This window comes from Rhinichthys klamathensis, unplaced genomic scaffold (assembly GCF_029890125.1).
Source record: "Rhinichthys klamathensis goyatoka isolate OS25496 unplaced genomic scaffold, OSU_Roscu_1.1 h1tg000486l_1, whole genome shotgun sequence".
In the NCBI taxonomy this organism is placed as follows: domain Eukaryota; kingdom Metazoa; phylum Chordata; class Actinopteri; order Cypriniformes; family Leuciscidae; genus Rhinichthys; species Rhinichthys klamathensis.
In genome coordinates, this window is record NW_026606973.1 from 185222 (window position 1) to 252907 (window position 67686).

The window sequence follows — 67686 nt, forward strand, 5'->3', positions numbered from 1 at the left end:
ACTTCGTGCTTGAACACCTAATAATAATAAAAATCCTTACAATTACAATAGGTTTTCAGCACTTCGTGCTTGAACACCTAATAATAAAAATCCTTACAATTACAATAGGTTTTCAGCACTTCGTGCTTGAACACCTAATTAATAATATCTGAACATTGACTCTCAGTCTTTATTCACATTTTTCTCATGGTTTCTCAATAGAATTAATAAAAGTCTAGAATAGAATATCATAGTTCTAATAGGACACATTGTAACGCAGTGTGACAACATGCCCCGCTGGCACAACTGGGATTTAAACCTGGCGAGTGTCCTCTGCTGGTTAGATCAGAATTACAGAACTATCTCCACTGTTGAATAACAGATATAAGAGTAAAATAATAGCAGATTTGTCTCATAAAAAAAAAAAAAAAAAAAAACAGAGATGAAACATTAACTTCAGTAAGAAATTTACTTTTGCTATGGTTGTGAAGCAAAAACTATGTGACAACATTCATTAGTCAAAAGTCTTGTGGATACATATTTAGTATGTGTTTTGTGGCATAAACATTATTCTCTCAAAAATGCAAACATGTATGTGGCGAGCAGGACGAGGCAGTGGAGAGAGAGAGAGGACCAGGCCTGCATTTTATTTGATGTTTTGTTTTATCATGTGTGGCGGCAGTCGACCGTGAGGGACTGCCGTCTTTACTTTCGTTTTTGTATTTGTTTTATTTTGTTATTAAATGTTTTGATTGTTCGCCGGTTCCCGCCTCCTTCTTCCCATAACACCTAACCTTGTTACAATGTATTACACATATTATGGTAGCCCTGTTTGTGCTAAATAGAGTGTAATGACACCTTTGCCATTAATATGTTTAAGCAACTGAAAAAAGCACAGATGTCAGGGCATGTCAAAACATCTCAAGGACCCCAAAAACACCGTAGACCCCAGAGGGTTAATAACAGATATAAGATTAAAATAATATCAGATGTGTCTAATTTTAAATAAACACAAAAATATATAGTCCCCCGGAGGGCGGAGCGGCTGCATCCGGGTTGAAGACTTCGAGTCGAGCCCTTAGGGTCGACAGCGGAAGTGCTTCGCAGAACACGCAGCCCCCGGACGCGAGGGCGAGCTCTGCATGTTCCAAGCCCAGGCAGACAGCGCAAATCACGTGGCGGTCTCCAACGCTGAGTGGGGCTCTGCACGAGCCGCAGGAGTGCGAGGCATCTTTAAAAAGACGCTCGCGCTCTTTTAGAAATAGAGATTGCAATGTAAAAGGATACGTCGCCGGATAGCGTAGCTCGCACGGATGGCTGAAGGTGGCGAAGACGGCCGGCTTCCTCAGCGCTGTCCTAAGCTGGCTGTTCGCTGTTCGACGGCGGCGGTGGCTTCTCTCTGATCCAGCGATGCGGAGAGCTCGCTGAAGAGTCGAAAAATCAGGGAAGTCGGCCTACAGCCCCTTCTTATATACGCTAAGCCACGCCCATTCTGGCGGGCTGTGACGCTATGAAGGCGCGAGCGCCCTTCATTGGGCGTGACGTCACGCGGGGCTCACTGGTAGGCTGCAGCAGATGCCGCAGGGCAGCCAATGAGCACGCGAGATGGCCTGCTCTAGGTCTGCTAGCTGCTGCACTGCGTTGACAATGAATACAAAATTAAGGATAATTTTTTGGCTTCAATATCTGAAGATGAATCTTTCCCGTAGCGTAAGCTAAACTTACGCAATACGAGAGAACCTCTCGTAAGAGAACCCTGCTGTCATCAGAAACACACAACAGGACTAACATGTCAGGTCACGTCTCACCATCAATAAAAGGAAAAACAAAGAGAAATGCATCGTGCATAAAGAAAATTTATCTTATTTTAGGACTATTACTGTAATCCAAAACATAGTATGGAGACACGAGATGGCACAGATCTGTTTCCCAATGTTAACATTGGTTTCTCAGCTGTGGTTTCTCTCCTCATCTTCATCATCATCATCGCTCTGTTCTTCCTCACTGTGGTCTCTCCTCATCTTCATCATCATCGCTCTGTTCTTCCTCACTGTGGTTTCTCTCCTCCTCATCATCATCATCGCTCTGTTCTTCCTCAGCTGTGGTTTCTCTCCTCATCTTCATCATCATCATCGCTCTGTTCTTCCTCAGCTGTGGTTTCTCTCCTCATCTTCATCATCATCATCGCTCTGTTCTTCCTCAGCTGTGGTTTCTCTCCTCATCTTCATCATCATCATCATCGTTCTGTTCTTCCTCAGCTGTGGTTTCTCTCCTCATCTTCATCATCATCATCGCTCTGTTCTTCCTCAGCTGTGGTTTCTCTCCTCATCTCCATCATCATCATCATCGCTCTGTTCTTCCTCACTGTGGTTTCTCTCCTCATCTTCATCATCATCGCTCTGTTCTTCCTCAGCTGTGGTTTCTCTCCTCATCTTCATCATCATCATCGCTCTGTTCTTCCTCAGCTGTGGTTTCTCTCCTCATCTTCATCATCATCATCGCTCTGTTCTTCCTCAGCTGTGGTTTCTCTCCTCATCTTCATCATCTTCAGTGGCGTCTGCAGCATCTGCTGTTCTCCAGCGTTACAGTCTGAACCCAGAGACTCTGTGCAGGTTTGATCGGTGGATCCATGACTGTCACACACACACACACACACACACACACACACACACACACACACACACACACACACACACACACACACACACACACACACACACAGACACACACACACACACACTCCTGAGCGTCAGTAAAGTGAGTCCTGTGTGTCTCTGGATCTGTGTGTGTTCAGAGAGTTGATCTCTGACGCTCCACTGAATCCTGTCCATCAGTCACACACACTCAAACCTCTTCCAGCTCCTGAGGAACACAGAATCACAGCGACTTTCAATTTATATAACAACTGTTCCTCTGAAGGAGACTATTTTAAAGAATAATAAACTGTTGGCAGACTGGATGTAACATTTTGAGAAATGTCAAAATAGCAGTAGAGACGATGGAGTCGTTCTCGTCACACTGTCTGACAGGAATGCTGGAAGCTTCTCGTTCTTCTGGTAATACTGACAGTAAATCACATGTTTAGGATACATAAACATTGCACTCAGAATCTGCAGTCACATTTCAAGATATTTGAAATTTGAAAAATCGAATCAATGAATCAATTTGATTAGTTCATTAAGAAAAGAAAAATGGGGGAAAGACAAACAAACAGAGTTTCAGGTAATTCAGGTATTTAAGGATGAAGTGAATCTTTATCCTGTACAAACCTCTCGATCCATTTAGTTTCTCTCTCCATCAACTTTACCAGTGACGCCTTCTCTTTCTTCAGCTGACAGATTTCTGTGATGAAAATATCAATATTCAGCATCCAGAAATATATTCTCCATATAACAGGTTTACATTTTAAACAAGTTATTCTCAAACTTTTACTGGTTTCTTCTGAATCTGTGAGCACTGTGTGAACTCAAAAGTGAGTTGCTGTTGCTTCGTTTCATTTACAGTGGATATTAAACTACTACAGTGCATTAGCGCCACCTATCGGCATATGGACCAGAAAACACCGTCATCTCTGGAGTAATCAGGGCTCTCAGTCATCGTTTCAGCTCGTCCAGTATCCACACTGAGCCTCACACACCGTCCAGAAGATCAAACAAAAAGCGCTGCACAATACTGTTAGCATATTTTAAATGTGTTTATATAGATATATGTTTTATTCTCCAGTGAGCTCTTTCTTTAGTGGTTTTTACCGGCGGGTAAAATCAGATTTCCGTTGAAATTTAAATGGACGAGATTCGCGCTTCAGGATCGTTTTTCGTGAAGTGTGCACTCGTACAGTGGCCAGACAACGGTCAGCATTTTATCTGTGTGGAGTTGATTTTAAAAACAACTAACAATCTTTTTTTTTTTTTTTTTTTTACCATGCCTTCATCATTTATTTTTAGCTACTCGAAAGCCTCTATATGTTTTATTGTTTTACCGATCCAGGAAATCAAGGCAAATTGCACTGAATCATATGTTTAGTGTGTGCCTTTTTAAACAAACTTCAATTGTATAAACTGTGATAACTTGATATTTGCTACACCTACGGCTCTCTTCAAAAATTAAGGAACTAAACAAAACTACAAAGTGTTTCTTACACTGTTCATTCACTCAGCATGTATGGATTAAGAACAGTTTCATATTTATGATTATGGGCGGAGCTACAGTATATGACATCACTGCACAAGCGTGTATACGACTTCAGTGAAAGTGAAACTGAACAGATGAACTGGCAGCTTCTTCAAAACAACATTGAAGAAACCCTGAAATTAACGATCAAATCTGATATTCACTCACAGGTGAGCGATGGAAATGTAAGTTCACTAGTTTAATAGCATGACGCAGTAGGCTATAAGAACGTTTGTAAAATTAAAGTCTGTTCATGTCACATATCAGAAACAGGAAGTATTTGAACTGCAGACAGAATAAACAAGTCCAGTGAAAATCCTAACTCCATTAAACAGAAATAACACTTGGTGTTTACAGATGTTTATTTAGTAAGTGATTTGTTTGAAAAAAGTTCCACTCATTTTCAGTGTGGTCTTTTATAAAAGATCTTATGATAGTATTAAATTGTTGTTGTAAAAACCTGTTACATTTGCTGTACTGTGGCTACTAGTTTCTGTATTTAGTTTCCTCAGGTTTTTACTATCACTCAATACAGTACCCAACTGCGGTGTCACAGAGCCCATCTAAAACTAAACCAGCAGTCTCAGACCAGATTGTAAGGGCAGAGCTTATAGGCTCAGTGTGGATAGGGTTAGTGTTAGACATCTTTTGACTTTGATATAAACAGTGGTACATAATTTGTTGTTGTAAGTTATAATAGTATTTAACATGCACCATCCATAGCCTAACTTACTCAGTATATAATTATAAAAATTGCTCTCTTCAGCAATGTAGATGATATATTGTTGTCATTACTTATCTTTTCAGCCATGGCATCCTCCAGTGGCCCATCACTAAATGAGGAGCTCCAGTGCTCCATCTGTATGGAAGTGTTTACTGATCCAGTCACCACTCCATGTGGACACAACTTCTGCAAAACCTGCTTGATCAAGTGCTGGACGAACACACAGACCTGCTTCTGTCCACTCTGTAACGAAAAATTCAGCAAAATACCTGATCTCAAGATTAATACAACACTCAGAGAGGTTGTGCAACACTTTAAGGAGAAGCTCAATCTAGGAGAATCTGAGGTGTTCTGTGACATCTGTGATGAAAGAAAGCAGAAAGCTGTGAAGACCTGCCTGACGTGTCAAAGCTCTTACTGTGACTCTCATCTGGAGCCTCATCGCAGAGTCCCACGTCTAAAGAAACACACACTGATCAACGCTGTTGAAAATCTGGAGGATTATATATGCCAGAAACACGAGAGACCTCTGGAGCTGTTCTGTAGAGATGATCAGACGTGTGTTTGTCTGTCCTGCACTGAAGGAGAACACAGGACTCACAACACTGTTCCTATAGAGGAGGAGAGTCGAGAGAAGAAGGCAAGAGTTACAAACAAAGCACTTTAAACACCCCATGAAATTTAGTTCCCTATCAGTCAGTCACGTTCGACATTACATCGGACTGAACTGATGTATAGGGATCTCGCCTGAGAGCCCAATCACCATCGAGTTGTAACAGAACAAACCAATCCACTTCCAGTTATATAAGGCAGCGTGCAAACGCACAAATTAAGCTTTTGCTTCGGAGCAGAGCAGATGTTGTTTCACTCTGCTCTTCAATCATCGTTCAGTGAGTGAGTTGTTCCTTTTTTGGTGTGACTCTCCTGCCGGGTGAATCCCCATGGTCCCATGGGGGCTCCTGCAGAGGACCGGATGTCGATCGCTGCATTAGAGGGCGGACTTGAGCCCTCTGGGGATGAAGATTCGACTGTGCTGCCCCCTTTGCGCAGTGTAGCATTGTTTGAGTCCGACCCAGAGCTGACTGCCATGACTTCCCAGGCCGCTGCGAGCATTGGGCGCGAGTGGAACACTCCAACTATGTCCTGAACGCTCACGGCTGGATGATTGGTTTCTCGGGGTGGCACATAGTGTACAGCACCTTTTCACTTCGGTCCCTTTCTTCCTGGAAGAGCATGAGGAGGTTACAAATTTGTGGAAGGCACCTTTTTCTGCCAGAAACCGTTCCACTGCCTCCTCTGCTCTCACTACCGATGGCGGGGCTACCAAAGGTAACATGGAGATCCCCAGGTGGAGCGTGCAGTTGCGGTGCATTCAAAGCGCTGCTGGACAGGCCTCCTCTGCCCTGCACGCTATTTTGACCCAGGGTTGATACAGGAGCTGCGGACAGTGACTGACCTCGCCCTCAGGGTGGGCGGACCCTTGGATAGACGATGTCCACGCTAGTGGTACAGGAACTCTGGCTGAAACTGGCTGAGATGAAGGAAGTCGACAAAGGACGCAATGCCTTCTCACGCATCTCCAGCCTCTCCTTCACGGGAACTGTGTAGCCAGGTAAGTGTGCCACCACACTTACAGCCCCCACAGCCTCAGTACCTTAGTGGCAGACAAGTATGCTTCTGTGCTGCGTGCGGAGATCGCAGTCTTACTGACGAAGAACGCGATAGAGCTGGTCCCTCCAACTAGTACTTCATTGTGCCCAAGAAAAACGATGGGTTACGACCGATCTTGGATCTGCGCTTTGCCACCAAGATTGGTTTGCAGCGATCAACCTTAAGGACACATACTTATCTTGACGCATCTTGAGGACTGGCTCATTCTTGCCGCAAGATCAATTATGCGAACACAGGGACCTGGTGCTCAGGCACCTCAGCCGCTTGGGTCTTCAGGTCAACTGGGAAAAGATCAAACTCTCCCCCATGCAGATAATCTCTTTTCTCTGTATGGAGTTGGTTGACATGACAGCGTGACTCACAAACGAGTGTGCACAGTCAGTGGTGAACTGCAGCACTGGCTTCACAACCGGGTACACATGGAAATCACTCTGATCGGTCACGGTATTTTCAGCCTGTGGGTTGACCTTGTTTTTCTACAGGCAGGTGTTTTCCTATAACAAGTATTCAGGCATGTTGTTGTGTCAACAAATGCCTCCAGCACGGGTTGGGATGCTGTATGCAATGGGCACGCAGCCTCAGGTTCCTGGACAGGACCTCAACTGCAGTGGCATATCAAGGAGGATTTGTGCCATTCACATCCCTGGCTAGCTCAATTGTGCAGCAATTGTCTCACGACAGCACACGTCCAGGGAAGAGTGGAGACTCCATCCCCGGATGGTCCAGCTGATTTGGGAAAGCTTTGGGGTCACGCAGGTCGACCTGTTTGCATCTCCAGAGACAACCCAATGCCAGTTGTTTTATTCCCTGACCGGGGGGACCCTATGCTTGGATACACTGGCACACAGCTGCAGTTTGATGCATTTCTTGGCAGTCAGAGGCATCTGACGCCAGGTCTAGTACTTGTGTGTATGCCCGGTTGGTCAGCCCCTATACTAGACTAAATGCCTATATGTTGGGATTCCCCTCTTAGGTTATACCATATGTGTATTCTTCCATGGTATTGCTTTCCTGTTGGGGAGCCTGTGTCTTATTGACACCACCCCTGAACAAGGCGGGATCAACCACAGAGATATTCCATATGTAGCACTGCCCCAATGGTCAGTCTATATGTGAAACTCCACGTTACCTGCCTATGGGCAGGATGTCTTTCTGGTTGGAATAGGCACACTTTCCCAGTGTTATTAAGTAGTCTCACTGTGTAGGGTCAGAAGGAACACCAGTGATTGACATTTTCTGTGCAAAGCCCTGTCCTTTCTTCTGTCCCAACAGGTGCAGGGGGACTAGGTGGCTAACTCAAGGCAGCTGTTGTGGCACTTTCCATAGGGATCCCAATACGTCATTTCAGTCCGATGTAGCATCGAACATGACTGACTGATAGGGAATGTCTAGGTTACTAATGTAACCCCGTTCCCGGAAGGAGGGAATAGAGACTTTACATCCCATCGCCCCTGAAACGGCACGGACCCCGTCTCGGCTCCTCAGCAGAAAACTTAATGTGTGAGTTTGCACGCTGCCTTATATACCCGGAAGCAGGGACTGGCTTGCGATGCAAATCTCACTCGCATTGTGCATTGACCTGTTCTGTTACCACTCAAAGGCTCTCAGGCGAGATCCCAATACATCAGTTCAGTCCAACATAACATCTCCGTTCCCTCCTTCAGGTAATGGGGGTTACATTAGTTACCTTGATGTTTTCTTTCCTGTGTCCTGAAGAACCTGTTCTTTTTTTTAATTAACAGCTTAATCCAATAGTCTTTCATTACATCTGATAAAAGCTCATTTTGTTACCCTCAAAACTGTCAGACATGAATTATAAGATTCAAAACTGTTTTGTTTTTGTTTTTTAAATAAGACAGTCAGAAGATGGAAAGCTATATTCAGTGATAAATGTCTATGTTTTTCTCTGTATGTAGAATCAGCTGGTTCAGACACAGACAGACATTCATCAGATGATCCAGGACCGAAAGAAGAAGATTCAAGAGATCCAGCACTCAGTAGAGCTGAGAAAGGTTTGTGCTTCGATCAACCCGAGTTCATCTGGTCGTTTCACTCATGGTCGTTTCAGATCCCCCTCTCCCAACTTCACTCTCTAACTATCCTAGTCACATTGCATGACTTTACAAAAGAATCGATCCCCCTCTCCCATTTCACATTCTGTTCAATCTCTACCTATCCTAGCAAAAAATACATTTCAAAAAAGGATATGCATCATAATATTTCAATCTAATTAATAAAGGAGTTTTATTAAATTGTGAGTTCTGCCATCATCTAGTAACCCTCATGTGTAATGCTTATGCCGAGTAGGGGTGCAAAATATATAGAATCAATATCGTTATCGCAATATCACGTTGCCCGATATCATTATCGAAAATGTCTCGCGATAATTATGCGACCAGGGCTCAACATAAAAAAAAATCCCCACTGGCCCCCAGGGCCAGTAGATCAGAGTTTTGCTGGCCCCTTCTATAGTTTTTACTGGCCCTGAAAGAAATATAAGGAAAAGCACTTTTCGATTAAACTGTATTTATTGTATACATTAGGATTAATTTTTCTTGTCCCCTCACAATGACAGTAAACTAATTATTACATTACATGAGTGATGATGAGTAACGTTACATAGGCCTATTTTCACTTCAAAATGGCGAAATTAGACAAAAGGACACTAGTTTGCCTGATTATTTATTTTTGTCATTCGTTTAACATTTATGACCTAAAAAAACTGTCAATGAAGAAAAAATTAAGAACGTGCTGAATCTGATTATAACAAGACTGAAGCGAACACGAATTCACACGTTTATCACACATTTTTAGGAGGGCTAGGCAGAAGTTTAGGGGGGAATTTGATTACACTATTTTTAGATAGCCCGTCGGGCAGACCGGTTATGCATTTTGCATAACGGCTCGGTTGGCTTTTGTTGGAAATTTCCGGCAAACGAAACAGTACATGCCCTCATCGCCTTTCTCCACCCAGGTGTACTGTGTTTTCCATGACACTAGGAATTAGGACTGGGCGATATGGCCAAAAAAAATCATATCTCTGTATTTTTTTGGTTAAATGTCGATATACGATGTATATCTCTGTACTTTCTACGTTTTTATATTTGGATAAAGAAAATCTGTATTTATTTTAAAAAAATTATTTCACATCCTGTTCAATGATATCCAAACAATGTTGACATTGAAGGATATGGAAACAAATATAGGGAATGTAAAGTAGGCTATGCAATATATTATGTGCAAAAAGGAGGTTAAAATCACATTTCATTCTAACATTGTAACATTACAATCTAAAAACAAAAATAATGCTTTTGTTTTTAAAATGACTAAAGGCTAAACTAAAAATGAAAATAAAAACAAAAGCACAAACTAATTATATTAGACTGCATTTGATTACCCCATTATAATGGTCACTTTCATAAAAACATACTTGTAGGTTCAAAATTCCACATATGGCACATTTATTGTCTCCAACAACAAATATTTTAGCAATATGTATATTTTAGTCAGAATTATTGCGCTACTCTTCTATTGTGCTCCATCTGTAAGGCTCCGTCATTAAAGCTGCTGTAGGTAACTTTTGTAAAAAATATTTTTTACATATTTGTTAAAACTGTCATTATGTCCTGACAGTAGAATATGAGACAGATAATCTGTGAAAAAAATCAAGCTCTTCTGGCTCCTCCTAGTGGTCCTATTGCCATTTGCAGAAATACACGCTCCCGGTCAGAAACAACCAATCAGAGCCAGGAGGAATGTCTTAGCAGTGTCAATCACGCTCGTGTCCGCGCTGATCACACCCCTCTCTTGCACAGTCAGTCAGTCAGTCATGTTTATTTATAAAGCACATTTAAAAACAACAGCTTTTGGCCAAAGTGCTGTACAATGTATAAACAGGTATCCATAAGACATAGAACAACAAATAAACAATACACAAAGCACAAAACAATGCAATACCACTACAGCCGCTTATGACCGTAAGCAGCAATAAATAAATGAGTTTTAAGCAATGATTTAAAATCAGTGTATGTAGGTGCAGACTTTATGTGTAATGGCAGATTGTTCCAAAGCTGTGGGGCGGCCACTGAAAAGGCCCGATCTCCTTTTAATTTTAAACGAGTCCTCGGAACAGTCAACTGTTGCACAGCGCGAGCCGTCGTCCAAACTCAAGATTGCCGGCGTGCTGCAGCTGTGCTTATGACGGAGAAACAACCTAAACTGCCAATTCTCGAGTGACACCTGCTCATAAAACAAAGAGGTAAAGGAAAAAGACTGATGACGATAAACAAGCGAAAAAGAAAGAATTACACAGAGCCCATTGACTCAGTGTCAAAACTCTAGCCGCATAACATGTAGATAAAATGTCACGCACTCTGCTAAGCAACAATTGAAACCTGCTAATTCACTGGCTTGTCATGTTGCTGAAAATAATGTACTAGCACACCTTATCTAGCATTATATATCGCTAGAATAATTACTTACATACTATAACGTTAGTTACCGTTATATTAACGTTATCTTACTAGCTATTTATAACTTATAGAAAGAGTGCAACGTTATAAAGTTACATGTATTGCAAAATACATAATGATTTGAGGACCAAGTTTGTAGTCAAAGTATGGGCAGGCCATAGTCAATGTAAAGCATATTATTGACGTTTAGTCCCTATTAGTGAATGTGCCATATAACTTTTTATCCGCTGTTATGGGTGGCCCTGTTTACTAGCCTGCGCGTTCACGACAGGCTCCGCTGTGGAGGACGAGCTGTGGAGGGAGAGCTGTAGCGCAGCAGAGAGCAAGGGGGGGGGGGGGGGGACCTGTAAGTTGTGCTTGTTCAAATTTTCAGGCTAAGTCAACGTTTTCTCAAAACTCCCTACTGCAGCTTTAACAGAAGCTTGAATTTTAGCGGAGATTCACTTGCAGAAGCTCGTCCTCTGCTGACAGTGAAATGGACATATTTGTTTGACTTTCTAACATTTACATTTAAAGTATTACTGAACTGAACTGAAATGTACATATGGAGAATATACCTGTGAAATGTAAGTTAAGCACTGAGGAAAGCGCCACGTCTCAAACGCAGTAAACAGCGCAAGTATTTATCTGTCAGTCAGCAACAGTATCTGTCAGAGCATCAGGGCAAGCTGCTTTAAACTTGTTAACTATATCTTACCAGTTATTTTGAAGCGCTTAAGCTTGTGTCATGTTTAGGACAAATTGTACTATGTTCTTTCACTGCAGGAGCTCACACTGCGTACCCCGCTATTTTTCAGATGTGCCCTATCAAACTACTGTATCGATATAAACGGTATTGCTTCATTCCATATTATATAAAAAATAATTTAAAAAAAATCGATACAGTATATTGTACAAACTCGATATACCGCCCAGCCCTACTAGGAATGTCCTCTTTCTCGTATCAGCCTCGTTCTTTGACATTTTAACACGTTATAAATAACCTGAAGTAACATTGACATTCTTCGCGCCACCGTGCATGACGTTTGCTGTTTGTTTTGCTGATGGCCAGTAACTGGCCAAATTAACTAGCCCGACATACTCTTTTACTGGCCCTGGGCCATTGCTTATGTCGAGCCCTGATGCGACTTTTATTTTTTGATGCGTCCCGTCCGACATGGAGACGGACCCTGCGTTCTATTATTGTCAACGAACCGACTCGGCCCTCGGATATGACGCCACTTCCACCCTTCAAGCGTTCTGGTATGTTTTGTGCGTCCGAGTCGGAGAAAAAACATGGACACCACCCAGAAAGCTGTTGCTATGGTAGCACTGGCCGAGTACCAGGCGCTTATCAAAGCGCAGCCATTTGAACTTCTAAAATGTTCACTTTATTTCATGTTTTAGTTTATCTTCTGTTAACAACGCTAGCCACGTTAGTAACACCCGTTTGAAACGAGCCTTCATTCAGTATTGCTCTTACAACAAGACCGATTCCCATACCCACGGACGCAGTAAGGTATTGCAGTAATACGAGTGATTAAAATCGTAATTTAAACAACCAAAGCGGTCCAAAAACAATGAAAACAATTCATACAAGTCACACAGGGCGCAGCCATCTTGGATTCTGTATCGGAATTCTTGCTCGGTGTCCTCACGTTTGTCCGACGTCCGAGCTGGGAAATCCGAGGAAAGGGGGCGTGTTGGTGCGTGTTGCTAGGCAACGTCTGTCTACCTAGTCGGAACTCCGACACAGATAAATAATAGAATGCACCAGGAGTACTGAAGGAAAATGAAAATTGAGCGGAAGTACATAGGAAGGCGGAGCCAGGCTAGAGTGGAGCCTCGGGAACAGGGCCTGAAGTTAACTCTTTTGGCCACCAGCCACTGTGGCAGGTGGATATCAAAATTCACCTGCCACAGAGACTGTTTACCAGCCTTTTTTTTTTTTTTTTTTTTGCCTCATAGCCTAAAGGTGAAAAACGGTTATTTCACAATATTGTTCTTTAACTTGTACACATTTAAGTGCTGTCAAGTTATTAACGAAATCAACATAAGTAATAATAACTCTTAGAATATACATTTTAAAAAAATCTTTTTATATATTGATTTTGACACACACACACACGCACAACAGATCTATAGACGCAGCTCGTATGTAAACAAATCACCCGCGGCTGTGTTGATGGCTGATTTAGTCACGTAGACAGCTAGGTCCTGACAGCTTTTAGTTACAGCGTTCAGGAACCGTTAAGCAGAACTAAATTAATATTATTACTGGTAAAGTTACCGGGTACCGGACATTTTCTTACCGGTTCCCAACTCCCAACATGTACTACAGTTGCACACGCACACGCACACATGTGCAACTGTCATTGTTCTGGAGCCTACGTCAGCGTTACATTATCTCATCCCATCTCACCAACAGTTTAATACTCGCACATCCAAACATAGTCAGAAAAGGGTCTCATCTTCTTTCTGATCACATGAACGTTACGAAACAACAGTCGCTGTCATAAATCAGCCGCTCACGAACCTTGCCGTTGTCGCCAATTGACCACTTTGTTTTAAAATGTCTTCTTTTACTTTTCTTTGACTCATCCTCATCTTTTTGTTGGTTGTTTATTTCAGCTGGCCTTTTTACCCCAGTAATGTGCCGCCACATTATAGCTAAGGTCCAACGCAATGAAAATGAAAACGTAAAAAAAACAACCTAATGAATCACTCAATTCTCATTGGCTACCTGCCAATGTGGCAGGTAGATTGACAGTGTTACCCGCCAATAGCAAAATTCACCCGCATTTGGCAGGTGGTCGGGTGTTAATTTCAGGCCCTGCTCGGGAACATAAATAAGTGAAGAATAGACCAATGGTGCGTTCAAGTCATCTTGTATAGATCGTATTTACGAGTTGAACGCCACCACAATGTCGTAAATACCAGTGGGGAGTTCAGGATTTTCTCTAAGCCCCGATCTTTCCGAGTTGTGGGCGTGTCACTGAGAAACATGGCGAAATACCACAATACTTAAATATTATGCAGTGATATTGTCAAGGTTTTCTTATTTACAGCGCAGTTAAGCGAATTTCCTGCACAGAATATGATGGCATTATAATATAACAGTGCAACATGTAACGATAAAGTTGGCAGTGGCTTCATAAATTGATTAAAAACATTAAAAAACAAAGTAGCCTACATCCGATGCACATTTCTTTGTTCTTCATTTTCTAGAACAAGAGTTTAAGAACCTTACTGTGTTTTTGTGTAATTAATTAAGAGAAAGTACTCCGCCATCTTCCTCCGACGAAAGTGACTTGAACGCACTGCCGTCGTAAACACGACTTCCCACCTCCTACGTACGAACTTCCCCAGGAGGACTTGAACGCACCACAAGACAACAAAATAAAGCGAAACCTAAAGAGAGAGCAAAGGGAGCAAAAGAAAGATCACAAGAAAATTAGTGTTGCTCAGGGAGAAGACGAAATAACAGAGATTAAAGAGGAATCTTTAGTTCCAGATGAAACCGAACAAGTGTAAATGCATCTGTTGAAACCACATATGTAAATTTTACTCTTCCCAAAAATGCTAAAAAATAAACATGTGAGAGTGTGTTATAGGCTATATGTAATGTTATAGCCAGATATGACGGCGCTACTGCAACACGCATTACCGCAGATGAGAAGCTCTATTCATCAAGCCAACGAGCAGCAAACTATCGCAAATCAAAGTGAAAGTAAGTCACAGACGCTCAACACACAATCATCTTCATTAAAAGTCAAGAAACGAAATGATCTTTCCACTGCTGTTGCCGTTCTCTCTTATTGCGGTCTTTGATTTTAGCTGATGATCAATAATATACAGCTCATATCTGTTGGCTTTTCGGTTTAACTCCATTAAATCTGCATATAGCGTGGGAATTGAAGATCGGATTTAAATCCGTTTTGCAAAAACACATTTATGTGACCTGGGGCCGTATTCACAAAGAATTTTATCTTACCACTAGGAGTACTCCTAAATCGCACTAAAATATTTTAGCTAGGAGTTTTCTCTTAAAAGTTATTCACAACGCCTTTCAGACCTACTCTTAGTAAGGAAAAATGACAACTCCTAAACTAAGAATGAGTCATCGTTGCTATGGATGACGTCAATTCTCATGCACGAGCCTCCTCGCAATGATCACGGTGATTGGTTGTTAGATGACAGGGCCATCATGCGGAACATAACACAGACGCAACAAATCATGGATTTAGGACATCTAAATGTCTGTGTCCTACACAAAATAATTATAGTAATGTCATCGAAATGCATATATAATGACATGTTTGTGCAGGCCCCAGTGAAGTGTAATTCTAAAAAGGCAGAGAAAGAGAGAAAAGTCGTGAATTAAATTAAATTAAATCAAGGTAACCTAATACCCCACTGAAAACCGCCACTTGCCTAATAATGAAAAAACGACACTTGCATTAACACTTGCTTGGTTAATTGACATCCTATTAGCCTAAATAGACTACTTAAAGCAAGGAACTGTTGCTCCTATTCAGTGTTGGGGAAGTTACTTTTAAAAAGTAGTGTTTTCTCGTTACTCGTTACTTCTTAAAAAAGTAATCCGTTACTTTACTTAGTTACCCCCTTTGGAAAGTAACTTTTTATGTTACTCGTTACTTTTACGTTACTTTTATGTTGCTTGACTTTGGGCAGAACCCAATATCTGTTCCTAAATGTGTAGGCCTACATAAAATTCTACCATGAACTCTACTTATTGAAAAACTAGAAAAAAAAAAACTAAAAAAAGAGAGAGATTTTGAGATAGAAAAAAAATATATATTTATTTAAATAACATTTGAAAAACCTGTATAAACTGAACACCAAAGCACAATATTAACTATTGAGCGGTGGTGACGCGTTCATGAAAAATGTCACAAAGAACCGGCAAAAGAAATGATTATGAATATCAAATATAGCAAGGAGACATTTCAATTGTTTATTAATAAACAAGTGTTTTCTTTGTCAGTCAGTGTCGGCTGCAAAGATAAAGTTGACGATGCTGACTCGCGATCTTCACAGTAGTGAACGCGCCAGAGAGAAATGCACATTTCATATGGATTACATAAGCAGAGAGTCTGTTTTCTCTCGTTTTGAATAGTTTTGTTTTAAAGTACACATTTCAAGCTTTCTATATATTTCTCATATCTTTGAGGCAAGTAGCTTGCGCTAAGTTTCGGTTCATTTATGAGACGAGCTCAGTCCATGCGCCGGCACGGAGCTCCTGAGAAGTCCTGATTATATTGCCTGCTATATTTACTGCTTATTTATTAAAGACAATTGGTTGATGAAACATTGATTAAAATTAAGATACAAAACGAAATTCACTTTAAAGAAAGGCTTTCTACAAAAACAAACTTAATGAAGTGGTCAAAATCATGTCTGCCCACTCCATTTGTCTCCCGATTGCGCATCTTATGCTCTTACTCATGCTTTTCACTTTTCATATAATCAACATTGATGAAATTAAAAAATAAATTATTTTATTTAAATATATATGACATATTTAAATATATATAAATATGAAACTAAATCGTTTTCTTTAATGACTAGGCTACAACACGCAGGTCTATACAGAGAAATTTAATATCGGAGCGGGATTTGAGCGAACGCCGTCTTACTGTAAGCATGTGGGGGTAGAGGTACGATTTTCGAGCAATCATCGAATATTATTTTGCTTGATATGCCAATCCTTAATATTTGGTGTTTTAAATGCCTGTTTGAGGTCTCTGTGAAAGATTTAAAGCAGTCTTTTAGTGCCGCTTTCAGAGCGGTCTAGTCCGAAGAACTGTTACGTCCATATTGTTTCTTTCCTCATAAATGCGAACACGAAAAAGTCAATACAATTAATATTTTATGTTCTGTGGAGAGCCAACCCTTCTTCATCCGGTGGGAGTATTACTTTTGGTTTGCGCAGTGTAATTCACAGAATTGATTGCTCTGCTACCAGCCTCTGTCACGGAGCTTGTGACTATTGCAAGCGCGCAGCTGAGGAGACAGTGTTGCTGTCAAATCTGTCCATGGGAAAAGTAACGTTGTGCGGAATTGAAAAAGGAACTACGTTTCGTTACCAAATTCTCAGTAGTAACGCGTTAAACTACTTTTTACCCGAAAAAGTAGTTACGTTACTGTAACGCGTTACTTTGTAACGCGTTACACACAACACTGCTCCTATTGAAGTAGCCTAAATATGTAATAGTTGAATGACGGTGGATTATGAACTCGCCAAAACGGAAAAGAAAGCCCAACTGGACGCAGGATCAGTTAGTGCTGCTGGCTCAGTTGGTGCTGGAAAAAAAAAACATAATAAAAGGGAAATTCGGCACTGGGATATCAAGCAAAACTAAGCGTGAGAATGGGAGAGGATTTGTTTGCAGATCAATGCAGCATTCCCGCTTGTCGCGGACCCCGGACGACTGCGAGAGGCGCTGGTGTGCGCTACAATCCTTTGTGAATAGGTCTTAGTGAGTTAGGAGTCCTCTCGACTTCTTTTAAGCTGTCCCAGACTTAGGTGCTACTTTTAGGGCTAAAATGCTTCGTGAATTACTCTTAGTGAAAAAAATTAGGAGTCCTAATGTTAGGAGTGACACGCCCATTATTTTTAGGAGTTGCTCCTAAATTCGCCAGTTAGGAGCTACTTTTAGCCTTAAAATTCTTTGTGAATACGGCCCCAGGTGTAAATGGAATAGTTCTGATAAATCAGATAGCTATCCGATCTGAGAAAACGCATGAAGTGGCCAGGCCAAATTGCCTTCTAAAGGCGGTTGCACAGTTGTAGATGGGCTCTGTTTCTCTTGACATTTTCTTTTTACTTGTTTTTTAGATTCATTTTGTTTCTAACATTTCCTGTTCTATAGACATGCTCATTTATTTATTTTTATACTGTACTACCAGTAAAACATGTCCTGTTCTGTAGTAGACACATGGTTATTATTTATTTATTCATGTTGTACCAGGCTGTCTGTTGAATATAAACCTTGTGTTGTAAGAATTTGTTATGAATCTATTTTGATGCGTTTTCCCATAACTTTTGTAAATATACATATGTTTAAAAATATCGCAATTAATATCGAAATCGCAATATCAAATTTTTTCAGTATCGTGCACCTCTAATGCCGAGTTCACACTGCACGATTTTCAAAGTAGTCGGGTCACTGTTCTTTTCACAGATCGTTTTGATCTTAAAACTTTCATTTTGGGGTGAACTATAGATTAACAAATATAACTGTTCTCATTCATCAGAGAAACACAGAGAAAGAGAAATCCTCCAGTGTTGAGATCTTCACTGATCTGATCCGCTCCATTGAGAGATGTCAGTCTGATCTGATGAAGATGATGGAGGAACAGCAGAAAGCAGCAGAGAAACAGGCTGAAGATCTCATTAAAGAGATACATCAGGAAATCACTGAGCTGAAGAGGAGAAACACTGAGCTGGAGCAGCTCTCACACACTGAAGATCATCTCCATCTCATACAGGTCTGTCAACATCTCTCTCATGTACAATAATACAGGACAAACACTCTGTTCTTTAAGGTCCACCCAATTGACTCAGACGGTCTCCAGTGGTGTGTCTGAAGGTTTTCTGTGTGTTTTGAAAATTAATTTCAATTACACTTTTGACTTAATTTTATCTTGACCTTGAATTTAGGTTGGAATACCAATCGATTATTGGTAATTTATATTTATCTAGATATTGTATTATTCTGTTTAACTCTTTACTTTAGATTGTACTTGTTCATTTGGATTCCAATGTTGCTCAGAGTCTCACGCCGGCCGTTAACATGAATCTCACGGTCACAAACTCGCCAGTCTGATTATTAGTCAGAGCAGAGGTTATGACTAATAATATTTAATAGGCCATCCATGCTTGACATTATTTAAATAGTAATTCCATTTGGTCCCCTACAGTGCCTATATAACAACTTAGCTAAAGCTCAAACAATAACCAGAGGTTATGGCTAATACTAATACTACTGCCCCATGCTTGCTATTATTTAAATTGCATTTTTGTCTAGCCCCCTATAGTGAATGCAACTATAACAATTTAACTAAAATCAAACAGTTAGTCAGACATCTAGAATCTCGCCTGATGTGCTTCATGCTCAGTCTAACCTGAGATCTAGTAAAACTCAAGCCTGGACACAGATTAGCGGAAACATGGATACAACATAATCTACTAGATTCAATAATCTCAGGTAAATCAGGTAAATCTATAATGCCAATTACATAATTATGTTGAAGATAATCAATACAAAACAATACAAAGTGCTCAGAAATAAAGAGTAAAATATGCATACCTGAGATCTGAAAGATACATAATGCTGAGTGTATGGAAGAGCTTCAGCATTACGAGCTGATCAGATACAGAATCACCCTGAACCTTTTACAACATTTCTTTAAATACTCAGAACAAGACAAAACATCCTCCAAATGGAGGCACAAACTAACAATTGGAATTTGCATTAATCAAGATCCCAGACTTGGGTAGTGATGTGACATTTGAACCGAGGCATCGGAGCTTGTGTCGAGAAAAAAATGGGCGTGCCAGATGAAGCCGCGATTCGAGGCTTTTGTTGTTAACGTGAAAATCACGTGACTGATGACAAACGAGGCCTCGGTTTGTGTGGATACGTCATTGGTTCGGTCTGAGTGTCGCTTCTGGATAAAGGGGGTTCGAAACTCACGCCACCTTCTGGGTGTTGCAGGAGTAGTAAGCACTTGTAGCGTGTCAGAGAGAATCTCATTGTCGTTATTGTGTCATATATGTGTTAGGGCTGTATATTATTACATTATATCAGGTTAGAATAGTTATTAATAATAATGAATAATTGTTATTATTAATTATAGTAGCTATATTATAGTCTTGTTATATTAATTAGATAAGATTATTTGGATTTTTGGTAGCTTAGATTTTTGGATCTGGACTGGACTGCTTTTTAATTTCGATTGCCCTTTTGGATTTGTTTGCTTTTTATGACATCTTCCTTTTTCATGGTAATGGAGCCAGCGAGAAAGAGGAGATCCTCCCCTGTCTGGGCTCAACAGAAGCATCAGTATCTTCATTTATACCCGCTGGCACTGACATTTTATGTTCCCCTGCATCCTCTGTTCCTTGTGAAAGGATATTTTTCCAAGGCTGGTGAGGTTTTGTCCAAGAAGAGGAATTGTCTAAACCCCAACACACTTCAAAAAATTAATTTTCTCAATAAAAATCTATTGCAATCCTTCCTCTATCCACCCCAAACTGTGGTGTTTACTGCAGTTTACTTTATTACACTTCCTCGAGTCCCTCCACCATAAGCACTGCACTCAACACAGTCACTTTTGTTGTTCATACTGTCCCTATCCAATATTTTTTGGAATAATTAATTAACTGTGTGTGTGACAGTTGTCTCTCTACAAGTAAATGCAGACAGAGAAATATACACGTTTTATTTCATACCCAGGCAATGGACAAATGTCTGCACAGATCTCTTTATTATTGCAAATGAAAGGTTACAGAGACATTAACTCATATTTAGAAGAAGATAAATAAATAAAACATTGCGGGAGGGGGGCGGGTCATTGGTTCAGAATGAATTAATTTGCCTGCAATTTCTTTGCACAGTAGATAGGTGTCACTAGTGAGCAATGCTGAATGAAGCTTCGAGTAATGAACCTTTGGATGAAGCAATGGGCTGCGAGGTCTCAGTGGTTCAGGAAGCCTCATCTTGCCATCACTAGACTTGGGTAGTTTAGACCTTATTGAGGACAGAAGGTGATTTGCATGAAAGACCCTGGTAAAGGCTCTCCCTCCACAGTAAGCAAAGTATTTCTAAACTCCTACTGAACTGAGTGAAAGTGTCAGGAATTTCAGGGAACGAACCCAATCGCAGACAGTATGCAATATACAAAGTTTATTAAAGACAGAAAACAGGTAAAACAAAACCCACGAAGGGCAAACAACACTGGTAGGGAAAAATAAAGACTAACAACACTAGACTAAGACTGAACTATAAACTCACAGCAGATACAAGACTAAACAGCTCTTTGACAAAACTCTTAACAGGATACTCACGAGGGTGATTACAAAGGTATGAAACAATGAACCGGCACAGGACAGCAAACACAAGGGGATTAAATGGGGGAACACTAATGACGAGAACAGGTGAAGCTGACTAGACAATAATGACAAGACGAGGATAACAGGGGGGGGGCGGGGTGACGTAACGAGACAACACAAGCACATGGCCCAAGCAAAAGGCCATGAGCTTGTACACAAAACATGAGTCTGTCATGATCCTGCCCCAAGACTTAAAGAAAGACAAGGACTAGATGGCAGAATCATGACAGAAAGGAAGAAAGGGTGAAGGTAAATAATACATTGTTGCGCTCACTACAGCACGGGTGTTTGGTAGAGAACGCAGGTTAATAGGTGGGAGGTTCACCTTCCTGATTGAAGGAGGGACTAGTTAAGCATTGAAACGCAAATCAGTGAGATCTTAAAACGGTGTGATATCATGAGCTTGAGATATACGCAGAATCAAGAGTTTGTTTGCATGTTGTCTCGTCGGGAGAGACGCGCCACCGGTAAGCTGCTGTTTAATAATGAAACGCTTATTGAGATGCGGGGGAAAGTTTGCCTGTCTGTTTGTGTAACTACCCAGCAAACATTTGGACGTGTAATGACCGTTGAAAAGACGTCCGTCCGACACGTCCCGTCATGGTTGAAAAATAGTTCCAAAATGAAAGTTGAACCGACGTCTTTGACGTCATCTGGCCGTGAATTCCACGTCTCTTCTGGCCGTGAATTCCACGTCTTTTCTGGCCGTGAATTCCACGTCTCTTCAGCGCGTCCCTGGACGTCTAAATGCGTCGTCATTTGTGTGTTTAAATGTGTTGCTGCATAATTAAGTGTATATAAGCCTGCATTTAAAATAATCACACACATATTGTGTAACATCGTGAAAGGCAATCAAGTCTTGAAGTTTACACATCTTGACAAAGGTTCTAAAAAGGTCCAAAATTGGTCTAGTCAGACCTGACCGTCAATAAAACGTTTTAATCACGTGTACATCACAAACAAGAACACATTTGTGGACATAAGAAAAAAAGAAGCATGTTCTGATTTAGCACATTTTATTGATCTTGAAAAGCCAAAATGTATCTTAATATTTTTTCAATGTTTAACATTTGTTAACCAAACTAAAATACCAATTACAAAATACTGAATTATTATATAAAGGGATAGTTCACCCAAAAATGAAAATTCAATGAAGAAAGGTACAGGTTTGAAACATGAGGTTGAGTAAATGATTACAATTTTCATTTTTGGGGAAACTATCCCTTTAAACACATTGTTTGGCTCAGTTTTTGTATCCACCAGCTGTTCGTGTTTCAGGTGTTCTGCCATTGCTGCATCAATTTCAGAGTCTGTAGCATTTGGGCTCCACCTCTTCACAGCATCTAAGGGAAGAGAATATATATATATATATATATATATATTTAAATAAATAAAATTATTATTAAATTAAAATTTGAGGTAAATGATATGCACTTATTTTAAAAATATTTTTATGGTCTACAGCTAAATAAAAAAAAAAACATGGAACAATATGAATGAATCATGAATGACACATTAGAAAAAGGTAATCAACATGCATTACATTTTATTTTATTGTATAAAATATGTTCTGCTTTTATTTTTAAAGCAGTTACTGAAAACATACATGTTAAAATCCAGCTAAACATTTCATTCCATTTCAGATAATTTACTTTCTGAAAGAAACTCTCAAAAGGCTACATTAATAAGTTACAGTAATGACTGTATCATTAAACAATATACTTGGTATAACGTTATCGTTGTTGTATACGTTCAAAGTTACTTTTAGCCTACTGGCTAATTTTAGCCAAACTCAGTAAATTTCAGTTGACAATGTGGGCATAATTTCTTTCGGTTCATTCATGTCACACAAGTAAAACTCAAGCACATTAATCTAATACAAAATGTACTTACCCAACAGTAGATTTTTAATAATATCGACACAACTCCCTCCTCTCCTCGTGCTTGTTCAAAGTTCCAGAATCTATGGGGAGAACGCGTTAACATCTCGCGACATAATCCCATCGCATGATTTTGTAATATCGCGAGATCTTTTGTTACTACATCTTGGCAGCACAGTTTATGGTTTGGGCAGAGGGTTTGGGTAATTACATCCAACTCAGACATAAATGGTGACCGGGTATATTTCTGTTTTACTTGTACATACATTCCATAAAAAAATAACAACGAATACATCAGGTACAACAGGTTAAAATAATGATTAAAAGGCAGTGGCTTTGCAATCACTTGACTATACTGTGCATTTTGTGATTATAATTTATAAAAACAAGATAAAGTAAATATATATTCATTTGTATATAAATCGTGTATTTTACAAAGAATTATAAATCCTGATAATTTTTTTCTGTCTTGCTAGACTAGACGTGCAAAAGACGCCAGTGGACGTATATTCACAGCCTGACTAGACGTGTAAAGGACGCCAGTGGACGTCTTCTTCACAACCTCTTAAAAACTTCATGGGCAACTACATTAATTATTGCAGTATTAACCATGCGAGGATTAAGCGCAGCTTTTGCATATTTAACAAGGATTTCATAGAGGGTCATGATGGACTATAAATGCACGTGTAAAAGACGTCGCCAGGTGACGTCCTCTCACCCGATACACTAAACATAACTACACGAGCTAAAAGTTAAAATAACAATTATACATGCAACTGTAGACATGTACAAATGTATCTGAATGCATTTTTAGGAAATGTTCTGTGTTACATTTTTTACCGATTTATGACGTCCTGGCCGCAACTATTTTTGGCCAGGGACACGACGTTGCCGTCGGACCAATGTTTGCTGGGTACTGACAACCGCGGCATATGCGCGCAGTTTGTGTGTAGATGGATGTTGGTAAATGTTGCTGTGGGAACACTGAGAACCTCGTTTGCAATCAATGTTTAATGTTGTCGTATTGATAGTATTCGCGGTAGAACTTAAGGAAATGTTTGGATTTGGAGCGTTTCACTTTCATATGAGATACTTCCTGGTTTGCGATGCCGGATGGGAAATGTAGTTTGTTGTCTTGCGTTTATAATGAGTTACTATGCTAAAGCGCCACTACATAAACTACACTCACTAGATTCACGTCGGGCCAAGCACTGAGAATATCTCTTTGATTTAGAGCGATTGGTTTAATTGAATATTGGTGTATTGTGTGAAGCTGTTGCATTTCTGTGCTTAATGTTTATAGTCATTTAGATTAATTGCTAAATTATACTATAGTATTTATTGAGAATGTTGATATATTATTACGAAATATTTATTAGAATTAATGTTTATTAATATTTTATATTGTTCAGAATTTATAGTATGATATGTAAGTGTTATTAATATTGTCATTTACACTGTCTTTTTATGTCTATAGGTTTATAACCTCTTTGTTTGTGGACAAATCAACTATATGTGGAAATAATAAATCCAAGTAAACAAAACCACAATTGAGTTATGCAACGTGTTCTCTCCTGACGCCCCGTTCGGTGGGGAAATTCTTGGAAAACCGAACATACATTTTGAAGGAAGGACAAGAGTGAAAGAATTATCACCATTATCAAAACGATCCCCATTCACACGGATCCGCGAATAACGACTAAAAGCCCTGTATTCTGCTGCCAGGCCAGAATATAATAGTATATAAAAATCTCAACAATTGCGCTAAAGCGTTAAATGAATTAAATATACGTTCAAATACATGTATGAAAGAAATTGCCTCGAAAATATTAACTTAAACCATATTATTATCACAATTAATCTGTTAATGAGTTAGAGCTTGAAAAATTGTAGCCTACATACCCACAGCAGAGACACTCAAATCTTTTGCGGTACGGCAAGAGAAGCGGAACAAAATAGTATATGTCTGCAGTACCATAAATAATCACAGGAGGGGAGCCTTTGAGCACTGAATACAACCAAATAATTTATTTCATGGAATTCACATCAAAATTATTTAAATTAATTGTTCTTTTTAACCCTGTTACATAAGCAGTTGTTTTATTTATATTTTATTTAATATTTTTGTATTTTCCATTTTCATTTTATTTAAAGTTTAAACAATTTTGTTGTTTTTTTACATTTGTATAACATTTACATACATTTTAGTCATTTAGCAGACACTTTTATCCAAAGCGAATTACACCTGAGGACTAAACCAAGCGAGTCATCGTGAATAGACAAAAACAACGCAAGAAGTGCTCAAAATACAAAGTTCAGACATTGCTCGGAGTAGCATAAGCCAGATAAGCAAGGATTTAAAGGAAAAGGAAATAATTTTTTTTTTTTTTTTTTTTTTTTTTTTACGTTAAGTGCTCCCGGAAGAGATGAGTTTTCAGTTGTCTTTTGAATGCTGTCAGGGATTCTGCATTCGGGATGAGGGTGGGGAGATCATTCCACCAGCATGGTACCGTGAATGAGAATGTTCTGGAGAGTGATTTTGAGGCTCTCTGTGATGGTACCACGAGCCGTCGCTCATTGACCGATTGCAGGCTTCTGGTAGGGACGTAGACTTGTAGTAGTGAGTGGAAGTAGGAGGGAGCTGAGCCTGTGGTCAATCTGTAAGCAAGCGTCAAAGCCTTGAACTTGATGCGAGCAGCGAGTGGTAGCCAGTGCAGAGAGATGAGGAGAGGAGTGACATGGGCCCTTTTGGGCTCGTTGAAGACCAGACGAGCTGCAGCATTCTGGATCATTTGTAGAGGTTTAGTAACACATGATGGAAGTCCAGTCAGAAGAGCATTGCAGTAATCAAGCCTAGAAATTACCAGGGCCTGGACGAGAAGTTGTGTTGCTTGCTCAGTTAGGAAAGGCCTGATCTTCCTGATGTTGTGCATAGCAAACCTGCATGATCGAGCTGTCTTTGTGATGTGGTCTGTGAAGGTCAGCTGATCATCAAAGATTACTCCAAGATTTCTGACCGACCTTGAGGGGGTGATTGAGGATGAATCTAGCTGGATAGTGAAGTCGTGCTGTAGAGACGGATTGGCAGGGAGGATGAGAAGCTCAGTCTTTGCCAGGTTGAGCTGCAGGTGATGTTTCTTCATCCATGCCGAGATGTCCGCCAGACAGCTTGAGATCCGTGCAGCTACTGTGGGATCATCTGGTTGAAATGAGAGGTAGAGCTGGGTGTCATCAGCATAGCAATGGTAAGAGAAACCATGTGCCTGTATGATGGGTCCCAGTGATGTGGTGTAAATGGAGAAGAGGAGCGGTCCAAGAACTGAACCCTGGGGAACCCCTGTGGTCAGTTGATGTGCTTTGGATACCTCACCTCTCCATGTGACCCTGAAGGACCTACCTGTGAGATAGGACTCAAACCAGTGGAGAGGAGTACCTGTGATGCCCAGAGATGAGAGGGTGGACAGAAGGATCTGATGGTTCACAGTGTCGAAGGCAGCAGACAGATCCAGGAGGATGAGAACTGATGATTTGGAAGCAGCTTTAGTGATACGCAGGGCTTATGGGACCGACAGCAATGCAGTCTCGGTTGAATGCCCTTTCTTGAAGCCAGATTGGTTGACATCCAGCTGGTTGTTCTGAGACAGGAAAGATGAAACTTGGTTGAAAGCAACTCGTTCAAGTGTTTTCGCAATGAATGGTAGGAGAGAGACAGGTCTGTAATTTACTAAAAGTGATGTGTTTAACGTTGGTTTTTTGAGCAGTGGAGTTACCCGAGCCTGCTTGAATGCTGTTGGGAAAATGCCAGTGTGGAGGGATGAGTTGATAATGTGTGTGAGAGCTGGTAGAAGTGTGGGAGAGATGGCTTGTAGAAGGTGTGAGGGGATGGGGTCCAGAGGGCAGGTGGTAGGATGACTGGAGAGGAGAAGTTTAGATACTTCTTCCTCGGTTAGTGGAGTGAAGGAGGAGAGAAGGTTATTGGCTGTGGGAGAGGTTAGTCTGGGTTCCTGTGTGTGGAGCTGAGAATTGACTGCTGATAGTTGTAGTTTTGTTAGTGAAGAAGTTAGCAAAATCATCAGCAGTTAGCGAGGAGGTGGGTGGTGGTGGAGGTGGACAGAGGAGAGAGTTGAATGTCTTGAACAGTGAACGTGTGTTAGAGGCGCTGTTGATCTTGTTGTGGAAATATGAAGATTTTACGGTGTGAACATCAGCAGAAAAGGCAGAGAGCAGAGATTGATACCTACTGAGGTCAGATGTGTCTTTTGATTTGCGCCATTTCCTCTCCGCTGCCCTGAGTTCGGTCCGGTGTTCACGAACCTCAGATAACCAGGGGTTAGAGGGAGTAGCGCGTGCTGGCCTGGAGGAGAGAGGGCAGATATTGTCTAAAGAAGAGGTTAGAATGGAGCATAAAGTATCCGTTGCAGTATTCACATCCAGAGATGAGAAATGTGAGGGTGAGGGAAGAGAAGATGACACAGCAGAGGAAAGATGGAATGGAGAAAGTGAGCGCAGGTTTCGTCTGAAAGTGACTGGTAGGGGAGTTGGTGGTGCATTGGTAGTGAGTTGTAGATTGAAAGTAATGAGGAAATGGTCTGAAACGTTGAGAGGTTTCACCAAAATGTTGTCTGTGATACAGTTGCGTGTGTAAACCAGGTCCAGTTGGTTGCCTGACTTGTGAGTACCTGTGGTGATAAGCCGTTGGAGATCAAAAGAGACTAGGAGAGAGATGAAGTCTGTTGCATACGGCTTCTCTAGGTGAATGCTGAAGTCGCCAAAGACTACAAGTGGGATGCCATCCTCAGGGAAAGAGGAAAGCAGCACATCCAGCAACTCTACAAAGCTTCCCAGTTGACCTGGGGGGCGATATATGACTACAATATGGATCTTAGTGGGAGTTGTAAGTGTAATAGCATGATATTCAAATGAGTAGTTATTGCATAGAGAAGAGAGAGTTGAGTATTTCCAATTGTTAGAAATGAGAAGACCAGTACCCCCACCCCTCCCGGACTGGCGAGGGGTGTGAGAGAAGGAGAAGTTGTTAGAGAGAGCAGCAGGGGTTGCTGAGTCTTCTGGACGGATCCAGGTCTCAGTCAAGCCCAAGATATTAAGAGTAGAATGAGATGCAAAGGCTGGAATAAAGTCAGCTTTATTGACTGCTGATTGACAATTGCATAGACCCATAGAAAGGGTGAGAGGTGAGTGTGTGGATGAGAGAATAGGGCGCAGATTAGCAGTATTGCGCTGCCTTTTGTGCGTGATGAGAGAGCGTTGTCGAGAGACAACAGGAATGTATTGAAAGCACATTTTGATTAAGGGAAATAAGAAAAATAAGAAGAAGGTGGGAAAGGAAAGGGCGAAGAAGATACTTAAGTGCCTTGCAGGTGTCCTTGCTCGGTGGAGTCGCGCAGGTAGAGTCGCAGGTCTTTACCCAAGTCCAGGGGCGTAATTTGTGGGGGGGATGGGGGGGATATAACCCCCCCAATATTTAAATCTATGCATTACAACCCCCCCCCCCCCCATCCCCATCCCCATCCCCATCCCCATCCCCATCCCCATTATTTATACCATAATCACAATATCAGGAGGCATACCCAAACTTCAACCCCCCCAATGTTCAAACCAAATCTACGCCCTTGCCCAAGTCGGTCTTCACACGAGAGCTGAACGCTTCCGCTGACGCTTCCGCGACAGCACGCACACTACATAGATATAAAGCTTTCAATTGCCTGAGTGAGGACAGCTGTGGCCGCCCTCGCCCGAGAATGAGCCAAACCGAAACTAGCTGTTGAACAGCGCTACTTAAGTGCTACAATAAAATACAGACTGCAACCCTATAGATGCGCGGCATAAATTCAAAATAGGAACGCGTCTAATTAAAATACAGATATTTAGTGAAGATAAAAATTATAAATAAGCAAAGAATCGAAAATAGCCCTACCTACTTGACAAATAGTAAACAGAACAACAGGAGAACTGGATATTAAGAAAAAACAACTTACGCGCTCTTGTTGTTCTCACAGAGTGACTGCTTGTCCTGTATAAAAAAAATGTATGTTTTAAATGTCTATAGTTTTCATTAATTTTTATTGAAGGTTGTAGTTTCAGTTATTTAAGGATATCAAGTTACACTTAATGAAAATGAGAAATGTTGCTTTCTTTGGATTGTGGGGGAAACCAGGGAAAAGTGTGTGTGGGTGTGTGTGTGTGGTTTTAGTTTCAGTGGACTAAAATAACCCTCAGTCAGAAATCTCCACGTCTGCAGCTTTACACACACCAAACTTGACAGTTTTATTCCTGTCTATATTCTAAAGGTTTTTACTGAGGGAGTTGTTCATATATCATTCACCTTATTTACAACATCTTATTCCTAAAAACATGATGAAAAATCTTTTTTTTTTTTTTTTGTCTGTTATTTTCTGATTTATGGAGAGAAAAAAAATCCCAAATCCCCTCAGTAAAAACCTTTAACTCTAATATGTCAACAGAATTAAACAAGAATGTTGAACCTGCTTTATTCAATATTCAGATTTCTGTTCTGGATATTTAATCAAATCAGAGCATATTCAATTAGACAATGCTTCATTTGCATATTTAAATATTTCAGAAATGTTTTAATACAAAATATAAACAATTCTTCATGTAATCAATTAACTCGAGGAAGTACGGTGATATCCATCCATATTCATACAGAGGTTTTGCCTCAACTGTGTTAGAAAGCTCCTGTGTAAAACATTGAATTTACTGCTTTAAAAATAATGCTCATATTTAATAGTCTTCTCTCTCCTGCTGTAGATGAGCTCATCCCTGTACACTCGTCCACACGCCAAGAACTGGACTGAGATCAGGATTGACTCTGATGTGAATGTGAACTCTCTGAAAAGAGCTCTGACTGAACTGAAGAAAACTCTAGATGAAAAACTCAGTCAAACTGGTATGTGAATATCAAACACAGTATATAGATTATTTTGTTATTAACTTAGGAATATTATAATATACTATATAAGGAATATTATGGGTTGAATAAAAAGTTGGTGATCACCAAAATTATTTAATCTCAGTCTGCAAAAGATCACACTGTTTGAAAAATATAATCATAACATAACTAAAACTTAGTTAGCATAAGCATTAGACTGGTATGATAAAACACTCACTAAACGTCTATGTAAAGTTATATCCAAACTTTAACTGATGCCATAACCAGATATTACAGTATTACTTTAACTTACTTTAGAGACATGTAAGTGATATGACAAACAAACACTAATACACATCACTGTAAAAAAAATTGTTACATGCCATTTAAAAAAAAAGAAAAAGCTAAAAATATTACACATGATATTTCTTAGTTTTTAAGGCTTGATTTCTTTAATGAAATCTATCTGAATAAATAATGTAAAATCTCCTAAATTATTTAATAAATATGACACAAGGAATTTTCTTTGTGAAATGTGCTTTTTTAATTTCAGTTGACTCTCAGAAGTGTGTGATTTTTAGTGAACGGAAATGACCTGTTTGAATTGGACTTGTGTTGTGTTTGACAGTGAGTCTGGTTTCTCCAAAGGCTTTTCTCTCTCCATTCTGTCACTGATGGAGTTTTGGTTCATCGCCACTGTCGCCTTTTAAGGTTACCTTAAATCGGTATCCTTCTTTCCTTAATTTAATAACTTAATCGGTTCCTCAATTCAAGCCTCAAAACTGCTTAAGTTTCCTTAAAAAATGAGGAAAGTGTATCTCTTGGTTTTATGAGTGAAATGTCCTCATGCCACAGATGCTGCCAGTAGAGAAACTCACTGTTAATCTGAAATTATTGCTATAAATAATTCATCATTATATTGTCATCTGTGTTCACAGGGTTGAAGTTTGTGCAGAAGTTTGCAGGTACAGTGTGACTGACACCATTTTCTTCAATACACTTACAATACATTGTTTATAACCTGTATTATATACTGTATCTGAAAATGTTTGTTCTGAAGTTGATAATGTCTGATCTCTCTCAGTGGATGTGACTCTGGATCCTGATACAGCGAATCCATATCTCATCCTGTCTGATGATGGAAAACAAGTCAGTTATGGAGACGTTAAGCAGGACGTCCCAAAAAACCCAAAGAGATTTGATATGGGTCTTTGTGTTCTGGCAAAGCAGGGATTCAGTTCAGGGAGATTTTACTATGAGGTGCAGGTGAAGGGAAAGACTCAGTGGACTTTAGGAGTGGCCAGAGAATCCATTAACAGGAAGGGGGAGATCACACTGAGTCCTGAGGATGGAGTCTGGATTGTGATTCTGAGGAATGAGAATGAATATTATGCCTGTGAAAGTCCATCTGTCTATTTATCTCTGAGAGTGAAACCTGAGAAGGTTGGTGTGTTTGTGGATTATGAGGAGGGTCTGGTCTCTTTTTATGACGTGGAGTACAGATCTCATATCTACTCTTTCACTGCTCAGACTTTCACTGAGAAACTCTATCCATATTTCAGCCCATGCGATAATGATGAAGGTAAAAACTCAAACCCACTGATCATCACTCCTGTCAGATGAAACGAACACAATAACATAAAATCTCAAAAGATTAACTATGGATGTGCTGTTTTTAGAATATGTAAATAAAAACCAAAAAAGAATTTGGACTAACCACAATCAAGAAGTTTTAACTTACAACTATTAAGAAAATGAATATGTGATACAAGCGGAAAAAATAAATGTATATTCAGGCCCTTAAAAATCAACTATAATGAAATGTTTGTGTGTTATATATACACTAGGGGTGTAACGATACCCTATGTCACGATTCGGTACATATCATGATACTAAACTCACGATACAGTATTATTGCGATACTCCAAGACTTATGGTAAAAGGTCAACAAAAAATGTACTGTTGATTAAAATGCTACATCTGGTATTACATTGGGTGTGGAAATGAATAGGCTTGGACTTGGCGATGATGATAATCACAGGACAATAATGACACAGAATAAAAAATTGCATGATTCTAAAGCTGAAAATACAGAACTATATTAGACGAATATGCTTGAAATCTGACACTGACTAGATTTGTTTAAAAGAATGTAAGCCACTTTTTACTGGTAACATAAGACATTTGGCATTATCAGGACCCACAAATATTCCCCCAATGCATCATAATACATTATATATATAGCAGTTTAATCTAGTAATGTAGTGTGATATATTGTTACACCACTAATATACACGTGTAAATGGCTAATTTGTTACACATCTATATATTTATTTTGTCTTACATTAATACTTTGCTTGTCAAATCTACAATGAAATGTTACATAATATGCTTTCATATTATATGGTGAAATTCTACAAAATGCAAAATTTACAAACTTTCCAGTGTTTCTACAAAACTTTCTGAAGCCGTTTTCTCTCTCTTCTCTCCAGCTGTTAACACTGAATTACTGGTGAAATGTCGAGGTTTTTGGTTCATGTGAATAAAGACAAGAGTTCAATTCTATAACTGATATAGAGCGGGGCACAACCCAACACTTTCTGACTTTCTCAGTTTGTGTAAATTCTCTTGGGGTTCAAAGAATTACTTTTTTACCACATTCATTTCACACACGTCTAGTACAATTATGTGGTTTTGTTTCATTAAAGGGATAGTTCACCCAAAAATGAAAATTCTGTCAGTATTTACTCTCCCTCATGTTGTTCCAACCCCGTAAGACTTTCGTTCATCTTCGGAACACGAATTAAGATGTTTTTGATGAAATCTGAGAGCTGGATCACTCCTCCATAGGCTTCTTAAGGGATTGAAACTGGCCGGCCCAGAAAGTTATTAAAGACATCGTTAAAATAGTCCGAGTGACTACAGTGGCTCAACCTTAAGTTTATCAAGCGACGAGAATACTTTCTGTGCGCAAAAACAAACAAAAATAACGACTTTATTTCAACTATTCATGTCCTTCTCTTTGGGCCTCTAGTCAGTTAGCGGAGTGTGATAGTGTAGAGCTACATCACACGCAGGCTCACTATTGGCCGACGCTGGTCATGTGTGTGATGCATGTGACATACAACACAGAAGCGCTGCGCTGTTACACTAGTGAACTGACTCGAGGCCCACAGAGAAGGAAATGAACAGTTGAAATAAGGTTGTTATTTTAGTTTTTTTTGGGCAGAAAAAGTATTCTCGTCGCTTGATAAACTTAAGGTTGAGCCACTGTAGTCACTCGGACTATTTTAACGATGTCTTTAATAACTTTTCGGGGAACAAGTTTCAATCCCTGAAGAAGCCTATGGAGGAGTGAGACAGCTCTCAGATTTAATCAAAAATATCTTAATTTGTGTTCCGAAGATGAATGAAAGTCTTACGGGGTTGAACAACATGAGGGAGAGTCATTACTGACAGAGTTTTCATTTTTGGGTGAACTATCCCTTTAATACAGTGTATTTTTTTTTCTTGATTTACCCCGAAAGATTGGAAGTGAAGTGTGACAACATGCCCCATTGTAACATGACCATATGACAGATTAAAATGTTATCTGATCTAATAAAAAAAAAAATTACAAGACAAACTCAAATATTTTGTCAATAAAATACAATTATTAACTTTTTCAAATAAAGTAATGGCTTTTTAAAATACTTAAAAATAAACTTATTTTTGAGTTTGGTCTTTATTCACCCTTTTCTCATGGTTTCTCAATAGAATTCATAACAGTCTAGAATAGAATAGCATAGTTCTAATAGGGACACATTGTAACGTCGTGTGACAACATGCCCCGCCTGCACAACAAACTGAAAGACAAACGGCTGTTATAAAGTTTTATGGCAGAAGCACAGCAAATCTTAAGTGTTGTTTGCAACTGTTGTGTTTATTACTAGCATTGACACACATTTCACGATTTGATTGTTTCAATTGTGTGTGTGTGTGTGTGTGTGTGTGTTTCAGACCACTGAGGTGGCGCTGGCCAACCTGAAGAGCAAATATGAGAATGAGAAGGCCATAGTGACTGAAACCATGATGAAGCGTCGCAACAAGCTCAAAGCCCTGAAAGAGGACGCGGCCACGTTGTCCTCACTCAGGGCCATGTTTGCCACTCGGTACAAGACACACACACCAAACGCCTATAAACACACACACATTAGCAAAATAGTCTATTTGGTTTTATGACACAGTATCTCCTCTGTTCTCATACAGTATTATCAGTTATGATCAACAGAACAACACCAGGATCTGGTTTTGGTTCTATAAAAAAATATAATCACAGAAACTAATTATAGTCATGATATTTTTACAATAATAATATTGGATATTTTGTCCCAGTGAAATACATGCTCATCAGTGAAGCACTGAGTTTGGTTGCTGGAATAGATTGATTAACAACAGTAAAAACAAAACGGTCAACTTTTTTTTTTATAGGGCAAAACTGAAATATTATGACAGTGTAACTGTTTCCTTTTTGTCATATTGATCATCTCTCGAAGAGTATTAGAAAATACAGAACATACTTAATTCTACTTTCCCTTATGAAATTGATTGTTTACCTGTAATACTATCCAGACTTTTAACTGTTTGTAGATCATAGACTCAAGATTAAAACATCACTACCATTGTTAATGTTAATGTTAATTGTTAATCATTATGAAAAACTTCAGCATAAACACATTTAGAAACCATAAATACAAAAAAGTATAAAAACTGCCATAGTTCGCTAACAAAAATGACAACATTCCCTTATTCCCGCCACAGTTTTATAATGAACACATGTAGTTACACAACTGTTACGTTCACTTACGACGAAACCGACTGTGTGTATGTGCATACTCACCAAGACTGTCATTTTGTACATTTGTGTGTATTTGACCATTTAAGCGCAATTTGGTAGGTACTCGCGATCTGTTTGAGGAGGCCTTATGCATGTGTGTGTGTGTGTGTGTGTGAGAAATAAAGGTTTCTCTGTAAGAAAAACAAACTGGCTGGTAATTTTCCATGTAGGTCAGATGTGTGTGTAAGGTGGCCGTTTTGACCAGATTAAGATATTTTATGGTGATAGCTTGTGAGAACAGACTCTCAGTGATGGGAAACAGTAAATCTTCATTGCAGATACGTGTCAGTAGCCTTACGTCATCATACTCAGATTCTAGTCAGGACGTGAGTCTGATTCTGCTCCATTGGGCTGTGATTATGGGGTGTTTCCATAGATATTATATAGAGACTAGATGCCCTATTGACCGCTGGGCACTGAGAAATACGGCCGCCATCTTAAACCGGTCATACTCCTAGTTTCGTCGCATAGCAGCAGTTTAGATGCCGAGCACTATGCAGCTAGTCTGACTACGTCAGACTTCGTACTTCCGCTCAATTTCATTTCGCTTCGGTACTTAGTCTGAGACATCGACATGTCTCTCAGTTTTCCTCCGGCCTGAAAACAGCCGGCCAATCAACGAACAGAGGGCGGGCTGAGAGCCGTGACGTAGACGCTAAGCGCAGAGTTTAAGATTGGGGAAATCGAAAACGACCGCGGATATGGAGACACGGGATGCAATTCGCTCTGCTGTGGAGAATATTCCCGGCATTTCCAAACTGAAGGCCGAACAAGAAGAGTGTTTGTTAAACATTTTGAATGGATGTGATGTCGTGGCTCTACTCCCGACAGGTTTTGGTAAAAGTTTAATTTATCAACTATTACCGATCGTCAGCGAGAAACTGGGCAGGCCAAAGGCCGGCAAGGCGATAGTTGTGATTGTGTCCCCCTTGGTTGCACTCATGGAGGATCAGGTTAAGGAGGCAGCAAAACTCGGTCAGCCATGTTCACTCCGGTATTTCGCTCGATGGTTTCGTTTTCGCATCATACATGTGTTTACAGTGGAAGTTCGATGCGGCTGAGCTGGGCAATAACACACGTCATAACCAAACGTTATGTGATTGGCTTACGGGTAACCAAAGATTTTATACTTCAGACAAACCCCCCCACCCCCCACGCGCGATAAAGAAAACACTTTTCAATGATGCCATGCCAGACTCTGTCTATGAAGCGAAGCAAAGCGAAGTAGCAGAGTTTGGTATTACCAGGCTACTGTGCAGCATATTCCTGCTCAAATCGGCGGACCATCGGAAATAGGGCTCGGGAGATTACTTTTCACAAGTAAAACTTAACGTTACCGTACTACTGGTTGTAATTTGTGAATAGAATATTACCAGAGAGTTAAGAAGGAGCAAGGATCTTTGATATTATTGTACTGAAATCGTGGGTATTATTAGTGTTGGGCAGTCACTACTTGCTTAACTGGTAATTTAGTATTTTGGTGGTAGCTTCATTATTTGTGTGTGTGTGTGTGTGTGTGTGTGTTGGGACTCGGGAGGCGGGCTGCTAAATGTCAAGGGCTGGGAAGAGATGGATGCAGAAGAACGCGGTAGTACAGTGTGTGTGTGTGTGTGTGTGACAGAGAGCGACAAATATAAAAAGCTTCAACTAGACTCTAATATAATATAATCATATATTGTTTATTCAACTTATTAAAATATCTGACTTTACTGCCACTATCTCTTTCTGCTTCTCTATCATATTTATAGTGTGCGGTTTGCAAAGTACATAACGTTTTCATAGCCTACATCACATATCATAGGGTTGACCAGACGTCCCCGGTTTCAGGGAACAGTCCCCGTTTTTGGTTGCCTGTCCCTGGCTAAATACAGAAAAAAACTACCTCTGTCCCCATTTTGTTTTTGAAGACACAACATTAGGTTTTTCAATCAGATTGATAGTCAAAATGTCCCAGTTTTTCCCCCCTTTTCGGGGATTATGACTACTTTATATAATATATCAGAATATTCTATTACTGTTAAGCCCACTATAAATATTAAAATATGCCGAACCATATGTCCTGTATCATAGCACTATGACCTTTGCAGAAAAAACCCCACGTGAAAATCAGTTGGGTATGATTAATTAAATGCGCTGAAAGCTCATTGCACCTGCTAAACAAATTACACTGAGTGGAGCGAGTGACCGGTCTAAGATGGCGGCCCCACGGCTCGTCCGTGCCAGTAGGCAGTAGCGGTCGATAGGGCGTCTATCTATCTATATGTCTATGGGCATTTCAACTGAACCAAGAAACAAAATGCCTCTGCACTCAGTTGGTTAGAGCTACTTTCAATCAGAGCAACGGAGTAATTGACGTATGTTTCCGGGCTTCGGAAAGGAGCTGGCAGCGCCCGCTGGTTATGTCCACCTCGTCGTGCATGCTGAGTTGCATCGCTGTGATGCCCATTCGGTTGCTGCTTTCACTTGGTCCTCCATGAGTGCGACCAAAGGAGAAACAACAATGACCAAAGGGTTTTCATTGCGCCCCCTCTTCTTAGCGACCATCGGGCCAGCTGATAAATTAAACTTTTGCCGAATCCCGTAGGAAGGACGGCAAACACATCTTTCCCATCGACAAATGCCTTGATCGTGGTTCTCTGTTCCTCTTTTTAAATGAAAGTGTTGTCTACATCTTCTATAACAGAAGCGATGGCTGAATCTACACATTTCAGTTCTCCAGCGGCGGCCATCTTTGTTGTAAACGAATTCAACCCAAGTGGTCTTTGGTGACGTGATGATTACGTTACTGTTGATCATCTGTCCATCATCGTATAAAGCCCGCCCTGATGATTTTGTTGGTCCGAACAGCTCTGGTTCGGGAATACTTGCTTCTCAACGGATCAAGTCCAGACCGAACACAACATCCCCCTACACCGAAAAATTTTTTTTTCGGTGTCCATATAATGTAAGTGAATAGGACCCTCAAAGTTGGCGCTTCAAAAACCACACAAAACGGACATGACAGTAAGCCAGTAAACCCTGTGTGTGTGTGTGTGTGTGTGTGTGTGTGTGTGTGTGTGTGTGTGTGTGTGTGTGTGTGTGTGTGTGTGTGTGTGTGTGTGTGTGTTTTCTGTGAGTGTTGTGTGTGTGAACATTAATGTTTAACCTTTTAAAACTTTAATTTTGTAATGTCTGTTTAGGGCTGACTTCTAAGAGGATTCAACGATTCGATTCAGAGAGGTCTGATTCGACTATGCACCTCATAGTCGAATAGTAGGCAAGTGTTATGAGGGGTGTGACCTTATATAACCGTCAGACCGACGGTTATAGTTGAACACCATCATTAGAACTCTATAACCGCCAAAACCGTGCTATTAAAATATTTTTTACAAACATTTTTATCATAGAGAATGTTTAAATACTGTGACGGGTCTCCGGTTGTTCCCGCTGTGTCGACCGGTGGGTGTGACTGGGAGACTCATCAAGAGAATGATGTACACCTGTGTAGGATCATCAAGTGATATACACCTGTATATAAGCTTAGGCTTTGAGAATGTGGAGTGAGCTTCGAGATCCTCAGAGCTGCAAGACTCTTGTGAGAGCTTTTGCTCCTGTACCTTTTTGTGTTGGGTTTGTTTTGTTTTCCTTTGCTATGATTTGATCTTAGTTCTGTCTGACATCTTAACACCGCTTGTCAGACAGAAATGGCAGCTGTGTTGTAATTGATTTCCTGTTATATATATTTTTCTATTTATGTTAATAAATACACGTACAACCTGACCAACTTCACTATGTCCTCCACTCATTTGTCTTGGCTTTGAGCCGGTCGTGACAAATATGGGGGCTCGTCCAGCCAATTGTTTTGATAAAGTTTTGTTAGTAGTTTTTGTCGTCCAGCCAATTGTTATTTGATTAACTTTCGTTTGTGTCGTCCGCCAATTGTTAATTGAAGATTCGTTCGTAGTTTGTTAGTGTGACAAATATGGAGGCTTGTCAGTTGTTTAAGGTGATAAATATTTTCCGGTTTGGACAAATGTGGATAAGTCTGTTCGCTTTGGTAAGAGAAACTCATTCGTTCATTTGGTTCTGGTAAATGTGATACATTTGGATGATTATTATTTGTTTAAATTAATTTTGTTAAGTTGGTTAATTCGTTAGAAACGATTTTTTTTCTTGATAATTTTTTTTAAGTAAAACTTGTGGAGGGTTTTAGTGGTTGGTTTGGTTGTTCTGGTTGGTTACGGGAGTTTAATTTGGTGTATTGGCTACTAAATTTGAGAAAAGAGGTGTCTTGGCTTAGGCTTTTCCCTGCGTAGGTTTAGCGGGATTTCCTTAACAGGATTTTCCGATTTTTTTTATTTTAGTTTGTTATTTTTGTACGGTGAAAGCAGTTAGAGCATTTGTCTCGGGAACACGTCCGTGTTTGTAGTAGTGACTCGTTAATCGGTTGCTATTGCAAACACTGGTTTATAGTGTATAAAAACCCGCTGCAAGTAACTGTATGAAGATTAGGGATGAGTTTAGGTAGGTTTAAATATTAGTTAGAGGGAATTGCTTATTTCAACTTCTGTCTTTAAGCTTGTTTTGTTTTTCTGGAACTTGGTAGCCATATATTTTTTCATAATGTCCTCAAACGTTGAGGAATTTGTTAGCGCACCGTCTGAGAGCTTGTTAAATGACTTAACCAAGGATCAATTATTAGAACTTGCAGAATACTACAAAATTAATCTGATGAGTCAAGATAAACGTCTAAAAGATCAGATTAAAACCTTGGTAAAGACAGAGTTAGTTGAACGTGGCATTTTAGAGACTCAATCTTCAGAAGACACGTTCACTTTTAGCAATGCGACATCAACACAGTCTCATTTAACATTTGAACAACAAAAGCAATTATTGATAATTCAAGTAGAGATGAAAGAAAAGCAGTTAGAAGCGCAAAATCACATTGAAATCTCTAAAGTCCAATTGCAGAAACAACAACTTGAACTTGAACGTTATCGTTTGGATTTAATAAGAGAAGGTAAACTTTCTATTACTGGAGAATCAGTACGTGATTCAAGTTCGTACAAGTTTGATACGGTAAGAAATATGAGATTGATTCCTAAATTTGATGAGAGAGAGGTTGAGCGTTTCTTTTTATTGTTTGAACGTGTTGCGGACGCACAACGTTGGCCAGATGAAGAGCGAACGCTTATGTTGCAGTCTGTATTTACAGGCAGAGCTCAAGAAGCGTATTCTTCCCTTAGTGTAGAGGATGCTTCTGATTATCAAGCTGTAAAATCAGCAGTGTTGAGGGCTTATGAACTAGTTCCAGAGGCCTATAGACAAAAGTTTAGGTCCTGGAAGAAGAGTGAAAAACAGACGTATGTTGACTTTGTACACGATCTTTCGGTCTATTTTAATCGTTGGTGTGTAGCTTCTGATGTAAAAACACTTGACGATTTAAAAGAATTAATGGTACTTGAAAAATTCAAGAGTTCCATTTCAGATCACATTGCAACTTACATTAGTGAGCATAAACCTGACACTGCGTATGAGGCGGCCGTCATGGCTGATGAATTCTCGTTGTCTCATAAAACTGTTTTTGGTTACAGATCGGGTGGAGAAAATTTAAAAAAAGAGCCGTGGCGAAGTTCTAGTAAGTTTACCAGGTTTGTGCATGATTTACCCAGCAGACAGTTGCATAGCTCTGTTGAAGAAAAAGACAGAGCAAATATGTGTAATTATTGTCATGAGTTTGGTCACTGGTAGAATGAATGTCTCTTATTGAAAGCAAAAGCTGACAATTCTAAAGTGAAATCTAATTCTTGGTCTCCTGTAAAGTCTGTGGCTTTGGCTGTGACTACTTCAACAGTGAATAATGTGCAGAAAATTTGCTCGCCATGTGGTTCAGCATTTACTCCTTTTGTTACAGAAGGTTCTGTTAGGTTGGTAGATTCCACAAGGTTCTGTTAGGTTGGTAGATTCCACAAAAGTCGTACCAGTAAAGGTTCTACGGGATACAGGATCATCAGAAACCTTTGTGTTAGAGTCTGTGCTGCCTTTTTCACCTGATTCTTACACTGGAAGTAATGTGCTGATTAAGGGCATTGGCTTGAATGTTATGTCTGTTCCACTGCATAAAGTTATTTTGCAATCTGTATTGGTCCAGGGAGAAGTGGAGGTGGCTGTTCGTTCCTGCTTGCCTGTGGAAGGAATACAGGTAATTCTGGGAATGACTTGGCTGGTGATCGTGTCTGGCGGAATGATTCATCACATCTAGTGGTAACACCATGCCCAATGATCTTGAAACCAGATGGTGGTGAGAATTTGACCTGTTCAAGTGTGTTACCCACTTGTGTGATAACACGATCTATGAGTAAAACCCAAGCTGAGGTAAAATATGAATCTAAGAAGGTGGTGAAGGAAACTCTAGAAGTCCCTTCAATTTTATCAGTGTCACGTGATGAACTGGTTGAAAAACAAAAAACTGACTCAACTCTTGTTGAATTATTTGACCGGGTTGTATCATATGACTCAATTGAGAATCTTTCATCTGGGTATTACCTAGATGAAGGATTGCTAGTTCGAAAATGGGTGCCACAGGGAGAGTTTGCATTGGGTGATCCCATGGTGCAAGTTGTAATTCCTCAGTCTCTTCGGCAGCTAGTGTTACAGACTGCTCATGATACGTCTGGGCATATGGGAGTGAAAAAGACGTACAAATTACTTTTGAGATGGTTCTTTTGGCCGAAATTGAAGCGTGATGTGTCTAAATATATTAAATCTTGTCACACATGTCAGCTTACTGGGAAGCCAAATCAATCTTTGAAACCTGCTCCTCTTTTTCCGATTCCAGCCATTAGTCAGCCGTTTGAACATCTCATTGTAGATTGTGTCGGGCCGTTGCCCAAATCAAAAGCAGGTAGTGAGTATTTGCTTACAATCATGTGCCAAGTAACTAGATATCCTGCTGCATATCCTTTACGTTCTGTGACGGCAAAACTAGTCATAAAGGCGCTGACTCGGTTCATTTCAATATTTGGAATACCACGAATTATCCAATCTGATCAGGGAAGTAATTTCACTTCTAATTTGTTCGGTCAAGTGTTGAAACAACTTCATATTCAACATAACCTCTCCAGTGCTTATCATGCCCAAAGTCAGGGAGCACTGGAGAGATTTCATCAAACGTTAAAATCTCTTTTGAGGTCGTACTGTGTTCAAATGGGTAAGGACTGGGAGACTGGTCTGCCTTGGTTGATGATGGCGGCTCGGGAAGCTGCGCAAGAAAGTACTGGGTTCAGTCCAAACGACCTTGTTTTTGGACACGACGTGCGAAGTCCGTTGGCTGTTTTATCTGCTGACTGGGAAAAGTCTGATCCACCGAAAAATGTTTTGTCATATGTTAGTGATTTTCGTAGACGAGTTTATGAGGCGTGCCACTTGGCAAAGTCATCTTTGAGCAGATCACAAGATCGAATGAAACTACTTTTTGATCGTCGAACAGAGTTGCGTTCGTTTCAACCTGGTGACCAGGTACTGGCGTTGTTGCCTGTTGTTGGGTCACCGTTTCAGGCTAAGTTTGTCGGACCATATACTGTTGCTCGTCAGATTTCTGATTTGAATTATTTGATTAATACGCCAAATCGAAGAAAAAAGACTAGAATGTGTCAAATAAACTTGTTAAAGCCTTATTATGCTTGTAAAGATTTCGAAGACCTTATGACAAAAGACCAAGTTAGTCTGCCTGGTTCGCATGTTAAACCTGTTATGTTTGCAGATGTTTCTGTTAATAATGACAGTGTTGAATTGGTTCCGACTCCAGTAGCTGGGGAGGAAGGTGAAATCTACCTGGGAGATTGTGTTCTTCAAGGTCGTCTTAGAAACTCAGAAGCACTGAGTTCTTTGAGCGTTCGGCTTGGTCATCTGTCGAATGTACAGCGGACTGATTTGATGAATTTGACTAAGGAATATGTTACATTGTTTTCTGATACTCCTTCTTGTACAGATCTAATAGAGCATGACATTGATGTGGGAGGTGCAACTCCAATTCGTCAACGTTATTATCGAGTGTCGGAAAATAAGAAAAAACAATTGAATGATGAAATCGAGTATATGTTGAGAAATGACATCGCTGAACCTTCTTTTTCTAGTTGGGCTTCCCCATCTTTACTAGTGAACAAACCTGATGGGTCATTCAGATTCTGTACGGATTACCGTAAGGTGAATGCCGTAACAAAGCCTGATTCTTTCCCACTACCTCGAATCGAGGATTGTGTAGATCAAGTAGGAAATGCTAGATTTGTGAGCAAGTTTGACCTTCTAAAAGGTTACTGGCAGGTGCCTTTAACTGCAAGAGCTCGAGAGATTTCTGCTTTCATTATGCCTTCAGGATTATTTTCCTACAAGGTTATGAGTTTCGGGTTGCGTAACGCTCCAGCAACGTTTCAACGTTTAATGAATCGCGTGATATCTGGTTTGAGTGGCTGTGCTGTATATTTAGATGATGTCGTTGTTTTTAGTCAAACTTGGGAGGAACACTTAATTCAGATTAGAGCACTGTTTGATCGTTTTGTATCAGCCAACTTGACTGTTAACTTGTCAAAATGCGAATTCGCAAAAGCCACCGTGACCTATTTGGGAAAGGTTGTTGGGCAAGGCCAAGTACGTCCGGTTCGTGCAAAGGTAGAGGCAATAGATAAGTATCCTAAGCCAAATACAAAAAAAGAGCTAATGCGATTTCTTGGAATGGTGGGATTTTATCGTTGTTTTTGCCGAAATTTTTCTACCGCCGCGGTGCCCCTGACAAATTTGTTGCGGGGAGGAGTAGATTTTTGCTGGACACCATTGTGTCAACAAGCATTTGAGCGGGTAAAAATGCTTCTTACAGAGGCTCCTGTGTTGGCAGCTCCGAGTTTTGATAGAGCATTTGAATTACAAGTCGATGCCAGTAATGTGGGTGCTGGATCTGTCTTGTTACAAACGTCTGAGGATGACATTGATCATCCGATTGGATTCTTTTCTAGAAAGTTTAATTTATATCAGCTTAATTATTCTGTGATCGAGAAGGAAGCACTTGCCTTAATTTGGGCCTTACAACATTTTGAGGTGTATGTTGGGTCATCAGAAGGACCTCTGGTGGTCTATACGGATCACAATCCTTTAGTTTTTCTGCACTCCTTACAAAACCCCAACCAAAGGCTGATGAGATGGTGTTAGTTTCTTCAGAGTTACTCTTTGGATATACGCCATATTAAAGGCGTAGAGAATGTAACTGCTGACGCCTTGTCCCGTGTTTAAGTGCTTTAAAGTCTGTTTTCTCTGACTGTGTCTCTTTTTCTTTCTTAATTTTGCTTCCTAGGCGCCAGGTTGCTGAAAGTGAGAGAGTTGACGGGATTGGGGAGAATTGCAGGCCGAACCAACTATTGCTACTTGGACAAATTGAGTTGTGGGAGTTGTTTGTTTTTATTAAGACTCTGTGCTCTCTTCTTTTTAGGGGGGGTGTGTGACGGGTCTCCGGTTGTTCCCGCTGTGTCGACCGGTGGGTGTGACTGGGAGACTCATCAAGAGAATGATGTACACCTGTGTAGGATCATCAAGTGATATACACCTGTATATAAGCTTAGGCTTTGAGAATGTGGAGTGAGCTTCGAGATCCTCAGAGCTGCAAGACTCTTGTGAGAGCTTTTGCTCCTGTACCTTTTTGTGTTGGGTTTGTTTTGTTTTCCTTTGCTATGATTTGATCTTAGTTCTGTCTGACATCTTAACACCGCTTGTCAGACAGAAATGGCAGCTGTGTTGTAATTGATTTCCTGTTATATATATTTTTCTATTTATGTTAATAAATACACGTACAACCTGACCAACTTCACTATGTCCTCCACTCATTTGTCACGGCTTTGAGCCGGTCGTGACAATACTAATATCATCTTACGAGGGAAACGGAGGCGGAGTTAGTGGTGCGATCGAAGGCTGAGTGCTGGAGATGATTCGGGAGAGGTCTGTGCACCTTTACCGATCAGAGCGCGCGCTGACACGGAGTGAGTAAGGGCTGATTTATACTTCTGCGTTGGACATACGCCGGAGCCTCTACGCTATAGACTACGCGTTGGTTTTCATTTATACTTCTGCGTCGTTGTCCGCGTTGACGCGCAATTACACATGCAGAGGGAGCATGTAAAAGCCGAGGAGCGGTTCTAGCAGACCAATCACAGCGCTTGTGGTACGCGTAGAATTGACGCGTTGTTACATTTTTGGAGAGGTGCACGTCAGGGTACGCCGAAGGGTATGCGCGCTACACACAGCCTACGACGTAGCTACGGCGTGAGTTCGACGCAGAAGTATAAATTGGGCTTAAGCCTTGTTTATACTCGACGCCTCCGCACGAGCGCGAAGATGCGGACGGCAAAAAAAATGACGCGTTGGGTGCGCAAGACCGGCAAGACCCCATTTCGCTTGGCTGTGTGCACAGCTTTTTTTGTAACAGCACGCGCGACGCCGCATCCGAGGATGAACGACTTCAAGCCGAATCAGCATGTAGGCTATGTCTCACCGCACCGGCACGCAGTTTGCGCGTCTAAATTGCAAAGTTTTTTTGTTAAGGTTTTGTTTACTGTGTGTGATTTATTTAAAACAAAGCACGTTCATTGCAACGTTTTTTTTTTTTTGTGTTAAGGATTCATTTCATGGAAAGCACATTCACTTCTAGTTGTCTTGCTGTTCATTTTAAATAAACGTAGAGCGAGTTGTCCTATAACAGACGAACAGTTATTCAACCGAACATCTAGCTGCTATCCAAAAAAAAAGAAAAAAAAAAGTTCGACTATCAGTCGACTACGGCAAAATCTAACGAATCAGATTCGACTATGAAAATCCTTAGTCGAAAACAGCCCGAGTTTCAATATAAAGATTGAATTAATTTGCTAAGGAATTCCTCTCAATTTGAAATGTGAATGACCAGTCATTTTAATGACACATACTCGCATTGTAAATTTTTTCTTAAAACCGTGTCAATGTAAAAACATGTATGTACTAGTCTTGCTGCGATAGTGTTGATTGTGGGTGAGATGAGACCGGTGTTGTGGCTAAAAAAAAATTTAGTTGAGTTTGAGAACAGTAAATTAAAAACTGAACGTGTCGTCTTAATTCAGCATAAGCTGAACGAGAGTCTCTATGAAGCCCCTCCTCCTGAAAAGCACACTGTGCTCTGATTGGTCAGCTGGATCACTGTGCTCTGATTGGTCGGCTGGATCAGTGTGTTGTGATTGGTCAAGTGCTTCAAGTGTGTTTGGGAAAGTCCCGCCCCTTACCATAAGGGTAGTTTAACACACTACTAACTAACTCAACCAGGCCCCGCCCCTTTATTCTGCATATGAATTATTATAATGAGGAATATTGTGACGTGTTCATTCCCGGAAGAAACTCTTTCAGGAGTTCAGAAACACTGACACTGATATAGAGAAGAACTGGAGCTTTTTCATGCTCAAACAGCAACATTACACAGTAAAGACTGATGGAAAAAAGCATCATAGTTCCTCTTTAAATGAAATGTTAGGTTTAAGACACGTGATTTGATGTTTATTTCTCTGTTTGTCTCTCAGCTGTGACGAGTACGTGACTCAGTTGGATGAGATGCAGAGACGGCTAGCGGTGGCGGAGGACGAGAAGAAGACGCTGAACTCTCTCCTGCGTATGGCTATCCAGCAGAAGCTAGCGCTAGAACAGCGACAGGAGGACCTGGAGGTCAACCATGAGCAGATCCGCCGCGGACGCGCTAAAACCGGCTACTCGCGCGCTAAATCCACCCCGTCTGACGTAAGTGTCCCCGCCGGGGCTCGCGCCGATGTGGGAGCGCCACTCGTGTTCTGCAGCGAGAAGTACAAGATCTACTGCGACTGAAGCCGCGGCTCATGTATAAAGCTCAACTCACGCGCTCTTGCCTGCTCTGCGCTAACCAATACGATGTATCCGCGTGTTTAGCGCTGCTAGCGTTCTCGTAGCCAGATGCATGATGTAGTGCTAGCTTAGGGGCAGAATGATGTAAGTTTAGTCTAAGTGTGTTTCAAACCGAATTGCACAGCGCGTTTCTAGATTAGACGTGCTAGGGAGAGCTAGCCATGTTGAATTGTGATAACGTCACAAGTCAAAAGCTATTTGCCCTTTTTCTTCTGTCCATCTCTCTCCTGCCTCTGAAATCAGCAGCCCGTCCAATCAGGTGACTCGTGTTTACATGCCCGAACAACTGATATGCAAACCTCCTCCTGTCTTGTTGACATGCAGGAAAACCCATTGATTTGTGCCAAATTCTCATGCGCGAATTTAAAATATCAACACGACGGGTTTGAGAGCGAGCGTTTTTAGCGATGTCACTCGTGAGGCGGGCGGGAACGACAAGCGTACATATAAATAAATCAGTCAATGGGTTTCTGGCTTGCTTTTTCGTAGATGTCAGTGGCTGGAGATCTATTTCTGAAAGCTTTAACATGTCGTAGACTTGATTACGTTTACTTGACACGCGGCTTTACACGGTGAAGTCGTGGAGAAGGGCTTGTTTCATGCTTATAGTGATGTCATAATGCAAGGCTGTTTGTGTTTGTACATTGTAGATGAACATTAGCGAAGCCTTATATGTCGTTTCTGTCTTCTGACACGACTTTTTTTGGCAAACACAATATTTCAGGCTAGTTTTCTGGCTTAAGAAAGACATTTATCCTAGATCAGTGACGAATAGGGTTAGTGCTTTTGATAATATTATCATAATCTCCTACTTGTGCATTGGGAATCTGTCAGTAGATTACGAATGAGATTAAACTCATCTCCATATAGAAGGCATTTACTCTTTTGTGTTTGCGATGTGTGAGAGATGAAGCGGTCGAAAATAAAATTTGAAACGAAAGTTCATAATCTACTTGTAAGCTGACGTCGATTTATGAATGGCTTCTTTGAATCACTGTATTTATAAAGGCCCAGCACACATTTTAGGATCTTCAAGCTGACAACAGTGTTGAAGGATAATTCCGGTATTTAGCACTTTGAGTCTATTGAGTCTTAGAGTGGTGAACTTAGAAATGTTGACGATGGGTCCTGTCTCGACTTTTTGACTATTTTAAAATCGCCTCTGAGCGCTTCAGAGTGGCTGTCTATGGGCATGCTCAAACATATCCTTAAAACAACCCTTAACGTTCGTTTTCAAAACTGTGCAACTCACCGAGTGGTTAGTGGTGTTCGTTGATGATTAACCTGTTAACCTTCGCCAGTGCGTCGGCGCTCTGAAGCATTTTTTCCCCCCACTAGTTTAATGTTTATGAATGGATTTAACGTGAAAGAAGATCATTAATCTTGGCAAACTATATATCATTTTAAAGGTCTAAGCCTCAAGCATCGATGATAGAGCACTGTTTTTCGATGGAAAGCTTATAACAAATGTATTTATTGCATTTAGGCAAGCAGTACACATCAAAACACACGTAATCAAAAACGGAGTACTTACCAGTATTGTCGTAATAACGAGCCACACACGCATCCACTGCTAAAAGTTCCAGATTGAATGGAAAGCTGAGGGTCCACTGAATAACATCCCATGGAGCATTTTTAGTCCAAAGAAACAATACCGTTGTAATATTGATGATTATTCCTTTGTTTACGTCGCGTTTCTTCAGGGTGACGTCTCATATTTGTCGGTTATGCAATAAATAATGCATAAAAAACAGACTCCCGGTACCAAAAGGTTATATGGGTGTGTTGCTTAGAGTGTAATGAACACATTTAGACCGCACACACGCACACACAAACAAAGAGAGGCAATATCTCGTTCAAAATATCCAAACACTGCAGTCAGTTTTTGTGACGTCATGATATGCACATCCTATCATTTTGTCTTTACAACGAAAGCCAATGAAATCGTCGAAATTATATGACTGATAGAAAATGTAGCCAATCAGTAAACGAGTCCAACGATACCCGGGATGTTTAATTGTCCCAATTGTCCAATAAGTCCCAATTGTCTTCTTTCCAAAGATACCTTAATTGTGCCTGTGGTACACTGTTCTCAGGAGCTGTATTTATTTTAATCCAGGTATGTCATTTTCAGCTGTGAGCCCCCAAGTGGGGGGTGAAGGTTAACAGGTTAAAAACAAATATATTGGCGCAATGTATGCTTTCAATCCGTGTTATTTACTATAGTGGAACTATTTTTTCAGATACCTCACAACCGCGTATAAACTTCCGCTCGATATTTGAGTCTGAAGCGTTAGCACACTCCCGACCACTTGATGGCGACAACCACTCTGCTGCAGTTGCTCAGCTCACGCTAGCCTTCTGAGAGACAGAGAACCGAGCGAAAAGACTACAACCAAATGTAAACAGACCCCTTTCGGTATCCGGGAGCACAGTAATATCAACGAGCACTGAGTCCTTCAACAGATATCAATGGAATTTTAAAAAATGGCAAATAAAACACGACAGAAACTGTTTTTCGCTACGCTGCTTGTTTTGGAACACTTCAACGAACACCACTAACCACTCGGTGAGTTGCACAGTTTTGAAAACGTCTCGGGTTACGTCTGTAACCCTCGTTCCCTGAGAAGGGAACGAACGCTGCGTCGAAAATCGACACTACGGGGAATGTCCTTAGCATGACGCGTCTGAAGCCTGAATAGAACTAGTCCAATTCTGATTGGTGCTGCGTGATGACGTCAGCCGTGACATCGTATGTGACGGTGAGCGGAACTATAAAACGGGCGCCGGAACCCGGAAGCGGCAGCTTTAAATAGTCCGAAGCAAGTCGTCTCTAGGGGCGCGAAGAGTGTGGCCGAGGGACGCAGCGTTCTTTCCCTTCTCACGGAACGAGGGTTACAGACGTAACCCGAGACGTTCCCTTCCGAGGGAACTCCGCTGCGTCGAAAATCGACACTACGGGGAACGAAATGCCCACTGCGCCACACTAAGAGAGTACGCCCTGGTGTGAAGCAATCTGGCACACTCAAGACGAGAGAACCTGTGAACCCGGTGTAGAGGATAGATCCAGACTGTAATGTCTTATAAAAGTGTGAGGGGAGGCCCAGCCTGCGGCATCACAGACCTCCTGAAGGGAAACACCCGCAAGAAGGGCTTTAGAGGAAGCCACTCCTCTCGTGGAGTGGGCCTTAACCCTCTGGGGACCAGAAACGCGCGGGCGCGTTTTGCTCGTTTTTTTTCACATAGCAGAAAAATAGACTTAAAGTACTACCATCATTTCTGTTCATATAGAGTTAAGAAATATGAGAAAATAATCTGTTAAATGTCTACTTTTTTATGTGCCCACATACAATCGAAATAAAATATTGTGCTTTTGTAAAATAAAGAAAATAAACAGGGTGTGCGTTCTGCCTCTCAGTCACCGTGAACTTTTTTTCTGGAGCACGTCTCTAATCTTCAACACAACTCAGCTTATACTATTCACCCAGCCATAAGCAATATATCTTTTAAATCGTTTGAGTTTGTACTTTTAAATGATCCGATTCAAAACTAAAATTAATATTCTCCGTTTATGTTATCTATATAAAAAGAGAGACGTGTCAGCCCGTCTCATTATCGTTCTCTCAGCTGATTATCCCTGGTAATGTGACACGCCCACGGAGAGCACGCGCTATTCAAACGCAAATATGTGAAGCAACACATTGAGACGCGTGAACGCCCATAAACTCTGAAAACACACATTATTTTTAGTCAGATTAATCTACTGTCGTCTTGCGCGGCTATATGAGGAACAATCCTGGGACATTTACCACTGGGTTTATTTTCACTGCGAGGATGAACAGATTCAGCTGAGAAGTAAGTGTTTTTTGCAAGTGCTTTGTTCTAATCGCGATATAGAATAACGTAGTGTCTGTAAACGGAAAAATAGCGTACTGTTAAATGTGAATCATGTTTGTGTGTGTGTGTGTGTGTGTGTGTGTGTGTGTGTGTGTGTGTGTGTGTGTGTGTGTGTGTGTGTGTGTGTGTGTGTGTGTGAATGAATGAATGAATGAATGCACAGATACGCACTGTTACAGACTAAATAACATTTCGTTGACTCGTTTTGGATAAAGTTTTTACTCTAAAATAGACATCAAATAAGCTTTTTTTAGGAGTTTCTGCTCATATGTTAAATATATAGTATGTTTTGTCAATAAACTAATCAACTAAGATGTTTTAGTGTTTGTTCAAGCTATCAAAATAATGAATCCTCAACTTTGAAATATGTATGATCAAACTAAGACATTTATGGAGAAAGACAATTTTCTTTTCAAGATGTTTCCAACTCTAACTTTGAACTTTGAACTGAAATAAAACCATGTCTATACGGTGAAGGGTGTGTGATAGAAGTGTCCAGACTTATGCACCCTGTATTTTCCTTATATAAATCCAAACAATCTAAAAGCCATTCTTTTTTAAATCTCCTCATTCTTTGTGCAAGGCTCCTGTAATGATATGGCCTGATAGCACCTAATAGGGCCATTATGGGAGGGTCTTTGTCTTTCTCAGGTGTGAAATTCCACACATATTAATGAGAGACCACGCATCCTCGCATAAAGCTTTCTCAAACAAAACACGTCATTAAAAATGTAAAAGACTTTATTGACTTATCTGAATGAGTAGTCAGGATGATTCTCACATAGTTTTGGAGCAAATATTCTAGGCTATGTGATACAATTTTCAAAAGTCTTGTGAAGAAATAATCAATATGTGTTTTGTGGTCTTATTTCAGCAACTTTCATTTTTATTTTTTTCAATAACCACGCATAAACATTATTCTATTAAAAATACAAACATGTACATACATGTTGCTCACTCATCATGGTAGCCAAGTTTGTGCTATATAGAGTGAATTTACACCTTTGCCATTAACATGTTTATAAATAACTGAAAAAAGCACAAATGTCAGTGCATGTCAAAACATCCCAAGGGCCCCAAAAACACTCTGGTCCCCAGAGGGTTAAGCAGAAGAGGTGAAGGCAGGTTGCGCACCACGTAAGCTGCCGAAATAGCCTCTACAATCCATCTACTTATAGTCAGTTTGGACGCAGGAGAACCCTTTTTAGGCGCCCCAAAACACACAAAGAGCTGGTCCGACCTTCTCCAGCCTGAGGATCTCTGTATATAGACCTCCAGGGCTCGGACCGGGCACAGTAAATGAAGGTTAGCTTGCTCAACCAACACATGGGGTGGAGTATGAAAAGCCTGGAGGATTGTAGACCGTGCCACATTTGAGGGCACTTTAGGGACATAGCCCGGTCTAGGATGGAGAATAGCCTTTCCTTTGCCAGGAGAGAACTCGAGGCAAGAAGGAGCGACCGATAGAGCCTGTAAGTCCCCAACTCTTTTTAGGGACGTGATGGCAAGCAGGAATGCTACTTTAAAAGACAAAAATTTCTCCGACACCTCACCCAGAGGTTCGAAGGGCGCCATGGATAACCCTTCGAGGACCAATGTTAAGTCCCACGAACGAACTCTGGACTGGGTGACAGGCCTCATCCTCCTTGCTCCACGAAGGAAACGAACAATAAGTGGGTGCCTCCCCAAGGTGCCCACCCCTAAAGGCGTGTGGAAGGCAGCCACTGCCGCCACATAGACCTTAAGCGTGGACGGGGAGAGCCCGTCAGAGAAGCGGTTCTGAAGGAACTCCAGCACTGAAGCCACTGGGCAGTTAACTGGGTCCAAAGAGTGATCTCTACACCATAAAGAGAACACATTCCACTTCAAAGCATATAGTTTCCTCGTGGAGGGGGCTCTAGAGTTTAGAATGGTCTCAACAACCTCGGTTGAGAGACCTGTATTTAAGAGCTGGTCCCCCTCAGGGGCCAGACCCACAGTTTCCATAGCTCTGGACGAGGGTGAAAAATTGTGCCCTCTGCTTGAGACAGAAGGTCCCTCCTGATAGGGACTTGCCACGGAGGGCCTGCTAGGAGGACCACGATGTCCGAGAACCATACTCGGGCCGGCCAGTACGGGGCTACGAGAAGTAGGCTGATCCCGTACCGCCGGACCCTCTCTAGAACCCCTTGGAGCAGAGCGATCGGGGGAAAAGCATACAGACGTAGCCTCGGCCACGTCTGTACCATGGCATCCAGTCCCAGAGGAGCTGGATGGGTAAGGGAGTACCATAGCGGGCAGTGAGAATTCTCTCGGGAGGCAAATAGGTCCACCTCCGCCTGACCGAACTCCTTCCATATTAACTCCACCGACTCGGGGTGGAGTCTCCACTCCCCGGGCCTCAGCCCCTGCCTCGACAGGATGTCTGCTCCCAAATTGCTGTCCCCCGGGATAAACATTGCTCTGATTGACAGAAGCTTTCCCTGGGACCATAGGAGAACTTGATGCGCCAGTCTGCACAGAGGGCGCGACCTCAAGCCCCCCTGACGATTTAAATATGAGACCACCGACATATTGTCTGTTCGCACTAGAACATGATGGCCTCTGAGGTCCGAGAGGAAATGCCTGAGAGCCAGAAACACTGCCATCATCTCCAGGCAATTGATGTGCCAAGAAAGATGATGGTCCCTCCAGAAACCTCTGGTGTAGCGGCCTTCCATTACCGCACCCCAGCCTGTGAGGGATGCATCCGTGGTCAAAATTTTTCTCTGACACGGTGCTCCCAACACAGGACCCAGGGACAGGAACCACGGTTTCTTCCACATGATCAAAGAACGAAGGCATCTGCGCGTTACTTTGATCGTGCAAAAAGGGTTCCCCCTCGGGGAAAACCCTCTGGTCCTGAGCCACCACTGCAGGGCCCTCATATACAGCAGGCCAAAAGGAATAACGTTGGACGCTGCTGCAAGAAGACCCAGAATCCTTTGGAAATGTTTGACAGTGACTGCCTGGCCTAGTTTGATACTCGTTACTGTGGTCAGGATGGAGTCTATACGAGCGGGAGACAGCTGTGCCCGCATCGTGACTGAGTCCCAAACCACCCCCAGAAAAGTTGTTCTCTGTAGAGGAATTAACAAACTTTTCTTGACATTGAGCCTTAACCCCAAGCACTTCAGGTGATGCAGAACTCCAGCGACTGCGCCAGTATTAGCCAGTCGTCGATGTAGTTGAGGATGCGAATGCCTTGACGTCTCAAAGGAGCAAGAGCAGCATCCATGCACTTCGTGAAGGTGCGAGGGCACAGTGCTAGGCCGAACGGAAGAACCCTGTATTGATACGCTACTCCCCCGAAAGCGAATCTTAGGAACTTCCTGTGCTGAGGAAGGATGGAGATATGGAAGTAAGCATCCTTTAGATCTATGGTGACAAACCAGTCCTCGGATCTGATTTGACTCACAATTAGAGGTATAGTTAACATTTTGAACCTGTATCTCCTCAGAGACCGATTCAATACTCTGAGATCTATAATCGGGCGCAACCCCCCATCCTTCTTGGGAACTATGAAGTACCGACTGTAGAACCCGGCTTCCCAATCTTGAGGAGGAACACGTTCTATGGACTCCTTTGCCAAGAGGAACTGAACTTCCTGTTCCATGACCTGACCCTGTTCTGGTTTGACCAGCGTGTGAACCACTCCGCTGAATCGAGGTGGACGATATTCAAACTGAATTCTGTACCCCTTTTCTACTGTGAGCAGGACCCACTGAGATATATTTTGAAGACCCTTCCAGGTGTCTAAATAATCCACTAAGGGGATCAGCCTCTCGGGACTGACCTCTGGTCTTATAATAGAGATATCGGTGACCTGAAGCATTTGACTGGCAGGAACTAACCAACTTAATTTTTCTGCAGACCTTGTGAGAGGGAACACAATGCGCGGAGCCGCAAACTTTACGGGCGGACACTGCACCTTGCATTCGCTGGAAACCGATGCGTCCCGAAGCGCACGTGGCGGCGGGCAGCATACATCGATTTCCTGAGGGCTCCGTGAAGGAGCGAGCTGTTGTTGCTCGATCACGGAGGGGGCCACCCTCAGAGGCCTGCGCAACGCATCAGGACCTCTTTGACGAAGCCTTCCTAGCCTGAATGACAGTCCTCAGATCTGGCTTCGGTTTGGAAGACTTCGTTTGAGAGTGTTGCCCCTGCCTCCAGGCCTTCTTCGGGGGAGCACGAGAGGCAACAATCTCCTTCTGCTGCTGCAGGCGTGAGGAGCTGGCGGCTTCCTCATGGGACTGCCCCCTGGCAGCAGACCCATGAGACTTAGGACGACGGCGGGGGATAAGGTGTTTGAGTGCGGCTGACTGTCGTTTCGCTTCCTGGTACCTCTCGACGACAGTGTTGACTGCGTCGCCGAAGAGGCCAGTAGGCGAAATCGGGGCATCGAGGAGGAAAGCCCTGTCTTTATCCCCGATGCCCGACAGATTCAGCCACAGGTGTCTCTCCGTAGCTACCAATGCTGCCAGAGAACGGACGATGGCACGGGCCGTCTCTTTGGTAGCACGGAGAGACAAGTCTACCGTACGACGCATCTCGCGAATATCGTCGTAGGCGACCTCCCCGTTGTCGTCCACCTCCTTGAGGAGGTCGGCCTGGTACGCCTGCAAAAGCCCCATAGTATGCAGGCATGCACCAGCCCGACCTGCCGCCATATAAGCTTTCCCAACCAAGGCCGAAGTGGTACGGCAGGGCTTGGAGGGAAGCGCCGGAGCTCTCAGGGACGATGCTGCATCGGGCGAGAGATGGTTTGCAAAAGCCTCTTCAACCCGCGGCATCGTCCCGTAGCCCTTCTTCCTCGACCCCATTATCGATGAATATAAATGAACATCGGGACTGGAAAGTCGAGAAGAGAAGGGCTTATTCCACGATCTCGACACCTCGGTGTGGAGATCAGTGAAAAACGGGAGACTCCGGCGCGAAGGCTGTGACCGGGCTTGCAGGAAGCGCTCATCAAGTTTACTTTTTTTAGTCGCTTCCTGCATTTCTGGGGGCCAATCAATGTTTAATTTGGCCACAGCCCTGGTCACAACCTCCAGCAGCTCCTCAAAGGCAGGGGATTGTGGTGATGGAATTTCACAATCCCCTGCCTCGATGCTGAGAACATCTAAATCCTCAGATTCAGATAGCTCTAGCATCGGTTCCTCTCTGCGGTCGGGAGAAGCCGCAGGGCGGGCTCCCGAACCGTGAGCGGGACCATGAGAACTGGCCGATGAATGCTGAGAAAGAGCCGAAGCTGTCTCAACATTATCAGCCAGATCCCTTTGCGATCCCCATGAATCCAAGCGCCGCGCTGCCTCGACAGACGCGGGACCTGATCCATGGGGAGCACGAGCCTGGCCTGATTCATCGAACAGGCTCAGGCGGGAGCGGAGCGTTCTTAGGGGCAATGTTTCACAATTTGCACAGGCAGCGCCCTCAAACGCTGCCCGAGCATGCTCCACTCCCAAACAAACAACACAGAGCGCGTGTGTGTCACCCTCGGTTAAATAGCGTGGGCAAGGGGACGCACACTGCCTGAACTGCTTTACACTCTCCATCACAAAATACCTTGTTTTTACCGAACAAACAACACCAAATAAGACAGACAGATTCACATATAACGCTTTGCTGAAGGACAGAAAGCTGCCGCTTCCGGGTTCCGGCGCCCGTTTTATAGTTCCGCTCACCGTCACATACGACGTCACGGCTGACGTCATCACGCAGCACCAATCAGGATTGGACTAGTTCTATTCAGGCTTTCAGACGCGTCATGCTAAGGGCATTCCCCGTAGTGTCGATTTTCGACGCAGCGGAGTTCCCTCGGAAGGGAACGAACGTTAAGGGTTGTTTTAAGGACATGTTTGTGCATGCCCATAGACAGCCACTCTGAAGCGCTCAGAGACGATTCTAAAATAGTAAAAAAGTCGAGACAGGACCCATTGTCAAAATTTCTAAGTCCACCACTCTAGTTCATCCAAAACAAACTAGAAAATAGACTCAAAGTGCTAAATACCGGAATTATCCTTTAAATAAAGCCCAAAACTCGTACATTCTCAACGTGCCTCGCTAGATTATTGTTATTTATTTCTTTACATTTATTTGAACCGTCACAGAAAAAAACTAAAAAACGTCTCATTTGTCTAGCATGTCTAACAAAAAAGCCGTTCATTGAATCAGTTTTTATCACCGTCACATTTATTTCTACAGCGCTTTATACAATACAGATTGTTTATAATGCATTACATTTTTTCATAAATAACGGTAACCAAAGTTAAAATGCATTATAATATTAGCAGATTCTGAAATTGGTTGTCATGTGTTTTAATGTATTATACTTTCTAAAGGTGTAACTATATACAGTTATAATGCATTGTATAGTCTCTAAGTATTATAAGGCACATAATTGCTGCATTAAAATAAAGGGACTTTGATTAAAAATACTTTTATAATGCATTATAATTAAAGGCTTGAAGTAAAGCGTTACCAAAATCACCATTTAAATGATTTGATAGTTGGTCTTCGGCTCGCCAAGAGCATTTATTTTTATTTTATTTTATTTCAATGTTTTTCAAGTCATTAGCATGAACTGCATGTTGGGCTTCGGCTGGTGAGGTTTTCAGTGCTTGTGAGAGTGCCAGTGCAGTGCTTGTGACTTTCTGCTGATCTTCAGCTCAACTTCAGTTTCGGGTGACTATCACTGAGCAGACGCTGTACGTTTAACCGTCATGCTAACCACTTTTATTTCTTTGTTTTTAATTTGCAGTAACGTTCCGCCTGGGAACGACACACTCCTCCACTGCCTACAAATCCAGACAAACGTTTCTTGGACTTGGGAGAGAAACACTGCATGTCTTTTATTTGTATTCTTTGGAAACCTTTTTTTAATTGTAGTTTCACATTGTAGACTCGGAAAACGAGTAACTTCAGGTTTTTTTTGTTTTTGTTTTTTTTGTTTTTGTCTTTTTGTTACGGGGTGGTGATGGCGCAGTGGATAAGACACATGCCTTTGGTGTGAGAGGCCCGGGTTTGAATCCACTGTGAGACACCAATGTGTCCCTGAGCAAGACACTTAACCCCTAGTTGCTCCAGAGGCGTGCGACCTCTGACATATATAGCAATTGTAAGTCGCTTTGGATAAAAGCGTCAGCTAAATGAATAAATGTAAATGTAAATGTTTTTACACACACTGGAAGCCAGTGCTCACAAAGTCCTGAAAACTTTAATACTTTTGATTGGAGTCAAAAGAAAAGAAAATGAGCTGATGTTTTTTTCCTCAACACCTTCATGTGTGTTTTGAGATTTTGTAACCTCTGCTCTTTTAAAGGGATACTCCACTTTTTTTGGAAATAGGCTCATTTTACAACTCCCCCAGAGTTAAACTGTTGAGTTTTACCGTTTTTGAATCCATTCAGCCGATCGGTAAAAACTCAACAGTTTAACTCTGGGGGAGTTGTAAAATGAGCCTATTTCAAAAAAAAGTGGAGTATCCCTTTAATATAAGCTTATATTGTTGTAGGAATTGAGGGCGAACAAGACACAAAGGAATCTTCCAGGTGTTTCATTCAAACATAATTCCACACAAAACTCAACATTCCAGACCCCCAAAACACCAGTCTAATCTCGGGCCATAAATTGAGTGGGCTCCAGCCTGTTCTAAAGCTTCAAAGAGATGTGCCCAACTAAAGGAGAACGTCATCAACGTTAGATAGTTTGGAAAAGACTGATTGGTTCAGAGATGGCACGGCTCAGAACCCACCAAGATAACGGCGGAGGTTGTTTGAACCCAAGACAGAGGATTGAAAACAGACCTTCTCCTCTGAATGACCCCATGGTTGAAATCTCTTAAAACCACAGAGACTTTAAAATTACATAAAATCATCCCAAAACAATTATTGACGGACTTCTAATCAAACATTGTTCAACTACATAATCCTATATTGTATCTACCACCTCTGTATGCGTCTATTATGCTTAGATCACATACAAGTCATGTAATTGTTATAACTATTAGATGTTTGAATGAAAGTGTGTCTTGATTCCTATCAATACAATCATATATTCTTAATTCAGAAGATGGCTTGATTGAAATCTGTGTAAAATGTTTTGTGTTCTTATAATAGGAATCATGTCTAAACTGTATACTTTTGTACTCTGCTAGAGCCGGAGAGTAAAGAGATCACACATAACGCATGATTTAGGATGAGAGGTGAAGAGAATGCCACCTCTAAAATAAAGACAGTGCCTAATTGGTCAGAACTCATCCAAGAGGCTGGACAAACAGCTGAGTTTAAAATCTTAGGACCCAAAAAGCCAGTAGAGTTTTTGTTAAGTTGGGTTGAGGTTTGGTTTGTGAATTTGTTCGCTAGAGCAGATTTACAGAAGTCATGGAGAAGCCATGACTGGTAACCAGACAGATGAGTTACCATGTAGACCAGCAGACAAAAGAACCCAAAATCAAGATCAGAAGAACACGGGTTTACAGCTTCATTCAAACCATCTAACTACTCTCGTCTCACTTTCCTTTCTTTTTCTTAGTTTTCTTTTCTTTTCCGTTGAGAGTCTCGGTTCTAAGTTAAGTTTTGCCGCAAAGTTTCGTTTAAACGATTCGACTGCAAAGCCCGCTTTCCAACACCAAAGACTTTCATCCATCGGCAACACACCACGTGATTGGCCGCCCAGAGACATCTATCCAGGCACGAGGAGACCACCAGCCAGTCAACGAACCCGAGAAACACCCTTTTACGCCAACAAAAGGAATTCCCAAAGGAACGCAAATACAAGCGAGTAGCCTCCAGACTCTTAACTGAACTTGTGCTTTGATATAACATTTAATAACCCCGCCTAAGAAACGATAGAAGGGTTAAATTAATGATTGATGGTTCGTTCAGGTCTTATAAGTGCATATAGAAACTTGGGATTTCATCATCTCACTCTTAAAACTCATTCTTTCCTCACTCTCTTTCTTTCTGCAACTCGTATGAATGTGTGTGTGCGTCTGATTGTGTTAGATATTAGTTTTATGTGTTAGAATAATCAATAAAATCTTGTTTGTATTTAAAGATAATTGTTCTTGTGTTATGTGCTTACAGATTTAATGTCTTAAACTGCTGATCTAAGTTACCTTGCTTATATATAGTGTTTCACTATAGTTTGGATATTTATATCCGTTTTAGAGCTGATAGTTACGGCCCATTCAAATGAACGCTGGACAAGTCATTTGCTCGGCCGTTTAAGTGATTCTTTTAAGATTCCCTATAAATTAATTAATTCCTTTTGAGCTAAATTGACCTGTCTGACCCAGACACAGTTACTTACATTGTTTTTTATGATATAGTTTGAGGTGTTCTGGTTCACGAGTCGGTTCACTTATTTTACACTATTTCTTTATTTTTTTATTTATCCTTTATTTAACCAGGAAAAAACCCATTGAGATTAAAAATCTCTTTTGCAAGGGAGACCTGGCCAAGATAGGCAGCAAAGTTACATCACATCATTACATACGTACAAAAACACACAGATGAAAGCCAATTATGCACTTACAACGAAATATCAATTAAAGCATTGACATGTGAGGGAGTCCAACCTCAAAGCATCTCATTCTCAACTTAAAAACACTCAAAGGAATCAATTTACTAAGCTTTAAGTTGTTCTGCAGCAAATTCCACGTAAATGGAGCAGAATAAACAAAGGCCTTTTTACCCAGCACAGTACTGACATGTGGGACAGAAAACAAGACAACAGCCTGAGAACGGAGGGAGTAATGACCAACACTTTTTTCATAAGAAGTGAACATAAATAGGATGGTAGCACACCAAGAATAGCCTTATATATAAATGTATACCAATGACAAAGCCTCCGTGTTGTCAGAGCAGACCACCCTACACGAGAATACAGCTCACAGTGGTGGGTGCGAGCTTTACAATTAGTAAGAAATCTTTGCGATGCATGATAGGCTGCGTCAATCATGTGAAGGCATTGAGCAGATGAATGCATATATAATATATCACCATAATCCAACACAGATAAAAAAGTGGATGCCACTAACCGTTTTTTTAACATTAAAAGAAAAGCACAGCTTATTTCGAAAATAAAAACCCAATTTTAGCCTCAACTTTCTCACTAGACAGTGAACATGAGGCTTAAATGATAGGCAATCATCAATAACAATACCAAGATACTTATAAGTTGTAACAGTCTGTTTTTCACGTCCATCAAGAGTAATCACTGAGGGAATATTCAGTGGTCTATTCCGAGGGCCTGTGAAAAGCATACATTTGGTTTTGTCTGCATTGAGCACAAGTTTCAACTGTAGCAAAATGTTTTGAACCACATTGAAGGCATTCTGTAAATGTGCAATGGCTTGTTAAGAGAGGGTGCACAGCAGTAAATAACTGTGTCATCTGCATAAAAACGAAAGTTTGCATCAGACACATGCCGATTAAGATTATTTATATAAATAGTAAATAAAAGAGGGCCTAATACAGAGCCTTGTGGAACCCCTTTAAGGATTGGTAAAATACCAGATTGAACACCATCATGCTTAAAGCACTGAGTTCTGTCACTAAGAAAATAATGGACAAACAAATGCAGATTTCCATATTTTGGGAATAGTGTTGCTCTCTAAAGTAAGGTTAAAAAGGTACGTTAGAGGCTGTCCTACACAATCAGCAGCTATTTTTAAGAAATAGGGCTCTATAAGATCAGGTCCTGGGGGTTTTTCAGGAACCAGTCCTTTTAGGGCTTTTTGAACGTCGGCCACTAAGAATGGAGTGAGATTGAAGACACTTGTAGAGACTGGTACATCACTACAAGATGTCACAGTATTAGGACAAGCAGTGTCAAACAAAGAACCAGACTGAATAAAATGCTCATTAAAATGGTTCAATATCTCCAGCTTGTCATGAACTACTACAGACTCTTTCATAATAGAAGAAGGAACATTAATACTATCTTTGTTTGGAGAAAGTAATTTTATAGCCTTCCAGAATTTTCTGGGATCATTTAAGGTGTTAGTAGTGGCTGACAGATAAAAATCAGATTTTGCCTTCTTAATAAAAAAAGAACATTTATTTCTTAGCTGCCTAAAAACAAGACAATCAGACGAAGAGCCCGTTTTTCTTGCTTTGGCCCACGCTAAATTGCGGTCATGAAGAATATCTCCAAGCTCAGAGGAAAACCAGGGATTATTCCGCCCCTTAACTCTGAATATCTTTAGTGGGGCGTGTCTATTTATTACTTGCAAAAAACTATCCCGGAAAAAGATCCAGGCTGACTCCACATCGGGAATCAGCTCTATTCTACTCCAATCACATTTAAACAAATCATGACAAAAGCCCCGTTCATTAAATTTTTTGAGATTCCTCTTACATATTACGCAAGGTTTACATTTAGGCATCTGAGGCCCTGTCCACACGGACACGGGTATTTTTATAACCGTGACTTTTTTTACGCGGTTCGGCCGTTCGTCCACACGAAAACGCACTGAAACCGAACATTTTTGAAAACCCCTGTCAGGGTGAGGATTTTCAGAAACGCCGGTTACAGTGTTGTCGTGTAGACAGTGAAACCGGGGTTTTTGCCTTGCGACGTCAGAGTGTGCGCCGTTATCAGCTGTGTTTGACATCAGATTTGCGCTTCTGATTGGCCAACGTAGCTTTAGGGTTAAGGTTTATATCGCCGCCTGCTGGCGTGGCATGCTCTTGACCGCGCTTGATTGTGTGTTTTTACGTTTTCATGTAGACGGAGACCGAGCATGTGTGGACGGGATTTTTAAAAAAAACGCTGTAGGAAAAACTCCGGTTATAAAAATACCCGTGTCCGTGTGGACATGGCCTTAGTATTCCTTACAGCACCAATAACGCAGTGGTCACTTAGGTCATTGCAAAAAACACCAACAGCAGAAAATGTGTGTGGGACATTAGTCAAAATTAAATCAATTAAGGTGGATTTCTCATGGCACTTAAGATTTAAACGAGTGGGAGAATTGATTAACTGTGTAAAATTGACAGAATTACAAAATGACTTAAATTCATCTCAACAAGGTTTCAGCCAGTCCCAGTTTAGATCACCTGCTAAAATAATTTCAGAGTAGTCCAATCTGGATAAGAGTTGAATAAGAGTCTGCAATGCAGTGCTCAGGGCAGAGGGAGGCCTATAACACCCAACAACAGTAACAAAGGCCCTTGGCCAATTCCACCTTCACTGCAAAAAATTCCAGCTGCTTAGATTGATTCTGAATGGACTAGCTTCACATTAAATTTAGATTTGACATAAATAGCAACCCCACCACTCTTCCTTAATCTGTCAGCACGAAACACGTTATAATCACCCATTCCAATGTCCATATCAGTGATTGATTTTGTCAGCCAGGTTTCAGATAGCACAACAATATCTGCATCTGTTAAATTCACCAAAATTCTAAGCAGATCCATTTTGGGTAACAAACTGCGAACATTAAGGTGAATTACACTCAAACCAGACATGGATTTCACATCAGAGGGCAATGGAATACACTGCAACTCAGGGCCTGGATTTGGCTGCACATTGCCAGATAAAAGCAGCAATAAAAATATTAACCATCTCTGTTTACCATCAGTATATGACAAATCTGTAGAGTTTTTAAAATGAGAGTCCCAGTAATGTCTGTCATCAAATGCAAAATAGTCATTTAAAATCAAAAGATTTTGAAGCTAAAGAATATCTCTGGGTAGAGACCAGGCTACATTTAAGTCCTCTGCCAACTCTTTTGGCATTTGAGGGGAATGCACAAAGGCTGAGCAGTTGAATCCATAGGCTATGTCCAAAGAGCCACAAATGTTGTAAGATGTACTTACCCAGTATAAATCACTTGATCTTAGATTTTGCACAAACAATGAACAAAGCAGCATTAAAAGAAGAGCCATGTTAGCAGAAGATGTTTAGCAAAACCCGAAGGAGCTGACAGGGCCTCAGGATCCACGCAGAGCCTGGAGATGTTAACTGTGCTGCTAGGGCCCAGAGAAGCTGGCAGAACCTCAGATCCAAGTGAAGCCTGGAAGGGCTAGCAGGGCCACAGGATCCAAACAGCGCCTAGAGACAATAGCTGGGCTGCTAGGGCCTGAAGCCTAGAGATGGTAACAGGGTTAGAGCTGGGCTAGAGAAGGAGGATGGTAGCTAGGCTGCTAGGGCCTGGAGCCTAGAGATGGTAGCTGGGCTGCTAAGGCCTAGTGAGGCTACCAGGGCCTCAAGATCCAAGTAGAGCCTGAAGCTAGAAGCTGGGCTGCTAGGTCCTGGAGAGGCTGATGTCATATGGAGAGATTATGGTTTATTTTATGTGTGTTTTTGTGTGTGTATTTGACACGGTTTGTTTTCCTTTTTCTTTTGATTTGGTGTGATTTTGTTTTATCATGCATGTTTTATTTGTGTGACACTTGATTATGATTTAGAGTGTGGGGTAACGCCCCTGTATTTTTTGGAAGCCCGGATCACAGGTGATTAGTAGATGGACAGCTGTTGGTAATTGCCATGTCAAATCACAGACGGTTCAAAAAGGCCAAGGAACTGACAACAGTGTGCCTGTGACCCGTGAACTCTGTTATGCAGCCCTGTTCTCCACATTTTTATCTGCTGAACGTAGTCGCGATTGTGTTTTTTTTTATTTCATTGCCCCGACCGTTGTATGGACCATTGTCTGCCCGTAGTGATGGCCAAATGAAGCTTTTGTGAAGCACTGAACCACTTGAGCCAATTGGTTCGAAAATGGGTTAATTACTCGAAGCTTCAGTTGCAGCGACCTCTCCTGGCGAAAAGCAAGGCTGCAGTCAAATTAATCAGTGAGCAGTATTGGAGAAACTACTTTAGTTCTGAAGCATCTTTGCTAAGATCACCCTTGGATTTTTAACTATATTTCCTTTGAAAACTCTTTGATGCACACGCTAATGCTGAGCATAATGTTCTATTTACAAATAAAAATTGATAAATGTATGTTTTGTGTTATTTAGGAGAGAGTGCTGGGAAAATATGGCATAGGTTGGGTGTGCTTGTGTAACTATGGCAGGGGGTGATTTTTGGGATGGGGAACACTCAAAGATTTTTATTGAGGTACATTATTTTTTCAACCGTTTTTGGACTGAGTCGGTTTCTTTTTTTGCTCACAACCTCTCCAGACTTGGAAAACACTCGCTCACAAGAAACAGATGATGCTGGTGAACATACATTTTTTTTTGCAAGATTAAACAGATGAGGGTACACATTTTGATGGTTTCGCCAGTACGCCAGTGGGTCTTCTGATCTTGCTACTGGTGGATCAGTCATATACCTCTGCACCTCCACTGTAGCATCTGCTGTGGCATTCCTTCCCCTCCTTGCTTCAGGAGCATCTCTGTCCAGAGTTTCCCAAAGGTTAACACCTGAAAGACAAATATGATGATAATTATCAGTACTGAAAGGTTTTAATTTCATCAATTAACTATTTATAACTTTACCTGTGGATGATGGATTTTCAACATTTGCAGGTGCTGGTTGAGCTGATGTGGAGGGCTGTTCTTCTGTAGGTGAATCATGTGATGGTGTATCTTATCAGTTGTGAGCATTGTGCTGTTAGTCGTCTTACTGATGCCTGTGCCTGTACTTGATTGTAGAATCCTATGGTTTTGAATCTAGGATCCAACAGTGTCGAAAGGGTCAATGCTGTTTGGTTCTCCAAAGTCTCAAACTTGTTTTGCATCGCTGTCACCAAGTTCTCTCCCAGTAATTTAGCTGTGTTGTGGCTTGTTTTTCCAATTGTTTCATACAGGTACTGCATTAACATTTTTGTCATTGGGATAACCTTTGACCCTGACACTCTCTTCTCCTCGGACAGTTCTACTGTTGCCTGGTAAAAGGGGGCAAGCAATTGCAGGCATGCAGCAGCTGTTTCATAGTCCTCTGAAGACAATGGTCTTACATCTGTTTTCAGCGTTGCAAGAGCTGCCCCCACTGACTGTCTTTCTTCATAAAGGCGTTGTAGCATGAGGAAGGTGCTGTTCCAGCGTGTGTCCACCTCCTGAATAAGCTTCTTCACTGGATGATTCATCTGCTCCTGTACTTCTTTGAGCTTTTCATTTGCTGTTGTGCTAGTTTTAAAGAATGTCACTACTTTTCGTGCCCTTGTGCGTAGGTTTTCTAGGCCAGGAGTTGCATCAAGACTCTTCTTCACCACTAAATTTAGGGAATGAGCAAAGCAAAGTGCGTGTCTGAGATTTAAACTTCTGACAGACGCAACCATATTAGCTCCTGCATCTGTCACAATTGAGGTCACTTTGCCTTCAATACCCCATTCCTCCATGAGTGACCTCATAGCAGCAGAGATGTTAACAGCTGTATGAAGTTCAGGGAAAGGCAGCACTCCCAAAAGGACTGTGGCCAGCTTCACAGAATCATCCACATAATGGCACGTCACTGCTAGATATGCATCCATATTAATGGAGGTCCACATATCAGCAGTCAGGCTCACAGCCTCCACCCTCTGCATGATGGTCTAGGCCTTGGCCTTCTCCTCCTCATATTTCTGAACCACCATGTTCTTAAGAGCCTTTCTGGATGGAAGAGTGTATGTGGGATCAAGCAATGCCACAAACTCCTTGAAGCCACAGTCATCCACGATGGAAAAGGGCTGCGAGTCCTTCACCACCATATTCACGAGAGCCTCATCTAGCTCTCGCTTCCAGTCCACTAAGACAAATAAATAAAGACATAAAGAAATTAAAAATACTTTAATAAAAGAAATTAAGGATTTATGTGAAACTGCATTTAAATGAAGCAGACCTATGAGTCAAGGCAGTCATATCAGATTGTGTAAGTGTGTCTAGGTAATAATAATATAATACATAGCCTACCTTGAATTGTGTTCCCATGGTTTTTAGCAGCTCCATGCTTGGCAGTGAAGTGCCTAATCATGGAGGAAGTATTCCCGTGATACTTCAGCTCGGTTGAACACACCAAGCACCGGACCTGTAAAGAAAGCAATTTGTAAATAAAAATGCAATTTGAGTCTATTGATAGCTACTGGCTACACTAATCATGTACATCATTTTACTGTTATGCTACCTTAATATAGACCAGCTATAGAAGGCTACTGTACTGACAGTCACTGTTGTATTAACTTTACTTTTCCTACTTTACATGTTAAACAGCCAGAACACCCACCTTATGAGGAGCGATCAATTTGAACTGTTCCCACATGTCAGAACGACCTCTCTTCCTGGCTGGTTCCATAATGATCCAATACAAACGCAACACCAACAACTCAACAGCAATAACACACCTACTACGACAACTCTACAAATTGTACATTGTTTAGAGTGGTTATAAAGACTAAAAGGCGCTCAAAACTGTTTCAACCTATCACCTGTCAGAATCGAGACGCGCCGTTCCAGTGAATCACCTGATTGGACCGCAAACCAGTCAGATGATTCATTCAGGCAATGAAGCACTTGCTGCTTCGGACGTCATACGTCACATGATTTTTTTCGCACCAAAGCAAGCTTTGAAGCAGTGGTTCTCTAGGTTTGTAGTTCAGGGTTTCGAAGCACGTATCGAAGCTTCAGCGTCACACTGCCATCACTATCTGCCCGCGTTGAAGCTGAAGTTGTCGAAGTGACGGTCCTGCTGTTAATTCGGTGGCTGCTGGTATCTTCGTCTGTTCTCTGCTGTGCTGGGATTTCTGCCGTTCTCAGCTGCGCTGGATCGCTGCTGTTCCCCGCTGTGCTGCCCGGAGCCCTGCTTCGTCTGTCCTGGGGTTGTGGAGCATTGTCCAACAAGACTGGGAGCTAGATTCGTCTACTCCCAGTTTATTGGTGAGTGACGCCCTGTTAAATTGTGTGCCTTGCCTCGTCGGTAATTAAGATCCACGTCTCACCTAAATTAGAGTTCCAGTCTGTCTACTGTAGTCATACTGTTATCTTTATCGCTTACGCATATTCACGAATTGCAGTGATCTAATTGAGTGTGGCACGATTAATAGCTTTTCTAGTGTGGTGTTGTGTTTATGCTGTGTTTATCTACTGTGGAGATACTGGTGGCTCTTTCTCTGTTTGTG

At 41.4% G+C, this 67686-nt stretch overlaps 2 protein-coding genes across 3 annotated transcripts; both read left to right on the forward strand.

Moving 5' to 3' along the window:
* The first annotated feature begins 4211 nt into the window (after nucleotides 1–4211).
* LOC130072346 (E3 ubiquitin-protein ligase TRIM39-like) lies at nucleotides 4212–31551 on the forward strand. Of its 2 annotated transcripts, none has more exons than XM_056237412.1 (7): nucleotides 4212–4319; nucleotides 4957–5513; nucleotides 8461–8556; nucleotides 18277–18510; nucleotides 29806–29944; nucleotides 30865–30891; nucleotides 31011–31551. In XM_056237412.1, exons 2-7 carry the CDS (start codon nucleotides 4959–4961, stop codon nucleotides 31547–31549), a joined length of 1590 nt encoding a protein of 529 aa, XP_056093387.1. In that variant the 5' UTR covers nucleotides 4212–4319; nucleotides 4957–4958; the 3' UTR covers nucleotides 31550–31551. The 2 variants fall into 2 exon arrangements, with proteins under 2 accessions (XP_056093387.1, XP_056093388.1); XM_056237413.1 differs by having other exon boundaries at nucleotides 18289–18510.
* A 2409-nt stretch (nucleotides 31552–33960) lies between these two features.
* Nucleotides 33961–47014, forward strand: LOC130072349 (protein bicaudal D homolog 2-like). Its single transcript, XM_056237419.1, has 2 exons — nucleotides 33961–34077; nucleotides 46364–47014. The coding sequence occupies exons 1-2, from the start codon at nucleotides 33995–33997 to the stop codon at nucleotides 46659–46661; spliced, it is 381 nt and encodes a 126-aa protein (XP_056093394.1). The 5' UTR covers nucleotides 33961–33994; the 3' UTR covers nucleotides 46662–47014.
* The last annotated feature ends 20672 nt before the right edge of the window (nucleotides 47015–67686 follow it).

Coding starts and splice junctions, on each gene's coding strand:
- LOC130072346 (XM_056237412.1), top strand. CDS start 4,959: ATGGCATCCTCCAGTGGCCCATCACTAAATGAGGAGCTCCAGTGCTCC. Junction 5,514..8,460: donor AGGAGAGTCGAGAGAAGAAG/GCAAGAGTTACA, acceptor CTCTGTATGTAG/AATCAGCTGGTTCAGACACA. Junction 30,892..31,010: donor GTTTGTGCAGAAGTTTGCAG/GTACAGTGTGAC, acceptor GATCTCTCTCAG/TGGATGTGACTCTGGATCCT.
- LOC130072349 (XM_056237419.1), top strand. CDS start 33,995: ATGATGAAGCGTCGCAACAAGCTCAAAGCCCTGAAAGAGGACGCGGCC. Junction 34,078..46,363: donor AGGGCCATGTTTGCCACTCG/GTACAAGACACA, acceptor TTTGTCTCTCAG/CTGTGACGAGTACGTGACTC.